The sequence below is a fragment of the Acomys minous genome (assembly GCF_964271855.1).
Source record: "Acomys minous genome assembly, chromosome: 2".
NCBI classification, from domain to species: Eukaryota; Metazoa; Chordata; class Mammalia; order Rodentia; family Muridae; genus Acomys; species Acomys minous.
In genome coordinates this window covers 86,834,874-86,905,050 of record NC_140484.1, presented here as the reverse complement: position 1 = coordinate 86,905,050, position 70,177 = coordinate 86,834,874, and the positions used below count along the sequence as shown (strand labels likewise).

The 70,177-nt window shown below is 53.8% G+C and overlaps 2 protein-coding genes across 3 annotated transcripts in view; one reads left to right on the top strand and one right to left on the bottom strand.

Moving 5' to 3' along the window:
- SERGEF (secretion regulating guanine nucleotide exchange factor) overlaps positions 1-19,259 on the top strand; it is a 207,603-nt gene extending 188,344 nt beyond the window's left edge. Inside the window, 2 exon segments of the mRNA XM_084773936.1 lie at positions 18,892-19,151; positions 19,154-19,259. Of these exon segments, the coding sequence (XP_084630062.1) occupies positions 18,892-19,151; positions 19,154-19,198 (305 nt within the window). The 3' untranslated portion in view covers positions 19,199-19,259.
- Positions 19,260-24,006: 4,747 nt separating this feature from the next.
- Positions 24,007-67,680, bottom strand: KCNC1 (potassium voltage-gated channel subfamily C member 1). Of its 2 annotated transcripts, none has more exons than XM_084773312.1 (4): positions 65,932-67,678; positions 34,706-35,639; positions 27,452-27,640; positions 24,007-25,419 (listed from the first exon to the last, which is right to left on the bottom strand). In XM_084773312.1, exons 1-4 carry the CDS (start codon positions 66,499-66,501, stop codon positions 25,355-25,357), a joined length of 1,758 nt encoding a protein of 585 aa, XP_084629438.1. In that variant the 5' UTR covers positions 66,502-67,678; the 3' UTR covers positions 24,007-25,354. The 2 variants fall into 2 exon arrangements, with proteins under 2 accessions (XP_084629438.1, XP_084629437.1); XM_084773311.1 differs by lacking the exon at positions 24,007-25,419 and adding an exon at positions 25,426-25,663 and having other exon boundaries at positions 65,932-67,680.
- Between the last annotated feature and the right edge of the window lie 2,497 nt (positions 67,681-70,177).

Genomic DNA, 70,177 nt, shown 5'->3' with positions numbered 1-70,177 from the left:
AGTCTCTCAGTCCCTCAGTTCCCTTGTCTCTAAACCAGGGAGAAAGCACTTGTCTGTCTCATGAAAGTTTTGTGAAATGTAAACAGGATGCCTATACAGAGCACCTGGCACGTCGTCATAGGGCTAAGTAAATTGCCCTCTGATGTCCTTCAGGGATGGTTTTGGTTTTGTTGTTGTTTTTCTTTATAGCTACCTTAGGAAGAGTGACCTGTCTGTTTGATTTCTTGTTTTATAGATAAGCGAATTGAAACACTTAGAATGAGGGGATTTTTCTAACTCTCCACAGGATGTAGAAAACAGACAGTTGCTGCCACGGAGGCCTCTCCAGGGAGAGCTTGGGAAAGGCGCAGCCTTTAAGGTCCAAGACTGTGTGATCCTATTGGGTGCACAAATCTCTCAACTCTTTGCTTGTTTGACTGATGGCTTGGTTGTGTCTCCATGTATCCCAAGCAGGCTTCAAACTCATAATCCCCTTGCCCTAGCCGCCAGATGCTGGGGTTCAGAGGGCTACACTCCCACTCCTGACTTCATGTTTTCCCTCTGTTTGGTTTGTCTTTTTAGTGCTCAGGATCAAATGCAGGCCCTCATACGCGATCAGGACCCTTGCGCCACTATGCTATAGCCCAGGTCAGTCCCAACCTCTAAAACAGGATGGAACAGCACTGCTGTTTGAGTTAGGTGCTGTGGTAGCAGTGCTCTGGGCCTGAATCCCAGCTGTGCCCGCTGACTAGTTATGGAACACTGACTGGGCAAGTGATTCGATGGTTTCCGTCCAGCTTTTCGTTCCTGTGAAATGGGTTTAATGGCAGGCCCTACCTCCACCGCTTGTGGTGGAGACCGTACGTTAGAAGGGTGGCCGCTCCTTCTAAGGAAATGTTAGTGATTATTTCCGCTGTAGGTTTCCTCTCCAGAAGTGCTGGCTGCTGTGCTCTCAGGCCAGGGGCTGGGGTGGGGGGTGGAAAAGGGGGTGAGGGGTTGGCAAACAGGCAGTGGCCTCATGGCCACAGGAAGACCAGATGTGATGGGGGGGGGGGGGCCTGGCCTGCTGCAGGCAGAGACACATCCCAGCCCCTGAAGGCGAAGGATGACTCAGGCTCTACTCTAGGACTGACAGGTTAGGCCAGCAGGAGGCAGGTTGACCCGGGATCTCTGGCTCGTCAGTAGGGCGGGCTTTTTCTACAAAACAGTTTCCCCAAGCAGTAGTGCATGAAGCAAGTGCAAAAGTGATGACCAAGAAGGAACACTTGTGAGCTCACGCGGCGAGAGGCCACTCAGAGGCTGTCATCCCTGTGCCTGCCTGTAGGAGGAAGAGTGATGGCCGAAGAGTTAGCGTCCTTGCTGGTGGGGGTTTGTATTGTTGCGGTGGTTCCTTCCCACTGCCCCCTCCCCCACCCGGCATTTAGTAGACTTCCTGAACATGCTTCTGGTCTCAGCTTCACTAAGCTGGGTGGTGGTGGGAGGGTTAAAGGGAGCTGTAAGGACCCTTCCTGAGAGGACAGTGCTGCTTGCCTGGTCTCCAGGAACCAAAACACAAGGTGCTTCTAGAAACGGAACTGAATCTGGAGGAAGCAGAGCTAAGGCCTTTTGCTTGGTTATCCCCCAAGCTGCCCCTTGGATCATCCTGTCAGCAGCCCCCACCTCTCCCCACCCCTCAGCAATGGCCGAAGGGGATGTCTGGAGCTTCCTATGGCCAGCCTCTCCCGCTTTCAGGACGAACGATGTCTGTTTTCTGCCCAAGTGCCGGTTTCCTCAAGAACTAGCTTCCTTGGGTACTAAATAGTTGGGTTTAAACATGGTAAAACCTCAAAGAGCTTAGGAAGCCCAGAACCCTATGTCTGGGACAGATCCCTGGTAGGTCGGTGGGCTCCCGGGCTGCCCTGCTTGAATGGGAACGGTCCACGCCCATCTTGTTTGAGCTGTTTACTGCATCCCGACATAGGGGAACTCCTAAGGCTCCGTAACAGAACTACTCTGGGCAGGTGTTCTCTCCCAGCGGTGGCCTGTGGTGAGACTGATAGACAGTGTGGCTCTGGAGTCACACTCACCAAACTCCCTCCCCACTGGGGAGAAAAAAAGGCAGCAAAACCTGCTTCCTCAGGTCACATGGACCATCCAATAAGGAAAGCTAGATGAATACATCCAACTGTACCTGTGTATCTATCTATCAGGGGCCCGTCAGAACTTCTGGCTGTCTCTCTCTGTCTATGGGGGAGACCAGCGGGCTGGAGAGAGACACGGGTAAGCCTAGAGGGATGCAGGGGATGATAGCAAGTCCAGAGGCCGCAGAGCACGCCGGAGTCTCTCAGGCAGGAGTAGGAAGGCTGTGCACTTGGCAGGGTTTCAGCGCAGCAGTCCCACAGAAGCCTGTCTTTGATCTGCAAGCTTCAGCCAGCTGAGCGCAGCCCACCCCTTGAGGAAGGGCGATTCCCTTTACTTAAATTCAAACATTTCAAATGGTAATTAACTACTTCTAAATCCACCATAGCATCTGTCCAAACAGTGGTCTATACCGGCCAGCCATGCTGACACAGAAGTCAGCGTCACACCATGTAAGGGCAAGGCCTCTTGATGAGGATGTCTCCTGTCGCCTGTCGCCTTTCAGTGCGGTCCTTGAAGACTAAAGCAGCAGCACTCAGTGCTGTTAGCACCTGAGCAGGGGACCTACGAGTCCCCTCCCCCCTTCCCCCCTGTGTCTCATGAGACTGTTTCTGCTGGCTTTCCATTCCACAACCAGCCCTGGCTACACTGGGGTCCCCCCCCCCCTGCCGACTGATGCCTGTGCTCCAAGCCATCGCAGTGTCCCCCATCTCCCATCCACTTCTCTAACATTTGCAGCACCGCCGTTCTCGCCGTTCCGCTGGACGGCATGAGCAGTGAGTGCCGTAGTGAGCCTAAGCCAGCGGCCAAGGTGGCCTTTCCTGGGATGTGCCAGTTAGTAGCGACTGGGGGGCTGGAAGGGTGCTGTGGGTGAGTGGGAGTTAGCTGCCTGCCTCAGATGTTCTGTGGGGGAGGGACACCTGCGAATAAGGAAAAGCGGACCCCCTTCCACCTCAGAGATTTACATACCACAAGCTACCCCCAAACATCCTCAGTTTTATTAGACTCTCCTTGGGGGGATGGGAGGGCGGGTGCTCTGCATGCATGCAAGAATGCCATTGGCACGCAGCGCCCACCAGAGGCCAGAAGGGAGTGCCCTGGAAGTAGAGTTACAAGGCATTTGTAGGCTGCCATGTCAGTGATGGGAACCAAATGCAGGTCCTCTGCCAGAGCAGCCTTAGCTGCTGAGCCATCTCGCCAGCCCCTTTTTAAGGCGTCTCCTTTTAATGGGATCTGAGACTGCTTTTTGCCGAAATTGAAGAACACTTTGCTGGAATCTGCAAGGCAACGTTGTCACTTGGTGAGCTTAGAGCCCCGTTCCTCTTGTACGATCTTGAAACAAGACCCTGCTTTGGGTGGGTGTCACAGGCCGCTCTCCTTGTTACACACCACGTCTGCACCCTCGTATCAACTTTCTTGTGGGGGGTGGGGCGAGGCAGGCAGAATGTGCTTTGCTCATTTTCCAGATAAAGGCGTTAAGGCTCAAAGAGATGAAACGGTTTGTCTGAATTCACAGAGGGTACGAGGGAAACCTGGGCTTGAGCTTGGGGTCACTGGTCCAGCCTGCTCAGTGCACCCTTGTGGCTAATGCCATCTATTGATCTGCAGTGGAGAAACCATCCTGGCCTTGGGCACGGCCATGAAGGTACCACCTCAGACCCCTGGGGCTCCCGCATCAGGGTGAGCAGGGTGAACATTCTTGCATCGGAGGATGCTGGTCTCTATCCATCAAATGGCTGGTCTCTGTCCATCAAATGTAAACATCCTCCCGTCCTGTTGACCTAATTCAGAAGGCGTTTATTGAGGCATTACCTTACCTCAGGTTCTCTGCTGGGGGCAGAATAAGTAAGCAGAAGAGGAATAAAAACTAGGCTGGTAAGTTTTGTATTTGAAATGTAAACAGAAGGCTTTGCGTTTTTTTACAGGAGAAGGTGCAATTAAGTCATCCCCTGATAGACAAAGGCAAAGTCAGCTGAGCCCGTTGCCTGGGGGCAAGATGCAGACATTAGGAGACAGGAGATGTGTGGTATCTGCTCTTGCCCCCTTGACCTCTGTGCCACAGTCACCAGTACTGCAGGTTACTCTGCTGTGTGCAGACAACAAGGGACAGCCTGGGTACTGTAGGAGCCAGCTACATGCAGTCTGCTGCAATCCCTACCACAGCTTGTCGGTTCACACAGTGCCCAAAGCATCAGCTACAAAGAAAGAGATTTTCCCATGCAGCCCAAGAAGAGTACGTGGTGAACAGGGAACAGGCTCCTGGGTTGCACAGGGGATGGACAGGCCTGAAGGACATACAGGTTTAGGGACTGCGCCTGCCTTGCTTGGGCCCGGGAGGCAGAAGGCTGCTGTCTTGTTTTGCATCATTCTCTCAAAACCCGTTTCTCAGTCTCCTGTGCAGTGTTCTGTCAGCTTGTTGCCATGGAGAAGTAGGTTGGGGCTAGAAGCTCTGTCCTTCTCTGTCAGCATTTCTGGACCCACCAGCTGCCTTCTGCCCCTATGCAGATGGAGGAGGGCCAGGATGACACTTGTGCGCAGGCCCTGTCTCTGCCGGCCCTGGTGCTGTGTCTCGTGTCCCCATGGGCCCATCACTAATGCACTGACTCAGCTTCTTACAGCCGGTACCCTCTGTACGCCAGGCCGTGTGCTGTGCTCCATGGAGAGTGGCCCCTGGCTGGCTGGACCTGCTGGCTTGTCCTGCTACAGCACCCCTTTACCTGCTTTCCTCAGCTTCTCTCTCCTTAGGGTTAGGGGGGATGTTTTGTTTCTCTCTCAGTCTTTATAAATGTCTAGAATCTTCTTGGAAGGCCACGGAAGGCCTAGGAGGTGCTTAACCAGGAAGTATATTCAAAAAACCTCTGAGAATGTCTGTTTGTCTTGCCTTTCTTCCTCTGATGTGTGGAACAAAATGAGGCACATCAAAGAGATAATGAACCCCTCTTTTGGGGGAGAGGCAGGGGGTGGGGTGGACAGAGTCTCATATAGCCCAGGCTGGCCTTGAACTCACTATACAATCAAGGATGACTTTGAACGGCTGATCCCCCATCTCTACTTCCAGAATACTAGGATTACAGGTGTGAGCCGCCACAACTCGTTTATGCAGCGCTGGGGAGCAAACATCATGCATGTTAACACTCTGTACACTGAGCTCCACTCCAGCCCCGCCTGGCTTGTGCTTTTTCTAAGCTATATCATTTCAAGGGAGTGGCTTAACCCAATAGTTGTCTCTAAACCTGTATCACCAGGATATCAATAATAAAAATTTAAAATACCGGTGGCCATTTAACCTTACCACGTATTTTCTCAATGGAACCCTATAGAGAAAAGTTGCCCTGCAAGGACCCCCATATTATGAGCAAGAGACCCAAAGCTTGGCTGTGGCTGTGACCTTGGTCAAGTTAGTGTCTCTTTCTACCAAGAGCTCAATTCAGTTTCCACACTGGAAACATCCAGGAGTTGGGTTTTACTCTCCTGAATGGTTCTTTTAGCTCCCAGACTCTTGAGAATTCCATTGAGAGAAAGAAAAATCCCTTAGTGTGCCACCCCATCGCCAGTATACCCGTAGGCGGGAGGCTGACCTCAGCTTGACTCCGGCTGCCAGCTCTGGAAACTGCTGTCCCAGGAGGCTCTGGACCAGAACACTGCTGCTGGATGCAGACATGTCTTTCAGATGTGGAGGTCTCCTTCGGATGCTCAATCTCCACCCCTGGCACCCAGCGTTGTGGCTAGGCTTGGCTTGCGTCCCAGAACACGGAAGAGTTGTTGGAAGGAGGCTGCACCCCCCCTTCCCCTGTGTCCTGCATTTTCTCGGGACTTGTCTTCCAGAGCCTTTGACTGCCGAGGGTTCTGTTTTCTCAGCCACCCACAGTCCACAGCTCTGTGCAAGGCACTGTGCAGAGCGACAATCGCCATTGTCCTCACGTCATCCACACAGCCCGAGACAATGGACAGGTGAAACTAGAGCAGAGCTATAGAGTTCCTGGGAGGCTTGTCAGGGAGAGGCCGGGGACTTGACAGAAGAGTGGACGGCCTCTGTCCTGGCCCAGGTGTTGCCTCTTCTATAGAGCTTAAAAGGGTGGGGCCAGAGTGAGCTCTGAGTCCCTTCACTGCCCTGAAGCTCATCCATAGCAACCGTTACAGTCTTTCTAGAGGACATAGGGCTTGAGTGGATTCTTGGTGGCCTTCTGAGGTTTGAGAGTGGCACGGGAGAAATGGGTGAGCGCATCCGGACCTCAGCACAGGACATGGTGCTACGTAGGCTAAGGGTAGAGCAAGATGGGCAGTCCTTACTCTAGGTCAGAGAGATGTGTGAGGCACAGGAGAGATGCGGTCTCAGAGCAGGCAGCCCTTGTACTCCATAAAGGACCTGGGTTCCTGTGGGCTGAGCTCCCCCCCAAAAAAAAGGCCGAGAACTGAGGCTTTTTCCTTCCTTCCCTGGGAGCCATACTCCAACACATCTCATGGCAGAGAGACCTTCACTAGCAAGGGGTCCCCTTTCTGGATCCTCTCTTCGCTCCAAGCAGTAGGTTCTAGGTTGGTAGGACCCTGGCAGCCTGTAAGGGAATAAATTCTCCTGAGATTTCTGCCCTTGGCTCGTAGGCTGTTCCTCAGCGATGTTTCCCTGAACATGGAATAACAAGAGGCTGAGGAGTGTTTTGACTCTGTTGGGAGTCAGAGTCTAGATTTACCAGCCAGACCTAAAAGTTCAAAAATCAGATGCCCTACACCTAGCTGTGACCTCCATCTTCGCAGTCTCCTGTCTCAGGCCTGTCTTAGTTACTTTGCTATGGCTGTGACAAAAAAACCGTGACCAAGGCAACTTGTGAAAGAAAGCAATTGCTTTGGCTTGTGATGGCAGAGCAAAGGTGTGGTGGACGGCAGAATGCCAGAGAGAGAGAGAGAGAGAGAGAGAGAGAGAGAGAGAGAGAGAGACAGACAGACAGACAGACAGACAGACAGACAGACAGAGAGACAGAGAGGGGGGGGCAGAGAAAGACAGACAGAAACAGAGACAGACGGACAGACAGAGAGACAGAGAAAGAACTGGAAATGCCATGATTCTTTTTGAAACCTCAAAGCCCAGCACCCCATGACACATATCCTCCAACGTGGACACATCTCCTAATCCTCCATAAACAGCCCTATCAGCTGGGGACCAAGCATTCAAACATATGTGCCTATGGGAGCCATTCTTATTCAACCATAGCTGCTAAACCTCCCCCCACCTAGTCCTCCTCTTGGTCCTGCCTCTTTAAGGGGGGCTCCCCCCCTGCCCCCCCTTCTCTCTCTTTCTAGCTCTCCATCTCTCTCCTACACTTCACCTTGGCCTCCAAACTGATGTCCAGGACAACCGTCGTTGACACTGAACCCACAGTGTCGAAGACATAAGACTGCACAGATGCTTTACAGATGTTACCATGGCGATAGCAATGTGATGCTGATGCTGATTTTGCCTCTGAGGCACAGCTCTGACTCCGCGTTTCTCTTACCCAGTGCCTTAGCAGCTTCCAGTTAGCTGTCCGATATAGTCCAAAATCTATAGCCAGGCCTTTTGGACATACGATCTCCCGAGTCATTTGCAATGATCTGCCCCCTATCTATTGGCCAAGTTCCTACCACTTCTTACATTTCCAGTTGTCCCACCCAATAGAACTACCGTTGTTAGTTTGGCAAGCTCCAGAGCCCAGCCAGGTCTCTACTCACAGTGTTCTCTATGTTTGGAATGTCCTGGTTCCAGCACACTAGCTTTTCTTCGTCCATTAGGAGATATCTGATGGTTTCCTGGACTGCTTCTCATTCCTGGAGGGCTGATATCATAGATGGCTCGGAAGGCCTGGCTTGTCTCTGACACTAGGGTTTGAGTCAGGGAGGTTCTAAAGGGATTGTCTGTCTACACTGTTGGCGGAGGCGTTGGTCTGGCTGCTGCCCAAATGAGCAGACTCGGGTACCATACCCCAAAATGTTTGTAAACCTGCCTGAAAACTTATTCCACTTTGACCAATAAAAAGCCAACAGACCCGGGCAGGGCAGATGGAATAGGCATGGCTAAGGTTCTAGGCTTTGGGGACACGGGGGAAACAGGATAAGGAAGCAGTCAGAGAGCGGAAGAGGTTCTTGGAAAGGAGGAGAGAGAGGAAGAGGAGCAGGAAGGAAGCCACTACAGATTAGATGGAGTAAGAAGCCCATGGCCGCTGTGGATGGAGGATTCGGCTCAGATGAAGAACGTTAGCAAGTGTTTTGCGATTATGGACGGAAGGTAGCTTGACAGAAGTTATTAGAAGCAGATGGCATGGGATGGGAGCAGTGGGGTATGGATGGTAGTTTAGGAGATTAATATCTGCCCCGCCCCAGGTGAACCCAGGCTATTTTTAAATGTAACAGGTGTCTGCATCTTGACTGATTGATAGCAGGTTGGAAAATACCACTGTAATGATTATAGGGCTAATAATAAACATTTATTAGACTCTGCCTTTAAATCAACCACACCTCAGAATCTAGTCCTTGGTGGGATTTGAAAGTCTTCCCCAACGTCTGTGCAAAAACACTCAGCCAGCTGCACGTGGATGCGACCCCAGCATGTTGTGTACAAACAAATGGGCTTCTCCTCTGACAAACTGGCCGAAGGAGGCAGGGACCTATTACTAGGTATGGGTCAGGGAGATGGCTCAGGTGCGACCCAGATGTAGCACAGTGTCAGGAGCCCTGCGGTCACCCGCACTGAGCACTCCGTTCCCAAGAGGCAACTCGGCCCTTAGGCGGTAGAAGGTCAAGGGAATATAAACAAGTTGGGGTCCTGGTCACATAGTCTGAGCTTCACTTTGGCCTCTAGACTCAGCATCCCCTAGTTCAGGGCACACTGGTCCTGTAGCCGCTCCAAAGTAGAAGTCAGACTGGAGAGTCTCTTAGGGAAATGGGCTCTCTTTCTGGGTCAGGAGGATTTGGGAGTGTCACCTCAATCTAGAAACACCTTCTTCTGATGGCCTATTCTCTGCTGAGCAGGAGACAGTGAGACAGTGGTGTCAGGAGGTGAGGGTCTACCTCCTCAGCTGCACAGCCTAGCTCCCCAGGCCCTTGCTTCCATTTCAAGCTCGTGCCGTGAACACGCCACCCTCCGGGGCCACCGTTTGGAAAAGCCCATCTCAGCCTGACACTCTCTGTCTGCAAGTGGCGTAGAATTAGGCTAATCAGTGGCTCTTAATTTCCCAACAAATGCGGGTGCTGTGCTAATTGCCAGGGTCCACACCAGCGGATCCCCAGTTGGTGGCGTCAAATAAGAGAAGTGGTAATTTGGGGGCTGGAGTGGGGGAGGGCCTGCTTTGTTGGCTGAGCCAGTTAAAAATTGTATTAGACCACAAGAGCCAAAGCACAGCCGGCCCAGGCCTGGGCCTCTTGATCAGCCAGGGAGTTGGGTGAGTAGCCCCTAGAGTGTGTGCGGGGAGCTGAAAATCAGTGCTGATGATGTCCCAGATGCCTGGCATCCCCTTGTCCCTGAGAAGATTTGTTCTGTTCTTATTCACGGAGGGAGATCTCACCAGCAGCATGGCATGGTGCTGCCAGGGCAGCCCATCAGGGATAAAGCATCCCCAACCTTGGTCTGCTGTTACCATGGCAACATGGCATCTCTAGACTTTCCAGGCATCTGGGCTATGAGCGATTCACATGGGAAAGGGCCACTGCTCTTTCTCCACTCCAGAGAGAGCAAGCTGTGGAGACAGGGCACCATTCTCTGGTGACCGGGGTCACAAAGGAATGTGGTGTGGCATTGATGGGGTGGTGGGGGGCTCTTGATGGCATGTGAGTAGTTCTGCAAGTCGGCCAGTCTACTCCAGTCTGGGGTGGGGGAGGCAAAGCTGCCAGGTCAGAAGAGACCTTCCTGGAGGAGAAGGTGAAGGGAGAGAGATGAGAGGACACAGTGCAAAGGCTGGTGGCTGGGGAGGTCGTGGAGTGTGTGCATGAAGCTGGCAGTTTGGCTAGGTGGCAGGGCTGGTGTAGAAGGCACGGTCAGTTCTATCCCCCGAAACCTGCCACTTAAGCCCCAGAGGCCTGGCAAATCCCCACCTCATCTTCAGTTGCATCCAAGTTATGTTTGTGATGTCCTCTTTTCCCGGCCTGCTAGACACACACCGTGCCTTCCTTTCAGTGTGTGTTCCTCCCCTGGTGTCTCAGCTCACTGCTGTGTGCTGTCACTCCTGTGCTCGCGAGATCCATTAAACCTCTACTCTTCCTCCATGAGGATACAGAGAAAAAAAATTCTAGTTCTAGGTCAGGCAGGGATCTAGATGCCATGAGACACACGTTAAGAATTTGGGGTCCGGGCAGTGGTGGCACACACCTTTAATCCCAGTACTTGGGAGGCAGAGGCAGACGGATCGCTGTGAGTTCAAGGCCAGTCTGGACTACAAAGCGAGTCCAGGACAGTCAAAGCTACACAAAGAAACCCTGTCTCAAAAAAAACAAAAACAAAAAAAACCACAAGAACACAGGATCCAGGCTGACTGGGCCTTGATTATTTCCTGGTTTTGTCACTGGTTTGGAGGTAAGCCTAAGCCTCAACTGAACCCCACCTTCTTCAGGGGTGAAATGGGGGGTCCTGAACTTCCTTACCTTAGGTTCTTAGGGTAGTGAAATGGCAGAACAGAAGTGGTTCAGAACAGAAGCCTAGATCTCTCTGTGGAGTGTTATTAAATGTTAGTTATTTTCCTTTTAAAAATGGAGACTCATTTCTCATCATGACATCCTTTTCCTTCCTTGCACACGTGAGGCGCCTACTGGAATAGCACTTTATGTGAGGTCGACATCGGTTGGGTGTCACTGCCTGACTGGATGCACTTGTGGCGGGAAAGAGCCATCCACATTGGTGGCTGTACACTCCTGTCAGGTGTTCGCAGTGTTGATACTGCAGGGCCTCTGCCAGGCTGGAGCCACGCCGGGCGGTCTGTCCTACAGCTCAGCCTGCACAGTACAGTGTGTGCCCATCTGGGTCTCAGAGTCAGATGCTACATGGCCTCGGACTTGAACCGTGGCCCTCCCTGGAGGAACAAAAGTTCTTCCCTCCCTTTGAGAACAGTAGGTATTCATGGTCCCTAAAACCTAACTGCTCGGCCTGCAAAAGATTTCTGTTCACTCTACTGAAGTGCCTAGGCACTGGACATGTCAGCAGAAAGAATGGCTTGTTCCGTGGATAAAGACTGCATGGTTATCGTGGGGCACTTCTGAGTGAACCCACACAGTAGGGGGCCTGGAGAGGGCTTTGTCCCCATATTTTGACACCCCCGCTGGTCTTCCCTTGGACAGGGGGAGTTCTTAGCCTTGGAGCTAAGTGTTCACTTACAAGCTGGCAGCCGTTCTCCCGGAGGAGTTCACGTACTCCCATCCTGCTTCAGGTCTGTGCCGGGGCTGACAATCTGAGTGACAGGTGAGGGGCGCATCTCCAGGAGTCACCTCCAAGTCAACATGGCTGCAGGTGCCACTGGGCTGACGATGCATGGTCTGGGTATGGTATGGACACACCGTTTTCAGGAGGCATGGACTGTGAGAACCAGAGAAGTGCTTGGGGGCCACTGAAACTGATTCTTTCAGTCTCCGAGTGATGAAACAGAACTCCTGGGGGAGGCAGTGACTTACGTAGGCCCGCGTACCAAGCAAGTGTACAGCAAGCCTCAGATCTGACACCAGCCTCTGGGTCTCACAGCGCCACTGCTATAACCACCGTCTGCTTGTAGGTGTCTGCATTTGCTCTGACTCTAGTGTTTCGTTGGGATTTGCTTTAAATCATTAGGTAAAGAAAGAGGAAGAGTCTGGGGAGATAGTTCAGTGGGTAAAGGCACCCACCCTCAAGCCTAAGGACCCGAGTTCAATTCCAGAACCCACAAAAAAGTGGAGCAAAGAATCAGCTCCTAAAGTTGTTCTGTGGCCTCCACAAGCGCATCATCAAGTTTGGGCACCTGCACGCATGCATACACACACAGTCTCCCCCCCCCCCTCAACTAATTTTTTGAGAGAAAGGAGTTTTTCAGAGGCATATGCCTCAGACAGTAAACAGACTTTTTAAAAAAGATGAATTATTGTAAAAGCAACATATGAACATCGAAGAAGATTTAGATAATAGAAAATGATTGTATTTAAAAGTCAGCAAACTAAGCAATGTCCTTAGTCCCCCAGAAATGGCCTGGCAAAGAGGTTTCATCATGCAGATGAAGGATTAGTCTGGGGTTGACTCTGAATGTAGGCCTGTCCAGAGAGAAAGGTGGGGACTGAGCTGCTACAGACTTCAGATAGATAGGACTAATCCTCTGAGAATGATGCCCACTTGGATTGGCAGTCGTCGCCAGCTAGCTCCTTCTCCATACGTGTTCTCCTTGAGTTATCAAGTCACCATCAGGGGAAGTCTCTAAATCAGAAATTTGAGCATGGGTGGGATTAAACAGGGTGTCCAGGGTCACACACCTAAGGACAATGGTGCTCCTTCAGAGGGTTGCCATCAGAAAGCAGGGGCCCGCATGAACAAATGACTGGCCATTGCTGCCCCTTCTAGAGAAGGTTCAGAGAAGCATCTGATCGTATGGCCAGAGTCCTCGAAGCTGGGGTGGTTGAAAGCTGAGGACATGGGGCTCCTGCCCCTCACCACTGCTCCATGCGGGGCAGCATCTTGGTACCAGTTTTGTGCCGTGAGATGCTGAAAACAGTTTAGCTAGTGTTTCTTCTACCACAGTGGCTTTCAAATTCTGGTGTGCACCAGAACCTCCCCTGGAGAGTTGTTCTGGGCTGGGCATGAGTGAACAAGTGGGAAGGCTGTCAGGACGTCGTCAGGGACACAGTGGCCTGCTTCTCAGAGCGGGAGAAGCAGGAGTCAGCCGGGTCATGCGGTCCTGTAGGAGACAGGCCCCCTGAGTCTAATCTGCGCGCCCCATCTGCATCCCTCCCTCCCCTGCACCACAACAGCAACTGGGCCGGCAAACAAATGACACAGCAGAGAATAACAGAACGGTTTCCATAGCGATGCTTAGTGGCTTGTGCCTGTCAGCATGCCTCAGACAAACACTAATGCGGACCCTGGCCAGAGCAGTGTGAAATGTTACCTACTCCATCCAGGGGGAGGAAGGGGGAAGGGTGGCCTGGTTCTGTCCTGTGACTGTACACTGGGAAATCCCCTCTGCCCCCCGCCCCCCCACCCCCCACCCCCCACCAAGTTCTGTAATAGTGGGCAGCAAGATAGACCAGACCAAAGAAGGCTAGGAAGTGGATCCTGGGCACGAAACAGGGCCATCCCAGCAGCAGCTGAGGAGTGCCAGCTGCGCAGGTATCGTGTGGCGGGCTCTGCTGAGTACTGTATGTATCTGCTTAAAACCAACAAAGACAAGGGAGGGCTTGACTGTCCTTGTTTACAAGTGATGAAGCCAAGACCTAGGTGTGTTTGCCAGATGACAGCAATACCAAAGCCAAGCCTGGTCAGCCCCATAGCAACCGAGCAGCAACAGCTGAAAACCAGAATCTCCGCTCCCACCCCTGAGTTACTAGGGATTCAGGCTAGGGACTAGCCAGTGGCTCCTGCTCAGCTCAGGAGGGAGAGGGTTGGGTCAGTCTATCCAGGCAAGTCATTCTGAGACTACAGTGAAGTAGGCCCAGCCATCCCTGCCAGAACAGGGAATCTAGAGCTAGCCATGGGGTTGGCCTAGTCCTTGCTCTGATATCTCCATCTGCTTATAAGTATGCCACATATGCACGTGTGTGCGTGCGTGTACGCACGCACACACACACACACACACACACACACACACACACACACACACACACACACACACTTCTTTGGTAGAGATAACTGTTGTTGGCCTGCCCAGCTCTTCAATCTCGCTTTCTTTCAGGAGAGTGAGCCACTCTAAGGGCCATCAACACTTCGGAACTGTTCACGCCAGACACGAATATTTACTGAGTATGTCTTCTGATGTGTAAGGGTTTTTTCAGTTTTGTGACAGAGCTGTTGAATACAATCCAGTTTTTGCTCCCTTAGAGCTTTGCATTCTAGCAGAGATAAAAAAAAGTTCTGGTGGGCTGTTGCATGGTAGGAGGAGAGGGGCCTCAGGCTCCCCAGGAATTAGACAAGATCCCCCCCTGAAAGAGACCCTAGTTGCAGGGTCCAGACACTTCCCTTTCAAATATCACACCTTCTCGACGTGCCACCGATCCAGGAGAGGGTTGCCAGGCTGTGTGTTCATGTCATCTACCCAAGGGAGGAAGAACACTGCTTCCTTGGAGCTGGGCTTGGAGCTACACACAATGACCAACGTCCTTCCAGACATCCAGTTCATGTGCCAGTCACAAAGAGAATGTCTGTGTATTAATCCAGGTGGTATTATAAATCCACTTTGTTCATGAAAAAGCAAAACCAAAATCTGTTGACTGTGTCAACTGTGCTGGCACCTTAGCACAGGGCTGGCTCCTGAGCACCCCCTGTGTCATACCTCCTAATGTTTCTGTGTTTGTTCTCAGGTTTACACTCCCTCAGACCCATCATGGGGTTCTCTCTCTGCAGAATGTGTTCCCTTATGTGTGTCTGGCAAGGACCTCTGTCCTTCATTTATTCCTCCATCCATTTGTTTGTTCGTTCACTTATCTGTTTGTTGTTTTTGAGGCTGGGTGTCCTTATGTAACCCTGGCTACCTTGGAACTTACTATCACACCACCCTGGCCTCGAACTCACAGAGACCCACCTGCGTCTGCCAACCAAGTGCTGGGATTAGACCGCCCGACAGTTCCTCATCTTCTCCCCCAAAACTGTTCTTCTCCCAGGCTCCCTGAGCTTCACGTGGGGTGCTGTTGTAAGGGAGTGTGAGCCCTGGCAGAAGACCCCATACGTGGGGCAGCGGTGAGGTGTCAGGGCTGGTCCTCAGAGGCATCACCGTATATCGCATCTGCATCTGTGTCTTGAGCTTGGTCAAACTCAGCACCAAGTGAGACATGTGCTCCATAGAGGGGCTCAGAACTTCTGATGTGAGGTCCTGGGTGCCATTGTAACACCACTGGAATGCTGAAGAACCCAGAAGAGCCTGGTACAATCCATATTAAATCATATCCTGTGTATTATCAGGTGAGGGCAGCAGTTGGCAAACTGTGACTGGCTGTCACCTGGGCCTACTTTTGGGTGAGGACATAGCCATTCTTTTGTTTGAAAATAAAAGTTCAGGTGTATTTATTTTCCATGCATGTGTTTGCACCCATGTATATGTGTGTGGCATGTGTATGCCTGGTGCTCTCAGAGATCAGAAGATGATGTTAGATCAGGTTCCCTGGAACTGGAGCTACCGATGGCTGTGAGCCACCACCTGAGTCCTGGGAACCGAACCCAGGTCCTCTTGCAAGAGCAGCACATGCTCTTAGCTGTGGAGCCATCTCTCCAGGCCACAAGCCATTCTCAAATGACCTTCAACAGATCATCAAGAAGAGAACGGGTGGGACTGGGGAGATGGCTCGGTGGACAAGGTACTTACTGTACGGGCAGGGGGACCTTAGCGCCCATGGAAAACGACAGTCATGATAGCACCCGCCTGTGGCCCAGCATGGGAAGGTGACAAGAAGGAGATCCCCGGGCTTGCTGTCTAATGGCTCTAGCCAATCAATGAGCCCCCTTGGCTTGCTGTCCAATGGCTCTAGCCAATCAATGAGCTCCCTTGGCTTGCTGTCCAATGGCTCTAGCCAATCAATGAGCTCCCTTGGCTTGCCGTCTAGTGGCTCTAGCCAATCAATAAGCTCCCTTGGCTTGCCGTCCAATGGCTCTAGCCAATCAATAAGCTCCCTTGGCTTGCTGTCCAAAGGCTCTAGCCAATCAATAAGCTTGCACCTTTGGCTTGCTGTCCAATGGCTCTAGCCAATCAATAAGCTCCCTTGGCTTGCTGTCCAATGACTCTAGCCAATCAATAAGCTCCAGGTTCAGTGAGAGACTCTGTCTCAAAAAATGAGGTGTGGAGGAAAAAAGGAAGGAAATAGACCCAGCACTGATCTCTGGCCATATACATGTGTACACACCCATTTGGCACATACACAGAGGAGAGGCTGTGGGCAGCACACTGTGGGGCCCTCAAGTCAAAATTACTTCTGTTGGAATAAGTTTGGTGACGCCCAGTGCAGAATGTGTGGAGTTTAGCACAGTGCTTGGATCCTGTTCATATCCTAGATGCTCAGCCTTATCCTGGAAGATGGGCACCGTCCATGAAACATGGCCCCCTCTCTGGGCTGTTACAACAAAGCAGAAAACGCACACATCTCTAGTAATCTCTTCTCGGAGTATTGGGGAGGAGATGTCTGGGCCCTTGCCAGGCTTCTCCACCCAGCAGGCATGAACGTCCTGGCTCTGAGCTTCATCCACTCAGCCCTGAGTGTGGCTTCCGCCGAACGAGTTCCCCCCTCGGCAGGGGGAGACGGGCCTGCCAGCTGCCCATTGTGCTGTGTCCTGTGGCGAGGTCAGCTCTGTTCCTCCCACCCCCATCCCTGTTTCTCACCCCTGCCCCTGCTGACAGTCAGCTGTGTTTCTCACCGGGGCCAGGCACTTGGCCCACGCAAGGTGCCAAGCTGGGCCCTGAGGTCCTGAGGTCCTGGGCTCTTCCCACCCTCCCTCCTGCTCCCCATCAGCCTGGTGAAGTTCTTGCCTCCCCAAGGGAAGGGAAAGGATTCGTTGTCTCTGCGTGTGTTTTTGCATCTTCCCAACCAACCGGAAGACATGTGTTTCCCCAGCCAGTACTGCCTCCCTCCCAAGGAATGGAGCCCTGAGGGCTAGCCTGTGAGGCCCACCCGGCCTCCCTCGCTCTGTAAAGCAAGCTTTTGCCTACAATTTAAACATTCGGATCACGGGAAAGTCAGAAGTATTTTTTTGATAAAGATGGCTTTTCAGTGTTTACGTGCTGTTGAAGAAATCAAGCCTAAAAGAGCAGTGACCCTGCTAGGTGTAATGGCACACCTGAGCTCCCAGTACTGGGGAGGAGGAGACAGAAGGATAGGGGTTCAAGACTATCCTTGGCTATGTAGTAAGTTCGAGGCCAGCCTAAACTTTAGGAGAACCTGGACTGCCCCCTGCACCCCATGCGCGTGCACGCGCGCGTACACACACACACACACACACACACACACACACACACACCAAATCAGCAAATAGAGTCATAAATACATGTCTGTGGAAAGATCTAGAACAAAACTTTAACTTAAACTGAAAACACACATACACACACACAAATAAATGCAGCAGGTCATCTGGCTTTTGAATTTGAGCACTTGAACTTTTTTTCTTATATTAACTGGGACTGCGGGGGACTATTCACTGAGGCAGGAAGGATTGTAGGAAACAGTACACAGAAGAGGAGAGAAAGGTGTCCAGGAAGCACACGATTTAGGTTTACCAATTTCATCCGTAATTGAAGTACACATTAAACAGCAAGATACTATTGTGCATTCAAATTGAAAAAAGCTTGTAAAAGCCCATGATGCTAATGTAGACCGGTGATGTGGGATGGGGCAGAGACGCCCATAGGGCACCGAGGTCACATTCAAATAGCTCCCCTGACCAGGATCCTGGCAGTCCTCACACCATCCCCGGGAGTCTCCAACGTGGCTGTACCCATTGGCTGGGAATCCCTGTCCTACAAATCTAATTTGAGAAGGTAATTAGGAGCGGCAGAGATTCAGGCTCAGAGGTGTACATGCAATGCTGTAGAAGAACCAACCCAAGCATCCAATAATGGCCAACAGGTTAAGCGAATTGTTTAATCCTCATAGTGTGCAATTAGGCAGCCGCCGTAAAGAAATTGCTTAGCGAAAGGGCGCCATAAACAATGTGAGGTGATGCACCCCAGACTTCTGGGAGAAGACACTTGCAGTGTGTAGAACTGCAGCCGTATTGGTGATGTTCCATAATCTCATTTTGCATGTTGGTATATATAGCCCGGTAGCAACAGAGGTTACTAAGAACTAGCCATCCCAAGAACATGGCTCAGTGGAATATGACTTTATATAATGAGAGGCTATTAATGATCTAGGTCTATTTCTAAGGCGGTGTCATGTGTAAAGGTATGTATCAGTGATGTGCTTTTACAAGTCTTTCAGACAAACTAAAGTGAGTACATAGTGTTTAAGGGCATACATGTATGTACATATAAACATACATGCATGAAAGGGATGGGCACTGGCTTTAAAACAGTAGTTAGTAGTTAGTGCCAGGATGGAGGGGCCTACAGGGAGGTGAGGCTTAAACGTGTTTTATTCATTTATTATTTTAAGGAAAGGATTGAAAATGCTTACAGGAATATGGTAGCTAACATCCTGCGCGTAGGCTAGGATATCGTACGTCGTTTTCCATGCTTTTCTGCATGCTAAGGTATTTCGTGTTCTTAAGCAGGGGGCAGTCGAAGCAAAGTTTCTTTGTGTAGCCTAAGTGGGTCTGGAACTCAGCGACCTTGGCTTCACCTTCTCCAAAGCTGGGGTGATAACGGAATAACCGTGAGAGCACTCGGGGAGCAGCTGTGGGCCAAATAAGAAGCTGGTGGCCCTGGCCAGAGAAGTGGCAGCAGTGATGGAGGGATTGTGGGCCACACTGGAGTTAGCAGGGTTCAGTGATTGGGCACATGTGGGGGCGATGGAGAACGGGGAGCCAAGGAGGAGAGAGCCGTGATTGGAGCAGGATGGGCTCCCCTGACTTGCAGTGGGGGTAGGCGAGGTGGGGCCCTGAGCAGACCCTGGTAATGGCTACATGCTTTTGGTTTCTCCCAGTGTGGAGGGGACATTGTAGTGATGTCTGTGCCCTCTCTTCCGTAGGTGGCAAGTGCTGTTCCTGGGGCTGGAACGAACACGGCATGTGTGGGGATGGCACCGAGTCCAATGTCTGGACTCCAACTACCGTGCAGGCTCTGCAGTCGCCATCAACCCTCCTCCTCGTGGGCTGCGGGGCTGGCCACTCCTTGGCCTTATGTCAGCTGCTCACACACCCTGTGCCATGCCGGGATCTCAAGGTCACCTGCCCACTCCCAGATGCCACAGAAAACACTGAATCTCAGGATGCCGTGGACGAGGAGAGAAACTGGAAGGAGAGGCAGTCGGGAACTTCAACCCAACGCAGTTCTGACAGGATGAGAAATAGCAGCCCATGAGCAAGAACCTGTAATAAAGGGACTTATCCCAGCAAACGATTCCCTGAGATTCCTTCCATCTGCTTATGGGCTCAATGCTCCTGCTGTCAGCTGAGAGGGGCTCGGTAAGCCCCGAGGGCTGGGCAGAACTGTGGACCAGAACAGCAAGGAGCTGCTTGCCCAGTGCTCAGAGGCTCGAGCTACAGAGAGGAGAGCATCCTTTCTACTCAGCAGATGCCCGGGGATCCTCACTAAAGGACATGCAAAACTAATACATCAGCAAGGAGGGCCCCAGCCCCTATGTGACGTCCACCCCATGGCTGTCATGGTCAGAAGACAGGCTTCTAGGCCAGGTTTAGAGCAGCACTAAAATCCTCTCCTCTAACTTGGGGGTTTATTTTCTATCCAGAACCCATAGTTTGCCTGCCTGAGGGTACCATGGCACCCTGCCTGGAGATGCATGTGTTTATGACCAGAACCCAAGCAAAGGTTTGGGGTTGGGTGGGAAGAATGGGATGAGTAATTGGAGAGAACCCAAGGATTCTAGGGACACCCAGCATAGGAAACCTCAAGTTCAGACACGGGTGTCTAGAGCCCAGAAACTCTCAGATGTGTAAGTCTTCTCCCAGCTAGGCAAGATTCTGGGGCCACTCTAGCAGGTGAATAATACAGTCTCTGAGCTGGGGTACCTAGGTTCTACCGGCTTCTAGAGGTCACAAAATCCTAGGACATTACTTATGGGGGACCTTCCATTACCATATCACCTGGAGGCCTGCAAACTACATTCCTCAGATGTGCATGATGACGCACGCCTTTGATGCCACCACGTGGGTAATAGAGCTAGGTGGACCTCTGTGAGTTTAAGGCTAGCCCAGTCTACATAGTGAGTCCTAGACCAGTCAGGGCTTACATAGAGAGACTGTATCTCAAAATAAATAAATAAATAAATAAATAAATAAATAAATAAATAAAAGCCAACAACCATAAAAAGCAAAAACCAACCCCCTGCGTTCTTCAGAGCTGCAGGCATCTCCTTGAAGACTGGTAAAGGGGGCCCGGTAGACAGCGAGTAGCCTGTCCACCTCCCAGTTATTTTAGGCAGTGTTGCTTTTGTCTTCACTTTATGTTCTGTGCTCTGCATGAGATTATACTTGATAAGTGGATCCTCAAGAAAAGATATAAACTGCTGATCTCATCCAGCTGTTGCTATTGCTCAGTAGGAGAAAATGGAGGCTGAAAAGAGCGGGGGGGGGTGGGGGGGGGGAGGGAGGACCATCTCAAGGTCACACACCGAATTCCTGGTCCAGGATGACCCGGTCAGAGCCCTGAGCTAGAGGAGAGGGTGGGATTAAAAGCAACTGAGTGAGCAAGAGTGGGTTCAGCTCAGAAGGTTTGGGGGGAAATCCATTCCAAACTCCACAAGCCTGAGGCGGGACACCACCTACAGCTGCAGCCTGACTGCAGCACAGCCCATGAAGTCTTGCTCCTAGCACTGGGCCCAAGAAGTCTGCCCTGTTCTGCACAATGCCGCCTCCCAGCCCCTGAGGCCAGCGGCAGCCCCTGTGTGTACACTGATCTGCACTTGCCAGCGTGGTGGCCATGCCCACAGAGATGGGCAAATCACCGAGGTGTAAGCCGTGCTGGAGCAAGCTCAAGGTTACTGTCCTGTAGGCCGAGTAGTTGGCAGCAAGCAGTCCAAAAAGCATCCCCATGTGACCCATTCTGCCTAGACAGTTTCCAGTCACAAGGAACTGACACCATTCTGCCCAGAGGCAAGCTCTGGGCCTGCTGTAAGAAGCACCCTGAGCTGCTGTCGCTGGAGCCCAGTGCCCTGTTTGCAGGCATGTGCATCTGGGACAGCATCAGCCAACAGGCCCTAAGTCCTTTGATCTAGAACCTCAGACCTTTACAGGTGGGACAGATCCTTCTGGAAGTAGGCACATGCCGAAGGCATGGTTCCCTGGCCACCACCTCACCTCAGCGGCCCTGTTCTGCCCTCCCTGATGGCAGTGTGGACGGAATGTATTTCTCCTTGCTTTGCTGCTTGGCTCTGACGGGTGAAAGCGCTTACCAGAGACAAAGAAGGGCAGTTGATAAGTGAAGGGTTTTGTTTTGTTTTTCTCTGCAGCCTTTGGTGGCTACTTGTCTTTCAAAGATGTCCAAGTTCCCTTTCCCAGGCAGCCCATGAAGAAGCCAGCTCCCTGTTAACTCTAGAACTAAGCGAAATGTGAACAAGTGGCCCTCTCACTGTCCCCAGAGGTCACTATGGGGTGGGGAGGCTAACTGAGTGAGCTCCTGGACCCAATCCTTGTCCCCTCCACTTTATTCTGTTCACAGCTTTTCGAGAACCAGTCTACAGGCCCCAGGGACATTGGATGGTGTCGCTTCGCTCACTAGGTTAGGGTCACAGGAACTAACCCGACAAAAGAGCTTATTTTTCAAAAAACAAATTATGTTTTCAGCTAAGTCAACCTGCCTTCATTCCCTACCCCTAACCCCTCATGAGAAGGAAGAAATGTGTGCTTGCAGGTCTTTGGCTGGGCGCTACCCAGTATGCAGCAGCTGTTGCCATCTTCCCTCCCACAGCAGCTCTCCCCTTCTGGTCACAGGTACCCTTCCATCTTCCTGTGACACATCCCTCACCCTTGGCCACGATGGCCTGTGAGGTCCACTAGAATAACCTTGGAGAGTGTGCCGTCCACTTTCATGTCAACTTGACACAAGCTAACATCATCTGAGAGGAGGGAACCTCAAATGCTTCCATAAGACTGGGGTGCAGGCGGGCCTGTAGGGCATTATCTTAATCAGTGATTGGTGTGGGAGGGTGGGGCCCACTGTGGGTGGGGCCATCCCTGGGCTGGTGATCCTGGGTGCTATAAGGAAGCAGGCTGAGCAAGCCATGGGGAGCAAGCCAGTAAGTAGCATCCCTCCACGGCCTCTGCCTCAGCTCCTGCCTCCGCCTTCCAGTCCTGCTTGTGTTTCCTGTCCTGACTTCCTCTAGTAACATGGAAGCTGAATAAACCCTTTTCTCCTCAACTTCCTTTTGGTCGTGGTGTTTCATTGAGCAATAAGAAACCAACCTAAGATGGGTAACATGGTGCTTAGGGAATGAACGGGGGAGGGGGCAGGAGGCTGGCACGGGGCTGTAACTCAGTATAAATCCTTTTTGCCATGCCCTAGGCATTGTCTACTCAGGGTGAAGTGACTTAGTAGTTGTTTGCAGTTAGCTAATGGGAGTTAGTGGGGGACAGGGCTGCACACAGTGTGAGCGCTAAGTATGACTGCTACAAGTTGAGAGCTGCGCCTTGATTGGTGCCCAGAGGTGGGTGTGGCTGGTGGCTTTCTGGAAAACTAGCAGGCATCGGGGGTGTTCTAGCAAGAGTGCGGTTGGCCCGCTGTGACTCAGGGGAGATCTGGAACGGAACGTGAAGCGGACCCCTTCTGTCACACCTCATGGCACTCCATGAAGGAAGACAGGAGACCAGATCCTAAGAGTCCAGGACTCAGAATCCGTGCGTCAATATTTCACCATCAAGGAAGCCCCACCCCCACCCCGCTCCGTGCGCCGCCACCACCACTCAAAAGTCCTTAGCTCAGAATAGCCTCATCAGAACTCTGGAGTCAGACCACCTGGCTTATGACCCTGACTTCACCTTTCACGGGGCTGTGTGGCTTTCCCCTCTGCACTTTGTTGCGTCAGCTGTAATATTGGGTGGCTGGGCTGCTCTGAGCTGGCACTGGGCAGTGTTTGTAACATGCACCCTACACAGTAGATCTTCAGTGTGTGTTTGTTAGTCCCCTCCCTCCTGGGGTGTTCCCACAAGCCTCTCCTCCAAATGGCTTCTTGTTATCCAGCGCATTCTCGTCTTCCTAGTAGACCCTTGGCTCGTGTCAACACTGACCTCAGGCAGCAGCCCGGGGTTCCTTCACTTGTGTATCCTGAGACTTGGAAGGGAGAGTGGTTCCCACCCTTGGCTATGAGTTGTCTGGGCAGCATCTCAGAGATGGTTGCAGAGCTTCCCCCATCCCCAGCCCTGAAATGTTGCACTTCACTGGATACCAGAAAAAGTTGAGGCGAGTTCTCAGAGAGGTGAGAAACTAGTAGGTAAAACTTAGGTGCCCGCCTTCAATGTCACACATACCTGTAGGATCACAGACCTAGACTGTACTGGGGGGTGACAAAGGGACTGAAACCAGAGGGGAGCTGACACCTTTGTGTGGTGGCCCTAAGCTTCACTGTGTTGCCTGCTCTGGCCTTGTCTCCTCATCTTAACCTGCTCAGAGGTTGATTGTATGACCTTTGGGGTCCTCTTTCCAGAAGACATTCTGGAATCACCAATGAACGAGGAAGGATCCGATCCTCCCTCCTACCCCCCAGGACGGATTCTACTCTTTCCGAGGAGGTGTGTACCCAATGTAACAATCTCTAGACTAGGCCCTGCAAGCTGCCCAGGGCACCCAGAGCTGACAGTGAGGGAGGTGCCCATGGCTGCCCAGGGCAACTAGATGTTCTCACATGGACTCATGCAAGGACCCACCAAGATGAGTCGTGGGACCATACCAGGTGAGCCCCCCACAGATCATGTGATAGACGTTGTCAGGTCTTCAGTCGCCTCTGAGGAGGTGCTTCTTTCTCTTGGCCCAACAGCATCTGCAGGCCTACCCTGCAGGGGACAGCATCCTCAGAGCCCAGCGACATCTCAGTTTAGGTGACTACAGTAGTAGCCATGCCAAGGAGAGGCTCAGCCGCACCTGAACAGAACGGAAATATAGCCCGGAGGCAATGAAAACTCAACTCAACTCCTTCAGATCAAAAGTCAGCTCTTTATTTCCAGGGCCAGGGCCCGGGAAGGGGAGGTTGCTGTCTTTCCAGGAAATGTTGCAGTGAAAGCTCGGGAGATGTTGCATTTTTTTTTCAACTCAAGCATGTGTTTTTCAAAAATATCATCCTTCCCCCCCACACACACTAATTTTAGAATCAGACCAAAGCCAAGCTACTGTCCTCTGTTTCTGTTGGGAAAATACTATATTTATTCGAGATGCAGAAGCGTGTCTCTGCAAACCTTCGATTGCTTCAGAAAAACAAATCTGCTTTAGACTAGACAGAAACCATGTTACAAAATTTATTTCATGCTCGGATCTCTTTGCATAACATTGGGCATGCAGGTTTTTTTTTTTACTCTGAAGTACTAAGTTGCATACAATGCCAGGTTGTGCCTTAATAAAGGTGGAGGGGTGTCCCCCCTCTGGTGGTCCTGAACTGGAGGTGCTCTACATCCTGGCTTTATAATGACACTGGAAAATCCATGTGGTGGTAACTATGAACAATTCATTATGAGACTTGGTCACAGTGGATCTACACACTGAGATGAGAGATCAACCTAAACTAGTCGCTGCTGGGGTCTCGGGGAGACGTCCGCTGGGTCACAAGCATGCCAAACAGAGATAGAAGAGGGTGGCAGTGTGAGTTTTCACGATCCTATTTGGAGCAAAGTTCTCAGTTTTCCGCGTGAGAGATGAGCTACAAAGGTGAGGTCAATATGACCGATGACTGACTGACTCTGCCTTTTTGAAACCTTTCCTCTGCGTCTTGTGTACAAAAACAAAAACAAAAACAAAAACAATCCATTCCCCGGCCCCCTGGCCTTCTTCCCTTCCCCCTCACCCCACTCCCAGAAAAGTACAGGTTTCTACCGAGTGCCATCAGAGTTTGGCTCCGACACCATGTGTCAAAGCGCGCTGGAAGAAAAGAACCGAGTCTTGCTTTTCTCTTCGTTCTTGGTGGTGGTTAGGGTAATCATACAGTCACAGCGGGGGCTGGTGGGTTTGGTTTAGCTGGGTTTTCTTGTTTAACTTCATGCAAGTCATGCTGAGGCTCCCCTTCACCCCCCCACCCCGACCCCAAATCAAAGGTAACTTCTAAAAAAGAAAAAAAAAAAAAAGAAAAAGAAAAAGAAAGAAGGGCGAATCCTCTACGGTCAGTTACCATTGGCCGTAGAAAAAGCTACGTCCGTCTTAGTACAATGCCTGGGCCACTCGGACTCGTCCGGCAAACCTGCATGGCGTGAATTTACTCTGTCCGAGGGTGAGGAGGGGCTGCAGGTCCACCCAGATGCTTAATAGCCACCAGTGTCCTCGGCCAAGCCGCCTGGTCAAGTCACTCTCACAGCCTCTGTCGGCATATACTTAGCAATGACAGGGCTTTCTTTGCAAAGATCTGTACGTAGAGAATACAATTAAGACTTGAGCTCCTCTTCTTGCCTTCCCCTCCCGCTCGCTCGCTCGCTCGCTACTTAGTCGTTAAGGACGGAAGAGGAAAGACTGGACAGCCGCATGCAGAGGCAGGCAGGTTCTTCTCCAGCGGGCTTGTTTCCCATGCAGCGGACCAGCCTAGCAGCCTCTTTCTCGTCCCTCCTTGGGGGGACAGGTGAAGTCCCTACTTCTGCTCTGCACCTGCAGACCTAAAGGGCTCCGAGTCAGCCAGAGCAAAGCAAGTTCTCGTTGCTATCAGGGAGCCGTGGGAGCCGGGCTGGATGGACACGGGGGTGGGGCTTTCACCCTGGGTGCCTCCCAAAGAGTCCAGCACCCAAGCCCAGCTGGGTTCTGAGATTGAGGATCACCTGTGGGTGGGGAGGGGGTGGCACCCAACTCCCTAGAGCTACTAGGAAACGGGGTGCTCCTGTCCCGCATCCCCGCAACTTCTGGAAGCACAGTAGAGGACACTCTGTTCTCTTAGGCCACACCGACCGATCCGGCAGTTCAGGGCAAAGGAATCAGACAGCCCAGGGGACCTCACTGGGCAGGGCACAGCCATGGAGATAGTTTCTCCTACTTTTCAGGGGAGTCCCTGCCTCCTCCCCACCCCCTTCCCCACCCCTGCCCCCGCACTGGCAATCTAGAGGCTTTACCTTGGGGGTAAGCCAGTTGCAAAGAGAGCAGCAGACCCATCCGTGCCAAGGATGGGGCCCTTCTCAAGGCTGGTAGCCTTCTGCCATGCAGAACCATGCAAGGAGCAGCACACCGCGCTGAGGTCCAGGGGACCTCAGGCAGGGCAAACAAGCAGAGACCAGCCTGAATCAGATGAGCCCAACTAAGCAACCGCGCGCGCAACCCAAAGGACCCTCCCTCATCTTGGCGTAGGCTATCTCTCCTCTTCTAGATCTGCCTTTGATTCTTGAAGCCTGGTTTTCTCTCTGTTGTCTGGGTCCAACACCCGTGCAGCTGACAAAGGCCACAGGCTACACAGCAACCGTTACTCTCAGGATTCCGACATCTGTCTGGCCCACCCTGCTCCCTCCCAACATGCCTCTGTGTGAATGTGTGAGGTGCCCAGGAACATGCACAAGCTTTCCCAGAGTGTCTGCTGCATCGAGAAAGGCCCAGGCCAGTGCCTGCAGCCCTATGTGCAGTGTTCTGAGCTTCTCTAGCGGCCTTGTCCAGCCCATGCTAAATCTCTCCAAATCCTGACTAAAAGAACGCCGTTGGTCTCAGCCTTCACCGGCCACAGGGGGGCACTGACCACCCCTGGGGCAGCGGTAATGTGCACTGGCCATGAGAACGGCTCTGCCAAGTCCTGTTAACACACCTTGTCTTTGCAAGCTCTCTCAGTATTCTGACTAGCACAAAGCTTACCTCTGCAGGGATAGTAGCCTTAGCTCCCAGTTCCAAAGCCATCTTTCTATGAAGCCTCCCTTTCCACTGGCCTATGGAGTCTCTGTAAAGGATACCTCTTCTGTAGCATGACCTTAGACTAAACTCACAGGATGGTGGCCAAGCCAAGTCCTCCACAGCTAAAGGCTAGGAGTGAACACTTTACCTTTTGGACATGCTCTGCTCCACTGGAGAAGTCTGAGGGAGCTGAGACTCCTCCCCCTGTCTCCTTGGGTAGCCCCCTTGGCTTGGGTTTACAATAAATGGCCATCCACCCTATGACAAGCCACTCTACCATTTAGCTGAGTACCAACCTACAGCTGTCCATGCCTCCTTGGCTTCTCTCTCTCTCTCTCTCTCTCTCTCTCTCTCTCTCTCTCTCTCTCTCTCTCTCTCTCTCTCCCCCAGCCTGTCATCCATCCTCCTTGGAGAACCAACTCTGACCTCTAGAGGCCAACCCTGGGGGACTCCCCGAATCCTCACCCTCTCAGTGTGCCTATCTACCCCTCAGCACCCTTTGCCCGCCGCCCCGCCCACCCATCTGCAGGAGCACAAGGCGGGCCCGGCCAATGCAGAGAGCTCCGACTTTCTCTACATACCCTTTCTCACTCCTCCACCAGGTGGGCACGCGTACTCCCCGGTTGATAAGAGGAAGCAGGGTCCGTATCTCTCGCGGGTGCCCGAGCGGGTAAAGGGCAGGCCCTCATCGGGAGTGAGGGCCTGGTCTATGTGGGGGCAGTCTTCGTTCGCCAGCGCGGCCTTCGCCACCTCCCCATTCAGTTTGGAATCTTCAAACATATAAGCAGAAGCTATTGAGACACTGAAAACTGTTTAGTGAGAAGGGGGGAGGGGGGAGTGACAGGCTGAAGGTGGGGCATTTGGCAAAGGACTTCTCGTTCCTGAAGATGGAAAAGTGGGTGGTCCATGGAAGAGGGTGCAAGGCTGGGGTGGGCTGCTGACGATGCAGGGAGGGAGGGAGACTCCTGGGTTTGCTCAAAGTTTGCAAAAAGATGAATTGGTGATGGGCCTGGCATGTGGTGCTGGGGGCCAGGCCCAGAGCCCAAGGCAGGGTTAATGAGACAGGATGGTGTGATGTATTCATGGAGAGAGGGCCAGACACACAGCTCAGGGAGGAGACAGACAGACACTCAGACAGGCTCCTGCCCGGAAAGGCAGCCTTTCAGATGCCTTTACTTCTAACCAGCACCTGGCTGTCTCCCAGCAACATTCAGCCCTAGGCCCAGCTAGGCCCCACCTGACCTCCCCGACCCCTGCCGTGCAGATCCCATGTCACCATTGCTTCCTGCTGTCTCCCCCAAGTCTGATCGCCCAGCCAGCTTCCACCGCTCCATGTGGGACCCAACTTGATCATTCAGATGCCCCTGGTTTCTTCTCTGACCCCACAAGGACCAAATCTGGTGGCTCTATGACTTTATCTCGTACAGACTAGGCCTACACACACCTTCTGCCTTGTCCCCACAGGGGCACACAGTCTGGTCCCTAAGATTCCTCATCCCCTCTACAGACTAGCCTGTACACACATCTTATACTGCCCCTCACACAGACCCTGTTTTACCATGCTGTGCCCCATAGAGACTAGATTGGCCATACCTCCGTTCTGTCCTTACAGGAACCCAATCTGGTCCCTCTGAGACTGTCTTCAACATAGACCTAGCCTGATCATGCCTTCTATTCTCTTCACACAGGTACAAAGCCAGGCCCCTCTGAAACTTTGTCTTACACACAGACAAGAGCTGGCCATACTCATACTATCTTTACAAAGACCCAATCAGGTCCCTTCCCAATTTCCTGGGGCAGACTAAACCCAGCCATACATTCCACTGTTCCCACAGGGGCACAGTCTGATTGGTCTACCCCATCACTTATGCAGATGACTTCCCTGCGTACCTCCACAAGACCCTATTAGATCATTGCGTCTGCTCTGTCCCCACGCAGACCCACACCGCTGCCCCCACACATCAAGCAATGTCCCCACAGACCACTCCAGGGGACCTGGTCAGCACGCACAACAAAGCTATGTGCATATGCATGAGGCTGTGATGGCTGGACAGGGATGTGGGAGGGGCTCCCATTCCTGTCCCTCCTGCCAGCATCCCTGGCAAAGCAGAGCAAATGGATGTGCGGGAGACAGATGCTGGTGGCCTTGGGTGGAGGGGGGAAGTTTGAGGCTTGGCTTCTGTTTTAGACTGAACCTGGAAGGGAGTATCATGGGGACAAGTATGGTGGTGACGGTGGGCAAAATATGGCCACAGCCTGGTACTCTGGCCCTCCCAACTTCAAGAGCAAAAATGTGGAGGCCTTCAGTACCTGGCAGGTGTGGCTCTAACTGGCCTTTGTCCCCTGTTTCTGTTCCTCTTGGGGACTCTGCTAGAATAATGCCCAGTCAAACGCTGCACCTATGGGGGGAGGGATTCATGGGAGAGCCCTTCGGTGAGAAAAGAACCCAGCCTGGGGGACGTGTTAGGGGAGGCTCTCCGAAGGAAAGCTAGGGGGAAGTTCCCAACTCGATTTGACCCTCTCCCATGATCCTTTTCACATCATGTAACTACACGCAGGAGTGATCCTTCCCTGCGTGCACACGCATGGTGTGCACCCGAGCTGGATCAGCACCCGTGTACAGCATGTCACTACAAAGAGGCAGTCAGTCAAAAGAGAAATGGACCAATCAGGTTTATTCATAAAGCAAATCAAAAAAAAAAAAAAAAAGAGGTTTCCCATCATAATTTTGGAACTTAAAAAAAAAGTCTGTCGTACAAGATGGCGAGGCATTTCACGTACAGTGCATTCCTTGAAGATCCCAGGGCCTTCGCTCCTGATTGACTCTGAACCAGAAAGGCCAGTTACTGGGGGAACTCTGGCACCATGTGACAAGCTGAGGGCTGCCTAGCAGATGGGGCGTGTCTGTGGGCACACACACATGTGTGTGTGTGTGTGTGTGTGTGTGTGCCCACAGACATGCACGTCCTCCCTTATACTCCATTTGGCTCTTGTCTCCCTCACGGAGGGTCTGTGGGCTGGAAGGAGAATGCCGGGCCGATGGGGGAGGTGGTATGGTGGGGAAGGGGGGGTTGGAAGCTGGGGTCCATATGCCTCGCAGGGGGGAAGAATGGCAGCTTCCAAGTGCATCCTCTCCAGCTGGTAAAGATGCTCTTGAGTGGGTGTCCACAGCCTGCTCCTCTTGTCCAGAGAAGGATCAGATAGTGACAGCGCCTTCCTGTCTCTGCCTCCACAGACAACACTGCAGCCCAAGACGCCTCCTCTGGCCCCAGTCTCTGCCTGCATGCCCCCTGCCCGTGAGGGTGCCCACCTGGAACTGTAAAGGGTTGGAAAGTGGGGCAGTCCCTCTGGGGGGGGGGGGATCCAGGGACCAGGAGCAGAGTCATCTGGGATCTAGGGGGACAGGAGGATGGGCAGTTTCCAGGATGCCCCTGGAGCCTTTGCTTTCAGCCACGACCTTTTAAAAAAAAGGGTCTTGTGGCTGAGTGGCTGTTGTTCTAGCTGCAGCTGAAGATGCTCTCAGCAACCGGGGGCCGTTCACTTCCTGCCCCAAACTCCAGTGCGAAGGGCCAGCAGAGAGAATAACCAAAGAGGGCCAGCCGTCTAAAACTGAAGAGCCATGAGACAAGCCACAGGAGCAACATCATCGAGTCCCCACCCGCCCCCACCTGCTCGTCTCTCCTGGAATAAAAGGACAGCTAGAAACCTAGGTTCCCGCTTGCCTTCAGAGAGCTGGGCCTGCCACCTCTAGCTAGCCCGGGGCCCCAGGACACCACTGCCCCCACAGGCCTGCGATGATGGAATGACAGCATGGCAGCGTCTCAGAGATGGTTTCCAGGCTTTGAAATGAACTGAGATGAACATCTGTGAGAGGGTCATTTTTTTTAAAACTTTGGAGCAAGGAGAACCTAAGTGGCCAGGCCCTCTGTCAGCAGCCTGGCTCTTCCGCCATCTCCGGACACTTCTGATGTACTTACTGTTCACACCAGCGGCGGGCGCCGCCAGGCACACGCAGGACTGGACTGGGGTTAGTTGGGCTGAGCATTGCCTTGGGTTTGCCCCCAAAGGGGTCTGCCCAGCTGGGACTCAGAGGAAAACATCCCAGGCTAATGGGGGGGGGGGGGCGGGGCGGGGACAAGCTGTGAGAGGCACAGTCCTGGGAACCAGCACACTCATGCAACAAAACAAGGAGAAAAAGAGATACGTGATTAGTGGGGAGAGAGAGAGAGAGAGAGAGAGAGAGAGAGAGAGAGAGAGAGAGAGAGTGAGAGAGAGAGAGAGAATATGAACAACACAGAAAAGAACACCCGTGCCTGGCCTTCACCCATATGGGCAGTGTGGACTCCTTTCTGGGTCCAGTTGCGGGGCCCTACTCATGGATTCTCTTCAGCCCGTCAATTCTGGCCCCAATTCTGCCACCCTCCCTACCCCGTAGTCTAATGCTATTCCCAGGCAGCCACTGCAGCCCCAAGAGAGGACAGTTGGGTAGCCCAGGAGTAGGAGTTAGGATTCTGGTGCTCAGAAAAAAAACCCTCCCCCAAAGACCACCCCGAGGCTGCAGCAGTAGCTCCTGTGGTGGCAGTGGTGGTGGCAGGGGTGGGGTGTCTCTGAGACTGCACTTCTGCTCTGTGCACACACAGGCAAGAAGGGAGCCAAACCTGCCCCCAGCCCCCCCCTTCTTATCCCTATGGTGAGAACCTGGATCCCCATACCACAGAAGACTGACCCACACCACAGGAGCACAGATGGTAAGACACACAAGAAAGGACATGGCACGACAGAGGGGACAGCAGACACTCTGAGCTGCCCAGAGCAAGTGGTTGCCGCCCCCCCCCCCCCCCCCGCGCGCTATAAGCGGGGGAGGAAGCCCCTTCTGGGAGGGGAGCTCAGCCCCTGACATCCCTCCCTGGGCCTCTCAGCTCGTGGCCAGGTGAGACCTGAACTCTTGGCAGCCCCTCAGGACAGGATCCCACGAATACTGATGCCGTTCAAGCCATGGCCCCCAAAAAGGGAATTCCAACATCCCCGGGACAGACAGACAGACTGTGGCTTCAGCAGTGACTTAGAGGTGGGAGGGGGAGGGGAGGGGGAAGGGAGAGGGGAGGGAGCAAGGGGAGGGAGAGGGGGAGGGAGCAAGGGGAGGGAGAGGGGGAGGGAGCAAGGGGAGGGAGCTACTGGCACAGCTGGAGGCCTGACTACAGTGCAGAACCCAGCGTTCTAACTCAGTCCCCTAACCCAAGAGTTAGAAATAGACCTAGGGAAAGCTCTGCTTAGGGATCTGCTTGACTGCCTCTGCTGAAGAACCTTCTGGAACATCATCACATCTCCCACATTTCCATGGGGCCTTAGTCTCTACCCACCGCATCTGGCTGCTTGCAACTCTGGCTTCTTCCTTGCTCTCTAATCTCCACCCCGTGGCCATCCACATATATAAGAAGACAGGGGGTTAAGTGAGAAGGGAGCCAGTGGTGCAGGGATGGCGGAAGGCAAAGCCCTGGGAGCCTCGTGTGGTCCAGCAGTCGATAACCCTGGTCTCGTGCTCCAGCATTTGAGGTGAGCAGTGAAAGCTGAGGCTTGAGGTGGGACTGGGATCTCAGAGCTGACGGGATGGGCTGAACATCAGGACAGCACCAAAACAGCAAGGGAAAGTGTGGGAGTAGTGTGTGTGTGTGTGTGTGTGTGTGTGTGTGTGTGTGTGTACATGTGTTTGTGTGTGTGTATGTGTGTACATGTGTGTGTGTTTGTGTGTGTGTGTGTGTACATGTGTGTGTGTATGTGTGTACATGTGTGTGTGTGTGTGGTTTGTATGTGCGTACATGTGTTTGTGTGTGTGTACGCCCTCTGTACAAGGACAGCAATGTCACTGTCTGCCTGTGCTGAGGAATCTGTGCCTTGCTAGAGTGAGCCGGCCATCATTAAGGGGCTGACCTGGGGCTCTGTTTTTTTAGAGCACCAATCTTGATGGACATAGTGTTGGGAAAGATGAGTCAGAAAGGCTGAGTAGGGTCATGTGATGCCCTTTAGGCTGAGCACTTCCTGCTGGGCCCCACAATAGAGCTGGGGAGAGGATAAGCCACCCTGTGCTAGAGAAACTACGCTTGCCCTGATGGTGGCTCCTGGGGTAAAACTGTCAACGGTGACTAACTCAAAACAAAAGGGTAGGCCTCTGGGCTTCCCATAAGTGGCCATACGGCTTCGGCTTCATTAGAAGCCTGCCTCCACCTCAGACCTCCTGTATTTGCTACCCCAAGCCAGAACACGAGCTACATTTTGCTTTATGTACCTACAGGAACCTTCAGGGAGGGGAGAGCAAGTGAAAGGGCTGGACAAAGAAGTACACCTTGGGGACATGATGTAGGCTGCCCCAGCCAGTGAGAGAAAGGACTGGGGTGGGTAGATGAATCGGATAGCACACCAGCAGCGAAAGACACCTATCATCCACTGAGGGAGGCCACCCAAGCGAAAGGGAGACACGTTCTCACCTGAGGCTGAGCCCTGCCAGACCCAGACATGGGATGCTCTTCAGAGACTAAATGCACACAGAGACTAAATCGCACACATCAACCCCACACTCACCCGGTACCTCTGAGCTCAGGGGCTGTCATTCTTCTCTGGGTCATCTGTTCCTTGGAGATCCCTGTCTCCTCGGAGTAAGTCAATGGGATTCCATGGGTAGAGGTAGACTATGGGTTTTCGTCTTCGGACCAGAGCCCCATGGTCAACTTTATGTGCTATGTGCGGGTTCTCATAAAACTGAGATAGCCCCATAATGAACCACTAGCCATGGAATATGAAAATATATCCCTTGGTGACTAGTATTGTTTTGCCCCACCCCCACCCCCCCATCCCCCACCCCCATCCCCCAGTGAATTCGTGGGTAAGTGGTTGAGATGTTTTGTATTGCTGCTGCTGCTGCTGCTGCTGCTGCTGCTGCTGCTGCTGCTGCTGCAGTCCCTACCGCTAGATACAGGGAGGACTCTCAGTGGTGGGAGGTTGTTGCTGGTCCGTAGTGCTTTCGTCTAAGCTTCCCCGGGGTGTGGTCCCCTCCCCCACCCAATGCTTTGCTCGCCAGCCACTTCCATCAGAAGGTCACCAGAAAACTCCCACTGGACCATCAACCCAAACAGACAACGTGAAAGCCAGAGTTACTCCAACAGGTTCCTAAAGATAAATGCTAAACTCTAGAGTGGTGGCAGAGGGTGAGTTGGTTTGGCATGCTGTGGGGTAAGTAAGCTTGTCGCGAACGGCTAGGGGCGACTCCTGGCAAGGACCTTGTCGGCATCAGGGCCGGAGTCTACTCAGACTGGTTCTGCTAGGGCTGAGAACCCTGGCTGCCGCCTTTGCAGGGACGCAGCTGCTAAATCTCATGTACCGCTCTGCCAGTCTACACAGCCTGAAGGCGCCCGTGTTAAAGACCAAATCGAAGGCTGTATGGTGTCTCTGAATCCCCCCCACCCGCTCCCTGCCCACCACTGGGTCAGTAGCCTGTCAGAGACTTAGGCTCAACTCCTTCCAAGCAAGCAGCAGCCTCTAGGCTTCTGCGAAGCGAGTCCTCAGCAGACTTCGGTGGGGTGTGTGTGGGGGGTCTCTTTGGAACTCGGGAGACCAACCTCCTTACCCAGGGCCACCAGCGAGGTTCCTCCAGCAAGCTCTTGCCTCCTGGATTTGGTTGCCCAGCATCTCCCTGGGGCCCCAGGCTCCACACCTCAAGATTGGGCACAGGGTCCTGGGTCGCCCATGGAACTAAGAAAGCAGTCTGACTGAATCTGGAATCATTGCTACAGGGAGGGCGGAGGTGAAAGATCAGATTGACATGCCTCTAAGAGGTTTCCTACCTGCTCTGTTAATTTCTAAAATTTCTTCCTGGGCCAGCGGACATGTGTCACTCTGAGTACTGTGGTGAGGAGAGTTTACGACAGATTTACAATAATTGGGAGATCCCAGCTGTGGTGGCCGCGGGATATGCTTCTTTTTTTTCTTTGGTAGCTTCTGCTTAGCCATGGCTAGAGAGTAGTACATCCCAAAATTGTTCACGATGACGGGCACCGGCATGGCGATGGTCAGCACACCAGCCAGGGCGCACAGTGCTCCCACCAGCATCCCAGACCACGTCTGAGGATACATGTCTCCATAGCCCAGCGTCGTCATGGTAACCACAGCCCACCAGAAGCCGATGGGGATATTTTTAAAGTGTGTGTGCTCGCTGGCGCTGGGGTCATTGGGCTGCGCCCCTATCCTCTCGGCATAGTAGATCATGGTGGCGAAGATGAGCACGCCCAGGGCCAGGAAAATGATGAGCAGCAGGAACTCATTGGTGCTGGCACGGAGCGTGTGGCCCAGGACGCGCAGGCCCACAAAGTGGCGGGTCAGCTTGAAGATGCGCAGGATGCGCACGAAGCGGACGACGCGCAGGAAGCCCAGGACGTCCTTGGCAGCTTTAGAGGACAGGCCGCTGAGGCCCACCTCCAGGTAGAAGGGAAGGATGGCCACAAAGTCAATGATGTTGAGCGAGTTCTTGATGAACTCCACCTTGTTGGGACAGAAGACGACGCGCATGAGGAACTCAAAGGTGAACCAGATCACGCAGACGCCCTCGATGTAGGTGAGGAAAGCCTCGGTCTCCGCTTCCCGGTAGTACCGCACCTGCGTGCCGTTCCGAACATTTTCGATTTCCGTCTTGTTCACGATGGGGTTGAAGCGCTCGTGGGTCTCCAGGCAGAAGGTTGTGATGGAGACCAGGATGAAGAAGAGGGAGGCAAAGGCCACATACTGTGGGTGAGAAACACAGGTGTCAGAGTAACGGCTTCTGGCTCAGAGCGAAGAAGCCTGGGGTGCCTTGCGTTGGGTCCAGGCGCAATACCACATGGGGGCGGGCAGGCAATGCACAGAGCCCTTCCAACACAACCTAAGACAACGTGCCACGCTATCGTCCTCGGAGCTTGGGGGGTAAGTGCTGATGCTGAGCCTGGCCAGCAAAGCCTGCATCCCTGCCCCGCGCCGCCCCCCCCCCCCCATTCGCCCTTCCCCACTGCGAGCCAAACACTGATGCTCCAGGGTTGCCCAGAACCACAAAAGAAAAGGAGCCTGGCTCCATTAGAGTGGACTGTCATTAAATACTCTCATGAGAAACAAAAACAAAAGGAAAGACGGCTCCCCATCCCCGAAAGCTTGTACTGTGTTAAAGCCATTGAAATTAGAGGTGCCTGTCACCGTGTTTAGCTACACTGACTGTGACACTGGGACGGAAATGTGCAAAGAGGTACAAGGAAACTGCTCTACTAGCACTGGCTCCTTGGAGGCTGTATCTATTTCCTTTGACTCCGGTCTGTTTAGTTAAAGAGCGCCCCCACCCGCCCCAGTCAGCAGCAGGAAGTCAAGCGCCTCTAACAGTTGCCTTAGCCTTGGTTTAGGTTGATACTGGTGCCTCATCCTCCACCCCAGGGGTGCGCCCTGGGAGACCCAGAATTGCTTGGTAGGGTTGACCAAGACCACGGGCCCTAGAGCCCAACCTGCCAACGGATCTGAGCACCAAAGAGCTAAGTGGATCTTCTAACCTGTGTTCTGGGGTGCAGGTAGGGGAGAGGAGAGCAGGAAAGGCAGCATCTTAGGAGGACAGCATCTTAGGAGGACAGCATCTTAGGAGGACAGCAGTCTTAGGAGGTGATGCTGCAAGCTACCTGAGCCCACAGACAGTACGAGCCCCCTGGAAGCTGTTTGTTACGGTGCACTGGCACACTGGTGGTTTAATTAGCAACGCCATTTTCAGAACCCTTGCTCACAGGCTCCTATCAAGTGCAACCCCTTTGCCTCGTTCCATCAACCTCCCCCTCCTTCCATTCCCCCACCTTCCTCCCTTCCTTGTTTCCCCCTTTCCTTCCTTCTATTCACACACTCATCCATCTATCCACTCATTCTTCCTTCCTTCTGTTCCCTCCCTCACTTTCCTCTACCCAAATTTCCCCCTCCTTCCTTCTTTTGTTTTTTCCCTCCCTCCTTCTTTTTCCTCACCATCCTCAGGTTCACCCCCATCCATCCTTTCTCCCCACCACTCTTCGCCAGGTACCAGCACAGAGATAAGGGTCCAGCTCTCGGGCGTGGTGGCGCACGCCTTTAATCCCAGCACTCGGGAGGCAGAGGCAGGCGGATCTCTGTGAGTTCGAGGCCAGCCTGGTCTACAAAGCGACACAGCCTAGGACAGCCAAGCCTATACAGAGAAACCCTGTCTCGAAAACCGAAACCAAACCAAACAAAAAAAGGTCCAGCTCTCAAGGAGCTTCCTGTTCTGCTCAGGAGGAGGGCACACCCAGAGACCAGAGCAAGGCAGTGGATTGAAAATACGAGCCCCTCCTCCACCGCGGGAAGCATGTAGGGCTGGCAAAAGCTGAGGGAGAGGGGCAGGGAAGAGGCCTTCTGACCCCAGGAAGCTCTTCTCTTGGGATCCAGCTCCTCCAGACCTGGGATGCACGAGGACAAATCAGGAAAGCAAAGTGGAGGCGACAAGAAGAGTGATGCACCTTCAACCCAGTGCACACAGCTCTGCAGCCCTTCCCAGACCACCGCGTGCTCAAAGCAAAAGAAGGGCACAGCCTCACCTGCTGTGTATTTGAACCTGGACTCCCTCCAGACCTCTCTGGAGCTTGGCCTTCCCAGCCTGGACTCCCTAAGGACAAGCCAGGTCCACCCCACCCCCCGTAGTGACCCCTGCCACAGCCTTTCCCCTGTATCCTCTCTCAACGGGGCCACTGCTATCACCACTATCTAGGTTTCAGTCTCAGCCACGTGGCTACTGGTCCCAGACCTGCCCATGCCAGCTGCCATATTACCGGGGTCCTCAGCCTGGCATAGCAGGATCTCTGTAACCTGGCTGCTGCACTTGATTTCTCAGGGTCCTCACCCTGCATGTACCCACACGTACCTCTACCACTCAACCATCCTGTGGTTTTGCCCCTGAGGTTCGTTCTTCCAGAGATACCTCTATGTGGAAAATCCTATGCCTCCTTGGTGCCCCATTAACAGCCATTTCCCTGGGGTGAGGCTCCCACTGGTAGCTGTGGTACTCAGGAGGCAGCTTGCCAAGGCACTCCTCAAGGAATCTCTTACAACCACCCAGGGAGGCCATGAGACTGTCTCCAGTGATGGCTCGTTAGTGTTTCCAAAGGCTCGTGAGAATAGCTCAGACAGGACATTGATCTCCCAGGAGTCCCACAGGCCCTCAGAACTCCGGCATCACTTGCCCCATTACAGTGCTGATGTTCATAGGGACACGGAGGTCGAGGAAAGGCCAGATCTTAAGATTGCCTTAGAGAGGCTGAGGCAGCGGCTCCGCTGGGAAAGTGCTTGCTATGCAAACAGGAATCCTGGAGTTCGTCCCCAGAAGCCACGTTAGAAAACAGAGTTGGAAGCCGGGCGTGGTGACTCATGCCTGTAATCCCAGCACTCAGGGAGACAGAAGCAGGTGGCTCTCTGTGAATTCGACGCCAGCCTGGTCTATAAGTAAGTCCAGGACAGGTAGGGCTACACAGAGAAACCCTATCTCTAAAAACCAAAACCCAAACCAAAAAGACTGACAAACGTTGGGATGGAGAGATGGTTCAGCAACGAAAACCGCTTGCTGCTCATTTGAGGGCCTAGGTTCAATTCCTGGAACCTACATAATGGCTCACAACATCCGTAACTTCAGTTTTAGTGAATCAATTGCCCTCTTCTGGCCTCAGCAGTACCATGTATGCATGTTGTGCACATACTCACAGACAGGCAAACACTTGTATACATAAAATACAACTAAAATAAATCATTTTTTAAAAAAAGATTCAAGTGTGGTGGTATATGCTTGTAATCCCAGAGTTGAGGAGCACTGGCCGATCAGTGTAGCTGGATCCGTGAGCCCCAGGGCAAGTGTGAGACCCTGTCTCAAAAAAATAAAGATAACTAAGGAAGATAGCAGAAACACACACACACACACACACACACACACACACACACACACACACACACACACACTATTAGCATGGGAAACCTCATGATTATCAAGGCTCAAGGTACAGCCTGGGCGTCACTGCAGGAAGAGTAGATGCCAGAGAAGAAGGGAAGCAATAGCAGACTATGGTCAGACAAAAGGACTCCATCAGCAGGACAGAAGGACTCCATCAGCAGGAGGACTCAATCAGGAGGGACAGAAGGACTCCATCAGCAGGAGGACTCAATCAGGAGGGACAGAAGGACTCCATCAGCAGGAGGACTCAATCAGGAGGGACAGAAGGACTCCATCAGCAGGAGGACTCAATCAGGAGGGACAGAAGGACTCCATCAGCAGGAGGACACCTGCTAGACTCCCTGGCATCTGCCTTCTCAGCCTCTGCGGCCACAAGGCCAAATCACCAACTGAGCATGCTCAGGCCCTGAGGACCTCTGGGTCCATTGGGGATCCCTTTGGGGCTGTGGAAGAAACCACTAGCGTGCTGAGACACCCCATTGTCCCATTAAGCTCAGAAGCTAGTAGGAGGGTGGCCAGGGCCCAGCTGAAGCCAAAATAGCCCCTCCCTTTGCCCCAACCAAGGTGTGGAGGAGAGAGGAAAAACTACCTAAGTTCAGGGGACCTACTGTGTGCATTATCTTGGTAGACTAGGCAGTCATAGTCCTACTGTGTTCAAAAGGAAAGGCAGGAGCAGAGCGGTTTGGGGACAAAGACAGAAGCATCAAAGAGAGTAAGGGAGTTGAGGCAGAGGCCAAGTTTACTCAACATAGGCGATGAGCTCTTTCGCCCCCAAGCTGGCTGAGCTTTGCTGAGAAGTCAGGCCCGGACAGGATCTGGATGGTTCCATGTTGAATATGGCTCCCACTTCCCAGACTCCCTAAAAGCATCCTGTGCAGTCTCACATCACCGAGGAAGGGCAGAGGTGACTAGACCCAACTAGCTGTGATCGCGGCCACACCTGAGTGAATCCTAGGCCTTGGTACTCAGACTCACTAGCTCTGGGGCAGAAGCATCCCTTTGGAGGATGGACCAAGGATGAGAGTATCCTTGGGTGCTCTCTGCTTGCATCCTAACCAGCCTGCGACCTTGCTGGGGCCCTGGTGGAAAAGACCTCACAGTATTCAGGGAGCACAGCTAAGGGGTTTGGGGGACTAGTACATGGTGATCATTGAGAGGCAAGCTCTGCCTAATAGGCCCAGGGCGGCAAGCTTCAGAGCAATGCTGGGGTGTCTGTCACTCACGGGGCAAGCATTGGGAGCTGTGCCCTATACAAACTGTGTCCCAACGGTCACCCACATACCACAGGCTCAATAACTCAGTGTACACACTTAGCCTATGCCCTAAATTCAGACACTAGTGCATCCGTATGGAGAATATAGCCCAGGGTCTGGACCACACACAGAAGCCGTGAGTAACCCACAGAGACCTTAATAAGGTATGCCACCTCACACCAACCAGCCATACTCCGGTACTATGTGCACACCCGGAGTGACACGTGGAGGGAGTAGTGGTGGAACGCCGCAGCAGCACACATCCCCCATCCCCGCCCCTCTTTGAGAACACACACAGACTCCAGGCACTCAGCCAGAGGCTCTACCTCTGGCGCCCCTCCCTTGCATTTTCTGCTCAGCCCTCTGTCCCATTTCCCTTGTCCCCCCGCTAGGGGGCGCACTGACTTTCCCACAGCTTGAGGCAGCTCTAGCCTGCCTTGCCTCTCTGCCCTCAGACTGCCATTCCTGTGATGCTGGCTCCTTTTTCCAGCCCTTCCCCAGAGCAGCTGAGCCCTAACGTACTCAGGACCAGGACAGCTGATCACCCCCTGGGACTATGACTAGAGGACGAAGAGCTCTATCAGGCAGCCCGGAGGTAGCTAGCTGTCCCCCAACCTGGCCAGCACAGCGGCTGCCCTGTGCAATTCAGGACAAGGCAGCTGTGGTGGCTAAACAAACACAAGCTGGTAGTTTCTGGTTCTTTGGATTTTTTCCCCCCAGAACCGAACCACAAACCATGAGACCCACCAATTGTGTTCTAGAAAGTGGTAGCCATAGCAACAGAGCAAGGCATCCCATTTCTATGGTAACCAGGATGGTGAAGCTGTTGGCTGTAAAGGCAGACGAACCTACTAGAGATCTGTTGACTTAAGACGGTTTATAAATCACCAAGCTATTTTTATCCCAGCCCCACCCCTGAAACCATAAATCGGAGAAGCAACCTACTATCTACTGAAGTGACCAATACACGCTATGAATTTCATTTATCAATTATTTATACCACGGTCATCTTTAGAAAATTAGGCTTGCCTTTCGGAACTGTTCAGGGGACCTGTGCCCTTACCGGCTGCATTTCAGGAACAAGCTCTGGTTGGAACCCCGTGCAGGGGCTGACTTGACCTTGACCAGTCTCCGTGGTGAGAGTGAGAGCCAGACTTAGTCCTTTTTGAAGATTCTGAGGGGGATCAAGGTCGCAGGTAGCAGGAGCCCACGATGGTTCACCAGGGCCATGCCCAGGCTTCAGGCCCCCAGGAGCTGCAGGCCAGATTTCCTGTCTCCTGGAATCCTCCCCGTGGGGGTGCATGCCAGCCATCGGAAGCCAGTGATGCAGAGCAGGCAGGGCGGCCAATTGTCTTAAATAAATTGTCAGTTGAGTTGGGTTTAGAAACTGAATTAGACTCATCTGGACTTCCTTGGGTTGGCCACACCCACAGTGTGCTGGGCTGGCCAGGGCTACAGGCTTGGCGAGCTCACGAAGTCTGGCCTTCCGGACTTGTTTATCTACAGCCTCCAGGGTGTTCCCAGCTCTCTGCTCGAGGCCCGACCTCTGCTCCTGCTTCCTATTCCTCCCTTGCTGGCACCTGCTCAGGGAGCAGTAGGCGGAAGGAGCTCCCTGCAGGGTTCTGAGGTGGTATGAGCTGGGGTGTGTGTGTGTGTGTGTGTGTGTGTGTGTGTGTGTGTGTGTGTGTGCTGGGGAAGGCACCCAAGGAAGTACCCTGTGACTTGGAGCTGGTGGGTGCATGATGATAAGAATGTTGCCAGTGAATGTGGATTCTCTCTGGGCTCAGCAAGAGTTTTAAGTAGCATCTGTATGCAGTGTGTAACTCCTGTGTGTTGGAGAAATATACTTGGGGAGACACCCATGAGGTGCTTGGATACATCTACGTGGGATTGAATGGAATGTGCATACATGCACGCATGGATGCATGAATGCATACATGCATACATACATACATGCATGCATACATGGGGCTGTGCATGAGCTGTGGTGTATGTGCATGAGTGTGCATATATATGGGTCATGTGTTGCCTATGGTGTGTTTGTTTGCAAGGGGGACACGTGTTCAAGAATATGTGCGAATTTGTGAGTTCTAGTGTGTGGGCACATGGGGAGACCATCTTCTGGAGAGAGCTGGGCTGGTGTGTCAGTGGCTGAGCGAAGACTCAGCTCAGAGTCCAGACCCTTTTCCACATCAGAAATGGTCACTCATACACCAGCCCAAGGAGAAGGAGGCCAGACAAGCAGGAGTGGAGGAAAGCCCCTGAGCAAACGCAGCCAAGAGGCGTGGCCCTGCACGATGCAGAGTCCTTTTCTGTGCCCTGGGCCCAAGCACACCAGTATTCTCCGTCAGGAAAGATGGTGCTCATGCCCCACAGAAACCAGAAGCCAGGACAGACGCCACCCGCTCATAACCCTGTCCTTGGACACACCCAGAGTCCGAAAGTGGCAGGAGTTAGCATGTGCTTTTATCTCAGATGACTCTTTCGCCTTTTGGGCTTTATTAAATCATAACATGCATAAATCCTTAAAAGGCTATTTCTTCTCATATCCTTACCATCACACCATTGAACTTAACGGTGTCTTAAGCTGAATCTGTCTCAGCACTGTAGAAATGTGGGAGTCAGAAACTCAGGACACAGAGACAGAGGTGACCCTGCAAGGTCTTCTGTGGAAAGGCACCCTTTGGGCAGCAAGGCAGACAGAGGCATAGCCAGGGATGGGAGCGGCCCAAGGCAGAGAGACTCTGGAGAAGAGCAGAGACAGGACCCACAGTGGCGCTGAGCTGTCACACTAGGTTCTGGTGTCACCATGGGCTCTGGGCCTTCACTCAGGCAGGGCCCTGCCGTGCCACCTCTTCCGAGACTCTTGATTGCAAGTACCCCGCCTTCCCGTCCCTGGGCCAAGAGCAGCTCAGGCCCTTCTGTCAAAGGAGGCAGCAGCTGAGCAGAAAGGACGTGACCTTGAAGTCAAGCCGTCTGAACTCTAGTTTCAGTTCAAGCGGGTGGCCTTGGATAGTTCCTCAGCCCTTTCCAGGCTTCCATTTCTTGCAGGTGACAACGACGGAATAAGAATTGCACACAGGGACTAGTGAGGTGCTTTGTCATGGAAGGCTACTTTCCACCATGCTTTACAATGTAGGTGTAATCCCCCGGAACACACATGGCTGCAGGGGGGAAACTGGCTCTCTCTTGACCTTTGTGGGCAAGCCATAGCTCACATGTGCACATACACAATAAGTACATCAATGCAGAGAGAGGGCAAAGGTGAAAGAGAGCATGCACACTAGCCCAAGAGAAAGCAGGAGCAGAGAGACAGTCAAATGTGTGGTCGGCCCTGCCCAACTTGCCCAGTTCACCATCCACCTGGCCCATCCACCACTGCCCGAGGCTTAGTGTCGGAGTGTCTCCCATCTCCCCCACAAAAGCAGCCTAGCAGCTGACAGCCGTGGGAAGGGGCCTGGTCTACTCTCAGCCCAAGGCCACGTCCTACCTGGATGACTAGCTCAGTGACCAAATCACACAGGGACAAAGTCTGAAGGGGCCAACGTTGGTGCCTGTGTAGGGGGGTCAGGCTGCATACTTAGGGCACAGACTAAGAGATATCTGACAAGCTAGGGCAAAAGGTCCCAGGGCTCAGCAACAAGGACAAAGGGGTGGACCCGGACTCCCTGAGAGTGTGGACAGAGAGCCGGAGTAAGAGCTCTGTCAAGGAGGAATCTGGTTGGGGGTGGGGCAGGGAGAGGGCCAAAAGAAGATGAGATAGGCTTGCATGACAGGGGTGGCTGGCTGTGGAGGCTCTGAGGAGCCTGAGAAAGTAGATGTACAAACGCATAGCCCTGCCCCCTGCCCCCCAGGAGTCTTGGCTCCCCAGATATGAACAAGAGGAGAAAGGCTCTTTCATTTGTGACCCAGGTGGCTTGGATGCCCCCCAGGTCCATTTGGCATTTGACACTCGGGAGGCAAGATGCGACTCACGTGTCACGTGGAGAGAGACGGGAAACAGGACATCTGAGATGGCAGAGGCCACGGGCATAGCTTCCATGAGGCACCGAGTTCAAATCCCAGCAGAAGTGGGAACCCCTTGGAAATTTAGTCATATGGTCCTTAAAACGAGACAAGGATAAACACGCTGCAGGGGCTAAGACATGGTTGATCGAGGGGCATGGAAGAAATGCCCCGAGGCCCGGGACTTCTCCAGACTCAGGGAAGAATTACAGGGTGAGAAAATTACCAAGACTACCGGTGCCAAGTTCTCTTGAACAAGAGGCAGGCCACAGTTCCTCTTCTAACACGGCATTTGGGGTTTTTCCCAAATTACCAGAGGAGGGGGAGAAGAGCTACAGTGGCAGTTAAAGGGGGAAACCGGTGCTGCATTTCACGGTCCCCCCCCCCCGAATTTGTCCTATTCCTGTCACCACCTGCCTTAGTAACCACAGATCACGAGCAAGAGACAGCTCTGTCCTCACGGGAGCTGAAGTGCGGTCCTCATGGCCTGTGCCGCATGGGTCACGCTAGGTGTGTCCGAGACCCGACCCTGAGGGCCATTATCCTCAGGACGGAGGCCCAATGGAGATACAGGCTTTCTGTATTGAGCACCCGACTTGGGGAGGCGCGGGCTTGAGGCTCAGAGTGAAGGACAAACAAGGTGACAGGGTAAGTAGGGACTGAGCCACCTTCACACCAAGATGAAGGACACCAATAGCCAGTGGGTCTCTGGTGGGCCCTGCTTTTCTGGTGTTTCCCACTCACTGACACACAAAGCTCTGCCAAGCCAGAGAAACATTTTCTTCAGAGAGGCATGAGGCCTCTGGGGGAAGAGTCATGACCCTAAGTTCTCAGCGTTCTCCTCAGCAGGACAGTCCCCACTCTGGCCCGTGGCCCCCGTGCTTCGCTGCACTCTATCAGCATCTTTAAACACCCAGATGGCCGTGACCATGTGACACAAGTCACGGCTGTGCCCCCACCCCCATGAGCCCATCTGGACACTCCAGTGTGGCTCCAACCTTTGTCAGCCACAGGCAGGCAGAGTGACACGAGGCCTCGGAGGAGCGTGGCTGTACTGTCCTGTCGTGTCCGCTAACACCCCCCATGTTCAGAAGAGGCCAGGGACTCTCTCCTGCAAAGCATACTTAGAAACAGACAGGGGCGGCAGCAGGTGGCCTGCTCTTGTCTTTCCAGCAATACGTCAGACCCAGAAGTCCACCAGTGTCCCACATAGGACTTTCCTCAGGTACTGGGATAAGCTTGTCTCCCGGTATACGTATTCCTCTGCTTGCTGTCTGAGACGCATGAGTCAGCCACCCTGCACGGTTCTTTTGCACTGACTGCCTGGGAACTCTGCTAAGGCTTCACTGCTTTTTTTTTTTTTTTTTTTTTTTTTTGAGACAGGGTCTCTCTGTGTAGCCTTGGCTGTCCTGGACTCACTTTGTAGACCAGGCTGGCCTCGAACTCACAGCGACCCGCCTGCCTCTGCCTCCCAAGTGTCCCAAGTGCTGGGATTAGAGGCGTGCGCCACCACGCCCGGCCTGCCTTCACTGCTTTAATCTGTTATCTCTGGAGGGATGTCTTACCGACCTCGGGTCTTTTCTAGAAAGAAACCACAGACTAGAGTAAAATAAGTGTGAGCCGGTCCCCAGATCTGGAAGTAAGGTGTCCTCTGGAGGGACCCTGGAATGAACCGGGGGACAGATGTTGGTGACCACTGCAGTGAGTCACCGACACAGCCACTCACTCGGCCTCTTGTTTAAATCAACCTCCCTCCCTTCCTCTCCAGCTCTGCCCTCTGGAGCAGACAGAACACATCACTCTGCCCCCTTACAGTGACCGCCTGTACCTAGGGGTGCTGCGACCCCACCTAAGCAGGGCACCTTTGCACAAGGCCTCCTCCGCCTCCAGCTTGCGGCCTCCTCATGCTGTCCCAGGCCCCATGATGTTGAGCACCCACAGTGGGTGGCCAGGGATGGCACACGCTGCCCTCTGGATCCCCACAGCCAGCCACAGGCCAGGTCATAGCGGCACACAGCTCTGTTGAGCCTCACCATCCTTCATGCTCACCAAAGGACAAGATTACCTGGTTCTCTCTAGGAATATTTTACCCCCCCCCTCCCCCCCCCCCCGTTTTGCAGAAAAGGAAAATTTAGATTCAGCGCTCCTGAGACATGTGCACCAGCACCCGGCGCATCCTAGATGTGGCGGGCAGGCTTTGAAACCAGCTTTCCAGAAGAATCCCTGTGCTGAGCGCAGCACTTCTCTCTGCACATCGTTTTCACATCTATCTCAAGTTGCCCTTGAAAGAAGGAAGGCATTAGTCTTTCTTTCTATCAGGGTGGCAGTGGATACAGCCTTCTACCATACATCACACATCTTTCCAGTTTGAATCTCATGTGAACAACACACACACACACACACACACACACACACACACACACACACACACACTGGGCCAGTGTAGTGTCAATCATTCCCATTGTGCAGATGAGAAAACTGAGGCTCTGAGCTCCATGGAAGAGGTAGAAAAGGAGTTTATCAGAAACCCACTAGGGAAACTCTCTCAAGTGTCTACTTGATGTGATATGGGACCCTGACTCTGTGTGTGTGTGCGTGCATGCGCGTGCGCATGTTTAGGAGAGGGTGGAATAAAAGGTTATTCTAGGAGGGCAGGCACGGAAAGGGTAGTGAACACTGGCCACGAGGGACCACTGGTGAGTGCTCCTGCGGTGTCACTATCTGTTGGAGATTTACAGCTTGTGCGGGACACTCACAACAGGGGAAGCACACACAGCTGTGTCTCTGGCAAGTACGAGGACATTCATTAGGCAGCCATGTAGAGAAAAAAAAAACCCTGCACCTTATATATGGTGACAAGGCCCAGAGGAGAGTGTACACGCTATCCAGGGGGCCTTTCACCAGCCCTAGAGCTAGAGAGCTTTCCAAGAGGAAGCATTGGGTGCGCACAGAGACCGCAGGGTGGGCAAGCTCAGTCAAAGCAGAGAAGGGAGCCAGATGTCCCTGGGGGTTCCTGTACCACCAGCTGCTTCTGATCACTCAGTCCCCTCTATTATACTTTTGGGGACCCCATAGATGCCAGATAGTCTTCCCACTCCTCCAACTGCTTCTTCTCCACACCCTGCTCCCAGCCTCACTCTTGAAGGATGCCTCTGAGAGACTTCCCGACTCCTTCTCTGTCTCCCCTGCGCTCCCTTGGGCTGGTTCAGTTCCGACTCCCATGCTGTCTCCCATTGGGAGAACACTACACAGAACATTCCAGAAGGCTTCTTTCCAGCCCAGCTCTTCCCCCCTGAATGCAGGTCTCCGGCACCCACCTCCCTGGCATCCCCCAAGTGGCGCCCTAGCAGCTCGCTCAAGCTGAACCTGGCAGCTAAACTCCCGAGCACGCGCCACGCAGGCTTCTCCATCCCATCCTTCCAGGACATTCTTGCCAAAAACCTTGCAGTCACCCTCCACATCTCTCTCTCTCTCTCTCTCTCTCTCTCTCTCTCTCTCTCTCTCTCTCTGTCACGCCTCCCATGTAAGTAAATCCTGGTGGTCCTCTTAAACCCAATCACCACCTTGAGCCCCACCCCCCACGCCCACTGTTGCCACCCATGTCCCACCCCTCCCCCAACACCATCATCTTTCCTGTGGCTTGTGGCCATGGTCTCTGGACTCCTCTCCAATGTCTCACATTGCTGCTGTCCACATCCAGTGGTGTCACTTCTCTACAGAGAGCACAGCAAGGGCTCCCATCTCTCCTGTGGGAGACGCCCGCTTGAGCTGAGCCTTCCGTCCCCTTGCAGCCTCCCTTCCTACCAAGGTGCGCTCGGTTCTTCCCGCATCATGTGCATCCTCAGGTTGGGGGGCCTTGCACCGGCCAGGCCCTCTGCCTAGAATGCCCTTCTTTAGCATCTCTGTGGTCCATTCCCTCCGATATGATGAGGTTAGCATCTGGGCCAGCTTCCGGCAAGCTGACCTCCCTTCCTCCTCTTCCCTCCCAGGGTATGATGCATGCACTAACACTAACTCTTACACTAACCCTCCAGCTTTGCTGAGCTGAACTTTACATACGATAACATTCACCCACATTCGGAGTCCAGTCGGATGGGTGTTTTTAGTGTTTCACATCTTCTCACTCAGTGTTCATGAGGATCCAAAGTTGAGGAGGCAGGCGGCCCCACAAATCCTGCCTGCCTATGCCTCAAGGCCCAGCCACGTTTTCCAATTAGTAGGAGAAAGAAGGAGACCGTCCCCAAACCATAGAGCACTGGTAGTCATGAACCCATTTTCCATCTGTGCAGAGGCTGTCCTGGGAGTGCACGCGCACACACACACACACACACACACACACACACACACACACACACACGTCCTGCTTTGTGTGTGTTGGTCCCCTGTCTGCATGTCAGATACAGTTTCTTCCTATAACCTTCTAAGGAGGCGAACCATCACTTCTGTCTACACAAGAAACACACACAATCATGGGTTCACAGGCACCACTGCTGTCTGTGTCCACACCGGCATTGTCTCAGTGACAGCACGTCTGTCTCCAAACTTGTAAAAGGATTGTCTTTCTCCACAAATCTGTGGCTCAGGTGGCCACAGACACCATCGCTAACTACTCTTCTTGCCCCCATGGGAAACAGATACATGCAGCCCCCACATGTTGGATGGTTCGGGGACTGAATGGCAGACCCCGGCCTGTACTGGCAACTGGGGTGCTCACTGATGGCACACCGTATATACAATGGGCTCAGTCCTTTTTATCTCCTGGACAGTGGGAATAGTAACTGTGCAAAGACACCAGTGTCCAGCAGTCATGAGCGTGGCATGTTATCACCCATGGAGGTAGACACAAGGTCAGCAGGGTACCTTCCAGTGAGGACACCATTGATCCACTGAAGGTGTTTATGTGGTTGTTCAGTGGCGTCTGGCCCATCTACGGGACAGAACAGGAATAGAACAGGAAATTCAAAGCCTGGGTACGGGTATAAGAGCTGGGACTCCGAAGTCCGGGCGTTGGAATCTGGGACGCACGGGAGGGTGATGAGACCCTGTCTATTCCCAGCATCCTGAGATCACTCAAGGTGAGGAGAGACGAGGGCTGTGTGACTCCCAGGGCCACCCACTCCCTCTCCACCCCACAGCCAGGCCTGGCCCAGCCAGTCCAGGCTTTAAAAAGCACGAGGAAATGTCACTTTCCTTTTGAGGAGGTGTGATGGGAGGAGACGGCCTGGGCAGTTTAACAGTCGGTTTATTCAAAGGTTGGGAACAGTGACAGACAGTGACAGCATTTCCAAACCCTGAAGCTTGTTTTGTACCCAGACTGGACCCAGGCTCCTTTCTCAGCAAATGCAAACCAGCCCTGTGCCAAGCCAGAGCTCCCAATCTACCGGGCATCTGCACCAGGGTCTGCCAGAGCCCGTGAGGATCTTGTGTCTGATGAAGCTAGGACCAGGAGTTGGCCAGAGCTAGCTCTGGGTTTGGGGTCCAGCATCCAGCTGCCTGAAGTTCCGGGGGGGCTGCAGAGTGAACGAGCACCACCCACTCTGACAGGCTGGCTCATGGGAACTGCCTGGGCTCTGCCACAGACTGACTGTCTGGCCTGAGATGGACCAATGTGGGTGGATGCTTCCTTGGAGGAGACAGCTCAGAGGACATCTGGCCCACCCTTTGATGTAGCAGTCAAACATTCAAACGTTCGGTCACAAAGTACTATATTGACTGAGCACCTACTGTGTGCCAGGCATCACATTACATAACCTCCTCCAGCAATAACAGCTTCGGATAATGCGGCCAACACGGGGTCAGGCACACAGTAGGTGCTTCCTAGAGGTGACACGCTGAGCCACACCCACCTTACATACCTCGGGTCTCATCTCATTTAGACCTACATTAACTCTAAGGTTCACCCATAGTTGTGCTGCGCCCTCCCGTGTGTGTGTGTTGTATGTGAGTATGCATGTTCGTAAGTGCCATGGAGGTCACAGAAGGAATTTGGTGTCTTGCTTACTCTTTTACTCTCCTTGTTCTCTTGAGATGAGGTCTCTTCCCAGAGCCTGGAGCTACACTGGCAGCCGGAAGTATCAGACCGACTTCAGTCCCCACCTCCCGCAGAGCTGAGTTAAAGCTGCTTGCTGGCCACACCCAACTTTTATGTGGGTGTTGGGGATTCAAACTCAAGTCCTCCTACGTGCAGAGCAAGTGCTCTTCACTGAGGCATTTCCCTGGCCGCCATGGTTGCTTCTCGACTTTACAAAGGAAACCGAGAGTCGAAGATGCTAAGTAAAGTCACCTGTGATTGCAGAAGCGGGAAGCGACGATACAGTTAGGACTGGAAACTCAGGTTTTTGGTTGTTTGGTTTTTTCCGGCTCAAGAACATTTGCTTGGCCGCACCACGTGGTGGCACACGCCTTTGATCCCAGCACTTGGGAGGCAGAGGCAGGTGAATGGCTGTGAGTTCGAGGCCAGCCTGGTCTACAAAGTGAGTCCAAGACAGTTAAGGCTACACAGAGAAACCCTGTCTCGAAAAAACAAAACAAAACAAAACAAAACAAAACACACACACACATTTGCTTTTGACCACACTCCTATCCCCCCACAACAGACATTTACTGAATGAATGAGCCAATGAGGAAACACTGTGTTGGTGCAAGTATGTGTCCATGTGTATGTACATGGCCACCGCTGTGTGCGAGTGTGGGAGCGTGTGTGCGGCTGTCTGGTGTCTGCGCGTGGGGCTTTTCTATGCAAAGGCTTTCCCTTGCTGTCTTGGTCTTGTGTGTACAGGAGCTATACTTAGCCACAGCCATGACTGTAATCAGCAGTTAGCTGAGCACCAGGCATTCGGTGGGACCTGGTTTCCCAGGGAGACTGCAGGGCCAGTGCGTGTGTGTGTGTGTGTGTGTGTGTGTGTGTGTGTGTGTGTGTGTGTATGTGTGTGTGCGTGCGCGCGCGCAGGGGGTGCTGGGGAATGCTGGAACAGAGCTGGGGGGAGGTGGCTGAGGCTCACATTACTGTGCTTTGTGCAAATGAACAGTCTTAGCTCCAGCTGGAAAGGCGCGCTCCAGGCTGCAGCACCAAAGCCTTCACGCACGCCCTGCCAGGCTCACTGATTGGTCATCCAGGCCCACGGTCCCTTTATTGCCCTTGCCAGGCAACTGGAGTCAAGTCTTGGGTCATTGCCATAGTGTGAGGATGATAGGAAAAGGGACGGGAAGATGGTAGAATTTAGTTTAACCGAGGTCTTCCTGGGCCTCGGGAAGACCTCATTCTCAGTGCTACAGCCCCTGCCTCGCACTGTCTACACTACTCACCCAGGCTGGCCACCAGGAGAAATAGCCCCCCCCCACCCCCCCAAAACAGAATGAAATCATAGCATGCTCATCGTGGCCAGACCCCTCAAGTGGCTGTGGGGCAGTGGGCCTGACAAAGCCTGGGATTGTCCCTGCCACGCGGCTCTGCTTCTAACACCTCCCCAGCTTGAGCCTGGCTCTCTCTCTTCCCCATCAGGGCCCCTCACCTCTGAGAGTGGGTCAGGCCTTAGAGACCAGCCTCCAACCCATTCTCTCGGAAGTTTTCATGTGATGGGAGGCAGGACTTCCTCTTTAGCCTTGAAGGCCAGAAACAGAAATCTTCCCATTCAGACAGCAGGAAGCCAGATGTCTTCCTCTGACCCTGTGCATGTGCAGAAGACTGGGTACCCATGCCCATGCACACACATACACACTCACAAGAGATGCACTGGTCCTCCCATTTACCCACCCATTCCTTCATCCCTTCATCTATCCATTCATCTCTCCATCAGTCTATCCATCCACCCACCTACCCATCCATGTGTATCTTCCCACTGATCCACCCATTCACCCTTCACCTAGTTCCCCGCCCAGCTGTGCGTCCACCTATTTGTACGTCCCTCCCTCTATCCATCCATCTACACACACTAACACATTCATCTTTTTATTAATTTTTTCTTTCACCTGTCTATCCAACATATCCACCCTTGACCATGGAACCACCACATCCCACAGCAAGAAAGAACAGCTGCCGATGACTACAGCTTTCTAAATGAGACCTGGGTCTCACCTTCCGTTAAATACCAACCAGATGAATAAATAAGTTAATCTCTCTGGACCTTTTACTTTGTGGTGTTTTTTTTTTTTTCATTTTTCCTTCGTCGATAAAACGGGCAAACACACAGTGGGCCCAGAGATCTGTTCATTTCCTGCCCTGTCCAGGCACTCCATGGTCTTGGGTGTACTTTGTACCTTCCTGGGTTTCTGTTGAGTGCAAGAAACATGTGCCCCGGCAGATAGAGCATGTAGAAGGCTGTGGTATGGGACCATTCTCTGGAAGCACTAAGGACAGAGCATGCTGTTTCAGGGGCGAAGCTTGGGAACCCCTCCACAAAGGAGGGGTAACCAGAACTTGCCTCTGAGGATGCATCCATTTTACAAACGAAGCGAGGACACCCTTGTCCCAGGGAACACAGGAAGCAAGGGCAGGCGGGCAGGCAGGCTGGGCGAGCTACAGGACACTGAGGAGCCTGTGGATGAAGGGTAGGTGAGTTGTAAGAGCAGCGTGCACAGGATTTCAAAGGGGGAGCCACCAAAGCTTCAGAGCGGGCTGAGGTCACAGGGAGTCTGCCATGATTCCTAATTCCCAGGCTTGCACTCAAATCCCCAGACCGAGAGAGAAAAAGATACATCTGCCTGGTGACAGCCAGGCCTCAGGAGACGCAACTCCTGCTGCCCAGAAGGGAAGCCAGTCCTAGCATTTGTGACCTCTGTGCCACTAAATATATCATTGGGGATGGCGGTTCACGGCCCTGAGGCTGTGAGGCCACCAGGCTTCTACATTCTGCGTCTCTGTAGCTCAGTCAGGGCCTCACTGTATACTGAAGAGTCTCAGCCAGGCCTGTGTGGTGCTGCCAGACCCTGGCCTCTGGTAAATGCTAGCCCAGCCTCCAGGAGCCAGGCCAGGAGCTCTGCTCCTCAGAAGCTCACCCCACCATGGGATACAAAGTCCTACCCCCATTTATCACTTGGAGGAATGGGTCCAGTCAGGTGTCATCTGTTCAGTTCCATACCAAGGCAGAGGGGATGCTATAATCCAGGCCTGGCCATGGCCGAAGGCCTTTCCCCTTGCTCTGTCTCTTCCCTTCACTCCCCATCACTCCCTTGTCCTCGACATGGTGGTCTCTCCCCACACATGGCCTTACTAGGAACATTCTCTCTGCTGCTGGTTGTACTGGGTTCTCCGACCCCACTATGGATGCCTCACAGCTAAGGAAATGAAGGCTCAGAAATGTACTGGCTGGGCAGCAACGTGGAGGATTCTTAGAAGCCAAGTCAGAAGTATCCGTGGCTCCGGGAGAAAGCACCCTGCACAGGCCTCACCTTTGGCGGATAATGAATGGGAGGCCAGCTGTGGCCCTCACTCCAGGGCTCTGGCTGGCTTGCCATGGGGCCCAGCAGGCAGCCATGTCCCTCACACCTGCTCAGAGAGCCCCTGGAGTGAGGTCGAGCATACAAATTCATCTTTAATGAGTGAGACGCTACTGGCCCTGGTGTGCAGCTCTGGTCTGGAGTATGTTTCAAATCCTGACGTGGCAACAAGACTCAAGGGAGGGGGTGGAGGGTAGGGGGGCGGGGCTCTACCATCTAAGAGGGCAGGCAGGTCATGAGGAACCATCCCATCAGGCCGACTTGGGGCTCCATAGAGGTCACTCAAGTAACACCAACCTCGTCTGTAGACATTAGGTCTTGTGTTCTAAGAACCACCAAGGCTAGTGATTTCAGAACACCCTGGGGTGAGGGTGGCGGGGAGGGGGCGGTTAACAAACAAACAAAGAAACAACAACAACAAAAAAAAAAAACACCTTCCTGAAGAAATGGTGACAATGATCTAATTTGCACCAGTGCTGGCCACAGGGATTCTGAAGAGCTCTGTACCTTACTTCGTTGGAGCCACAGAGTGGCTTTCTGTCCCCCTCCCACCAGTAAGCCAAGGCAGCTGAGTACTTCAGAGGCCACAACTTCTAACCTGCAGATCCCGGATGCACGCAGGCAGTAAAGCGAGTGTGCCCCATAGCCTCTGTGAGCGGCGATGCGGCTCTGTCTGCCGGGACCCATCCCCAGCTCTCCTCTGGCTTCACACCAGCTCTGGAGCCGGTTCAACCTCCCAGTCTGGTGGCAGCTAGGCACGGCTGGTCTTCAGAGAGAAGACACAAGTTACTAAATAGCCGGGCAGGAGCTCCCTACAATAAAGAAGAGCCTGCCCGTGTGGGCTGCTGTGGCCACGGAGGAGGAGGAGATGGAGGAGGGAGAGGGGGCAGAGGAGGGTGCTGCACGCAATGGAGAGGGATGGGTTCTTGGGCTGGCAGGCTTGGGGAGGACTCCAAGGCAGAACCCTCATCCCCTGCCACGCTGCAGGAAGGCTGTGGGGAGCACAGCGCTTCCTGACCTACCACCGTCCCCTGGCTCTGGACATGCCTTTGCTGTGCGAAGAGCCCCAGCAACATGCCTGCCTGCCTGCTCACACGTTCTGCACATCTAATTTGCTCTGCTGCCCAGCTGTCATGTGGCTCTCTCCTACATCTTCTTCACTACCACCTCTGCTAAAATTGCCATTTCTGTGCCATCGGTCCCCCTTGGGCACACTGCATATTCACTGTTTTCTTTTGCGTTTCTCACACTGGCATATAAGGTTCCAAGGGTACCGGTTTCTGATAGTTTTGTTTCTGGCTTGATTCCTAGCACGGACAGCCATGCCTACTACATTGTAGGTGCTTCTCAATATCTGCCGGGTACATAAATGAATAAGTAAAGACAAAGGACTAACAGTAGCCCTGGAAGGTTCCATACATGCAGGTGAGATACAGGGGTCCCTTCCTGTACCATGGTGGCGGAAAGGGAAGGTATGGGATGCCATGGGCTATGGGGAAGGTAGGAACAGGGCTAGAAGCCATTGGGTGAGAGGTGGACGGGGCATTTGAGGCCCCACAGAGGCTAGGGAGATTTCCCTTGTCTGCCACGTCGCTGGCTGCAGTGGCCTCAGCCTGGGCACAGTGAGACTGGCTCCGGAGGCCCCCTGAGCTCAGCTGTCTGGGGCTGCCCTGCTAATATTAGCCTGTCCCCACGCAGCCTGGCGTCAGCTTGACGGGGTAGCCCAGGCTGAGAACGGGCACTGTCCACTGGCACCGACGGCAGCCCTCGTCCCTGGTCTCAGGATCCTATAGCTCCGAGGGTCAAGGGACCTCTGCCCCACCCTGGAGCTGAGCATTCCCTGAGGAAGAAGCTATGGTGCTTGGAGCTAAGGGGTGCGGCCTCCTCTGCCTGCTGCCAGGCCCACCACACTGGCACACTTGTCAGCATCTCAGGTCACCAAATTTGGCTCCTGGCCAGAGCCTGAAGTCAGCCGCCTGCCTGCCCTCCCCACCTCTTACCCAGCAGGCGGAAAGTTCTCTCACCTCCCTCCAGGGAGGGAAGAAGAGCAGGGAGGAGCAGCCCATTGCAAAAGACTGGGAGACTGACCTGCTTGTTGTACACAGGGGTCTCATGGGAGAATCCAGGCTTGTCATCATGACGTCATGAAAAGTAGATCTGAGAGACAGAGTCTGGGAAATAGGGCCCTGGGGGCCAGGGTAGGTTAGGTGACCCCTCGAAAAGGTATTTTTTTTTTTTAGGGGATTTGTGATTCAAAGAAGAAAGCATGTGGGACACAGGTAAAGGTTTGGGTCTTCTAGGGCCACAAGCTGGTGAAGAGGATAATGAAAGCCACAGTAATTAAACACTGATTAGGTTCTGGGTTCTGGCCCGGGTGCTTAACACATTTAATCCTCCCTACTTCCCTATGAGTCAGGAGCTATTAATAGCCTTCTCTCAAGGCGCAGACAGGTTAGGGAACTTGTCCAAGGTCACACAGCTGAGGAGCAGTGGGGCTGGGACCTGAACCCGGGCCTCCCCACTCGAGAGGCTTGCGCTCAGCAAAGGATGGGACTTGGAGTCACAGCGCCAGGGTCAAACAGCCTGGAACTGCTGGTAGAGGGTTGGTCCACATTTATCTTACTGAATGCATATCTGAGGCTCTGAGTAGGGGAATTTGGGATTTAAAAAAAAAATCCTTCTTTCTAGGCCTTCCAGAAAAGGGGTTGTTTTGAAATCCAGTGACTAGTACCTGGAACTTCCCACAAACACAGCTGAGAGAGGAAAGGGGTTAAGGGGGGGGAGGGGTGGGCAAGGAAGCTGCAGAGGGAAAGGCAGAACACCTAGCTGGCCTTCAAGAGGAGGACAGTCCCAGAAGTGATGGGACCTGCAAGACCTGGGAGCTGTGTGTGTTGGTCTTGGAACTTTGCTTGGGAGTGCCCAGGCTGATGCAGCGGGAGACAGGAGTTTGGAGCGGGGGGCCCCAGATGTGAAACGCCTTCATCTGCAGGCCTGGGGTGCCCGGTGTAGCAGAGGGTACCATCCCCTGTCTGAGTTTTGCATCAGTCTCTCACCGCTCACCCGGGATTCCCAGGTGGGCAGAGAAGGAAAACGCTCGGTGACGGGTGGACCCAAAGGCACGGAGCCCTCCCTGATCTTGAACTCGGGTCCCCACGCTTGCTTTCTTCATTCAATAGCTGTGTTTGTTTTCAGACAGAAGCCTTGCTTATGTAGCCTAGGCCGGCCTCCAACTGGAGCCCCTCCTGCCTCTGCCTGTGCCTCTGCCTCCTGAGTGCGGGGATTGCGGTGTGCACTGCTGCCCCCACCCACACGCAAATTACTTGACCTTCAACAAATATTTATTTAGCACCCATCTTGTTCTAGGCCTCACTCTAGGTGTAAGGGATGCCCCCGCTGGTAAGAGAGGTCGTGGAACCTACACGCTAGGAGAACAAACAAGCAAGGTGAGTGAGGAGGACGCATAGCACTGTCAACGTCCAACTGAGACTGTGATGCCTAAGAGGGGGGCGGGGTGGGATCGGGAGAGAAGCAAGATGGAGGCGGAGAGTGAGTGGGGACCTGGGCAGGAGGGCATACGAAAGAAGGTTGTGGGGGGCCATTCTTACAGACACTTATAGTCCCTGGAAAGAGTTAGGCTTCCCCTCTGTGGGGGACCAAACGTAGAGCGTGATGGAAGGAAGGACCCATGGGTCAGAGGGGCCTTGGTCACCCTGTAGAGAAGGGCCTCGGCGGGGCGGGGTGACGCGAGCTGAGGTGAGGGGCACGGAAAGCCTCAGCAATAAGCTACCCTGTAAATAACAGCTGCAGCTAGAGAAGGTGGAGCGCTGTGGGGGAGACCCTGGATGTGTTTGAAGCTGGCATGTGAGAAAAGACTCCCCGAGGACAGCTCCCTCTCCCTCAAAAGTTTGTGCCTGAGTGGCTGGACAGAGGCCCTTGCTGCGAAGGGATCGCACCTCCAGGCAACACGGAAAAGCGAGGTCACAGAACAGCCAACCTACCCACACTACCCCGAAGACCACGGGTCCTGACACTTCCCTCCTAGGCTATGACCTCAGCACCCCGCGGCCTCCAGTGCACTCGAGTCATCCTGGGATCCTGTTAGAATGCGAGTTCTGACTAGGCCATTTGGGCTGGAGCCCAAGACTTCATTTCTAGTAAGCTCCAACCCAACTCCCGTCAGCCATGTTGCCTTTGGTCAAGGGGCTCTGCTTGGGACAGCAGCCACCTATGTGGTCCCCATGACAGGAATCCCCCCATGCGAGCTAGCACTAATGTCACCAGGGCATGGACAGTTCTACGAATGGAACCTTTCAAGGACATAAGGCAGAAATCTGAACTTCCTGAAGCACCTCAGGTAGCTCTCAAGGCTCAGCCTTGGTAGGACACCCTGGCAGCAACTATTCTTAAGTCTCCATGGCATCTAGTGCCAAGACCCTACCTTGTCCCACACAGCGTTCCTCTACCGTAGCCCTTTCTCAAATACAGTCTGACACCACAGGTCCCCTCTAGATGGTGTCTTGCCGCTCCCTGGGGGTTGATGGCCAAGAAAAGGGCCAATGGGAGAGGGCAATAGCTGGTGTCCACTGAGCTAGAGAAGCACACCCCAAAGCAGTGGTACCCCAAGTCTGAGCCTGCCACTGGGCTGGTGATCTATTTAGTGTGAGAGGGACTACCCTACTGTGAATGAGTGAAGGAATGAATGAGTGAATAAATGAATGAGTATAGGTTGAATGTGCCAAGGGAAGAGAGGCTGGGGAGACCTTCCCCTTGGGCTCCTTCCACTTGGTGCCGGGACTTGTGTCCAGAGATCTCACCTATGTCGTGTAGGGTTGCTAGGCTGGGGTGCGGAAAGAGAGAATAGAAAGACTCGCTTGTGTCTCTGCTCCTCTGGGAAGCTGAAGTCCAAGATTCTTAAACTCCCAGGATGCCACAGCTAGGAGATAATTAGGGCTCACTGAGATCAACCTTCCTGAGTGACAGGTGGAGAGACACTGTAGCCCCAAAGGTGTTGGGTCATGCCCAGAGCATCTCAGCAGCTTTAATCTGGTCTAGTTGTCCAATACCCACAACCTAGAGTATTTGTGATCTTTCTGTCCGCACCCAACGGTCTGTACATCCCTACTCCTGGCCTTCAGAGCTTCCCTAGTTTAAATTGCCTGTTTTAAATTGTGTAAGCTGGGTGCCTTGGTACCCAGGGCCCCTCAGTCCAAAAGGAGGAGGTTGGCATAGCCTGTCAGCCAGGCTGAGAGCTGGGAGCTGAGGAGGGTGGACTGTGCGCTCAGAAGGGAGCAGCAGCAAGTACAGGGAACAGATTCCCCCAAAGCCCAGAGTCTGAGGGAACCTGACCAAAGGGGAGAGTAGGAGACCCGGCCAGGGCCCAGGGCAGGCCTCAAACCCAGAGCCAAGGAGCAGCTAGAATTCTTTCCACACAGTGCCTGCTTCACACAAGAATAATTTCCATCATCTCTGGTTCCTCTGCCATTTCCTGTGGGACCCGGCTTATATGAGTGGGCCTGGGGGTGGCCGCCCACTGTGGGGGCGCTTTCTTCTTTGAGAATGCCAGAGAGCTCCATTCACCCAACTGCGACATTGTCCCCCCCCCCCCCCGCCCCCTACGATCTGGGTCAGGACTCGCTGAACAGGATCCCTGGACAGGTGGTTAGGAACCAGATGGAAGCACAGGCCTGGAGCGTGGCAGGCGGCAGACCCCAGCATCCCTGGACCACAGACAGGAGGCAGGCGCTGAATGCTGGCTGCTCTGCTCATGAGCTAAGGACATGTGACTTTCCCTCTCTGAGTGTTAGTAGCCTTGCTGCAGCAAGGGCAAGGGAATAGTAGTGTAGTCCCGGGGACTACACTGGGTGAAGAATCTGCGAATCAGTAAGTGGCAGCACCGAGAAAGGAAGACGATCTTCAAAACTTGACTTTGGTGATGTTAGGAACTTGGACCAAGTCCTGGACTCACTGACCGGAGGAGTCTCACACATTGGGGCTGGATCTGAGAGCACAAATAACTGCTTTTTCTCCCTCCATCTGGAGTAGATTGTAGCGGGGACATTACACTGAGGTGTGCTCTGCGGTCCTTTAACACTGGGCACCAGGAGCCGCAGAAAGCCTGGGCTGAGTTTGGGTCCCACTGACACACGTGGTGGTGTCTTTCCCTCACTGTGCCTGCATGAGGAAGGTGGCAAGGATTCCTCCCTAAGGCCCATCTGTGCACTTCCTGCAAAACACCACTTCGGGGAAAGAACATTAACCGGGCTTAGTCCGAACCCTGTCCTCTGCACTGACCACTCGCCTCCCTATATCTCATGAGGTCTTTCTTCCTCCGTCACCCCGGTGACGTCTGGTCATACTAGCTTGGCTTTGGTGAGAATCCTGCTACAGCTGATTTAGCCCTGTGTTTCCTGACAGTAATTTTCCACTCTCTGACTCCGCTACCCCCTCCTTCACCCTGCTCCTCAGATACAAACTCCCACTTGCCCTAGTGCTTCCTTCACAGACGAGCCCAAACTCTGGCTCCAACTGTGAGGTCCCATTGCATGGGTCCCTGGACTTATTGTCATAGTCCTGAAGAAAAAAAAATCTACTTTCCTATAGACTCGTGCTTTAATGTATGCCTTTGAAGAACCTTTTCTTTAATTGTAGTGACTGGAGGTATCTGGAGAGCGGCTACCCACCCCACATCCTGTGCTTGTGGAAAGTCCCTTCCTGCCACCTAGTTCTCCCGAACCAAAGCTGGCAGCCACCCTCCCAGAAGTCTCTCTGGTTCTGCTTTGCCTCTAAGCCACCTTCCCAGAGGAGAGCTGGGACTTGGGTAGTGACCAGGCTGACCCAGGAGTGAGTGACAACAGGGTGCGGCTTAAGGCCCTGACCTTTCGGTCTGGAGTGGAATACACTGGTCATGAGACGGCTCAGAATAGCCAGCGGCACTAAATTCAGCCACCCGTGGGAAGTCTGAGGTCCCCGGGAATGAGCTCCTACCAGGCCCCTCCCCCACCCCTGAGACAAGTCTTGTCTCCCCTGACAGACTTAAGCCAACAACCTTTTCAACACTTCTGGTAGCCAATGCCAGACTTTCAGAGCACCAAAGCTGCTCACCCAGCCCAGAGGGCACCAGACTCCAAACCCTATCCAAGGTTGGACTCCGAGACCTGTTGGGCTTGGAGCTAGAAGGTGAGGGTGTCCGGGCAACCTGCTCACCCGTGACCTTGAGAGATCTGTCCTTCTCTCTGCTCCTCAACCTCCTGTCACAAAAGCTCCTACTACATTGAGTGCAGAGTAGGCTTAGAACCTGGAGGAGCTGCACCTGAACCGAGGGAAGCTTCTAGTTAACATCCGTTCACCAACCAGACCCTGGGACTGAATCTTGATCCAGCCAGCTGGGGCCAGGAAGGGTACTGCTACAGAGTTCCTTTCTAAGTTAATGTGAGGGGGAAAAAAAAACAGGGGGTGAGGAAGCCAGGAAGAAAAGAGCCTTCTAGAAGAACAACCGGAAGCAACTAAGCCAGGCCAGATGAGTATTCAGTGAGTGTTGACTAAAGGCCAGGGAGGGCACACCAGGAGAGTCAGGCTGGACCCAAGAGGCCCCGGCATGAACCCGGGAAGTCCTGCAGGCTTTGGCACCCTGACCAGTTTTTCAGTCGAAAAGGCCCTTTGTGTATGCCAAATGGAAAATTGGACCAGAAGGGCCTGGGACTAGAGCTGGTGCTGGAGAGGTGGGCCTAAGGGAACCATGGTAGTTTGAGGCCCAGTGGTAGGCATGATGGGAGAAGGGAGGATGAGGGGAAGGGCAAGGTTGTGAGGTAAGGCGATTAGACAAAGCCACAGCAGAAGTACCAGCGAGAACAGGAAGACATGCCACAGAGCAGACTGCATTTCCTGGCTGCCCCCGACCATCCGAGGTTACCTCAGACATGCTCTATGTGAACCTCCCAGCAACTCTTCAGCAGTGATGAGGCTGAGGGACCTCTGGCTCACCGGACACTCGGGCTATGGTTTTCTTTCCCGAAAGGGCTTGGGGGCTTGGAGGTACAATTAAAGGAACACAAGGACTCCTGTTTAAAAAAAAAAAGCCTCCCCCAGCAAGAGCCTGGTGACTGGTTGGGCTGCGCTGCTATGGGTTTTCATTCCACGCTGCCATGTCTCACAGCATGCTCTGTCCTGGGGAAGAGAGAACTTCCTAAGAGGTCCTTGCTTGTAACTAGTTCCACCTTTGCCTCGTGCCACAGCCAGAGCTCCAAGAGTTGTCCCAGGAGTGGGACCCAAGGGAGAAAGAGACTTAGCTGGGTTCTTCATTGTAACCCCAGGTGACTCCCTCCCCAGATAGCTAAGAACGGTTAGGACCACATCAGGTCCCCAAAGGCCAGAGGACAGAGCAAAGCGGCAGAGAAAGACAGGGAGTCAGGAGACACAGAGTGCACAGAGGTGGGGCTTCCTCAGTTTAGAGATCACTGGCATTCATTGGGTCAAGTGACCCCAGGGGACTGATGTCACCACACTCACACACACACATATTAGGGACACTCCCTGGCTTGCAACCTAAAGACCATCACTGGCCTTCATATGACACTGAGCAGTGCTCCTGGTGGCGGCATGTTATTCACAGACTCTGACCTCAGCTGACTCTCAAGGCGGTGAGGCTGCAGGTTCCCGGCCAGCTGGCTCCACACACCTGCTCTCACACCTCTGCAACTTCTTCGCATACAAGAACTGCTCTTGCACGCTCTCCCTGCCAACACAGGCTAGCCCCTGAGACCTGCCCAGTGCGACTCCAGGAGGGAGCCCCTCAACACTTCATCTACATAGTCACATCGCCACTCACACCTTATGTGTGTCTGAGGCTGCATCCCCCATCTCAGATCACAAGTGGGGCTCAGCTTGGCCCAGCTCACCTCACTCCCCAGCCCCCACTCTGGAAGGACAGGGAACTAGCTGTTCTGGCCAGAACTGTTACCCCTTATAGCCCCAATGGGACTTCCGTCCCCAACCAAGGAATTCCTGTCTTCCACAGCCAACATTCTGATGGCTCCTTGGGAGTGTGGGTGACCTCACTGCTGGCCCATACATCCACAACTGGCCTGGCTGGGACATAAGTCTTCTGAGGTGTGCCATGCAGGAAAATGCCTCCGCTCAGACATCCCAGGAGTCTCAGGGTGTGGGGACAGCAGGCAGAGAACCTACAGGCTATTTTTCTCTTCCTCCAGGTCCACCAGGCCACACAGGGGCTCTCTCACATACAAGCATAATAGCAACAAGGACACACATCTAAGATCCCTCTCATATAAAAGACACACATGGGGCCTCCCAGTCTCTTCATGCATAGCCACACACAGCCTGTCACACAGAACATCTTATGCAAGCATAGCTTACACGTACACACAGCTTCACATGCACACTTCCACACCTGCCTGTACACCTCTCAGAGACACACTGGCCTGGAGTCTCACTTGCAGTACTTCTCGCACACGCATCTTCTCTTTTTCTTATTATACACAGTCTCTGTCTCTCTCTGTCTGTGTCTCTGTCTCTCTCTCTCTCTCACACACACACACCATTCATCAACACACACAAATCTCACATCCAGTTTCTTTGACACACTCTCTCTTATAGTGTTTTTGATAAGTCACAATCTCAACAAACACACACCACAAACACACTCATGCACACACACACACACACACACACACACACACACACCCTTGAACACACATGTGTGCTCCCAGAGTCATATTTACCTAACATATTTTTATTCTTACACACGAGGAGTCTCTCACACACCCACACAGAATCTCACACACAAGCTTTTCTAGTTTTTATTTTCCACACACAGACAGTATCACACATGAGACACAGGTCTGAAATTACATATAAATCCTAAATCCAGACCCACCGATCTGAGAAGGCTTTTCCAGGCTGTGAGGGGGAGGAGGAAACAAAGGTGACAGTGGGGCGGGCAGCAGCACAGCAAAGATGGAAGGGGGAGACAGCGGGCTGCCGGCTGGTCTCTGCACAGGGCTGCAGGGCTGCAGGGAGGCAGCGCAATGCAGTTAGGCCCGGACGGACAGCAGGAGCCTGGTTCTAATCCCAGCTCTGCCTTCAGTTCCCCTTCCTTCTATGGGTCTCAGTGTCCTCACGCAAATGGAAAAGGACCACAGCCTTTCTGTGAAGCTACCAGAGAAAGAAAGTAGTACTGCTTTCTTGAGGGGGTGTCCACTAACGCCCACCTGCACCCCAATGCTTCACCTGCCACCTCTGACTGTCTAGCTTTTTTTTTTGCATCTGGCTCTTCGGTGGGCACTCAGGTGAGAGTTGCTCGACTTCTCAGCCTTGTGGTTTTATACGAACAGGCCCATAAGCCGTACTTGGGTGGTCAGTCCATTTGTCTCCATGGAGTGAAGGCCACCTCACGGCCTAGGAACGGCCAATGGGTGGAAAAAACAGGCAAGGAGGACGGGATATACCCTACTGACCCTCACCTTCCCTGAAGCATGGGTACAGTGATCAGAGCAGACTCCATGGTGGGAGGTGGAGGGGCCCAGGCTTCTGCTACTACCTTGAAGTTGGGCCTACTCTGCTTAGCTGCCAGGAGCCAAGGTCAAATGTGCTCTGACCCAGGTCTTGGCCTAGCCTGTCAGGCATCTCTCTCCCAGCCTATGCTGGTTCATTCTCCCAGTGCCATGTTCCAGCCCCTCCCCATAGCTCAGCACAGCCTCCAGTTACATAAGCCTCTTAGCTGGAGTGGCCTCTGTCATCAAAGAGAGAAGGGTAGACAAATGGCCTCCTTGAAGGGTCCCAGACCCCTCTGGAGAATGTTAGAAAGTCAGTAGTCATCTCAGGGGAGACTATGGTTCCAGAAGGTTTGATTCAAATTTTACTAGACCTCCTACTTCCTACTTGACCTTGGCCAAGATCCTCAGTGGCAACATGGGAGGCCAAGTGCCATCTCTCCTCTCTCTCTCTCTCTCTCTCTCTCTCTCTCTCTCTCTCTCTCTCCATCCAATATCTGTTCTAGGATTCAAGGTATAAGGTTTTGAACTGCTGTCCCCACCTGACATGTATTTCTGGTTTATATTAGCCTCAAATCTGTCAGGTGTCTGTCCACACAGCCCTTCCTTGTCCTTGAACACCCAAGACCCCTCCCCCCCAGCTCCCATATCTTATTTGTCCACTGGTCTTCTGTAGATTGTAGCTTCTCCTCATTCGCTCATCCCACCCAGCTCTGGCTCAGCCTCCTGGTCAGCAAAAGAGAAGGAACCTGGAGCGATGTAGAAGGCAGCTGGGGAGAGGCAGTGTTTTGCCTGGGAGGGGCAGAGGTGGCTTACAGGTGGGGGAAGGGCTGTTTCAAATTTCCAAGTCTACCCATCTCTCTCATCCTTGGTACTCTTCAGACCAGGGAACAGAGCCCAGAAAGACCTGGCTAGTACCTTCCAGGGTAGCTGTCTCTCTGGGGTCTCTTTTTGGGGCTCAGCAACAGATGGCCCATCAAACGGCCCTTGTGCGGAGGACACTAATCCAGCAGCCGTCTGAAGGGCCAAGGTCAGCAACACAGTGTCCTTTCTCCCTCCTAATAGTTTGCTGTTTCTAAAGGGGTGTGGCTGAGGAACACACCCACTTCACACACTTCCTCTGCGTACATTCCCCCTTAAGGCTTTCCTCACTGCCTGAGGAAACAGGAGCTTAAGGCTTTGGCCTCCTCCAGGCTCTTCCCTGGCCCAGGAGGGCAGGTGTCACAGAGGTCACTGTTCTATACCCCTCCCCCAGCCCAGACCCACACCAACCATCAAGCTATTAATTAGCTATGAGCACTCCCAAGACCACCTCCTCAGATGGCTTAAGGATGGTCCCTGAGGAGGGGGTACCCAGCCGGCTAAGATACTCTTTCTCCTCCAGAGGCTCCCTGACCTGGGAGGAAGGAAGGAGTCTCCCCACCTCCTCCAAACCAAAGGACAATTCACACCTTCACAGTGTACATCTGCTAAGGGCAAGGGTGGACACTAACAGGAGTGTGGGGGTGTCATGCACATTCAAACATATACATATGCTCGCTTGTTCCCACATACTTAATCCATCCAAGTGCAAACCAGTATACTTACATAAATATGCACGTACAGTCTACACACACAATCTCTCTCTCTCTCTCTCTCTCTCTCTCTCTCTCTCTCTCTCTCTCTCACACACACACACACACACACAGCAATACAGACTCATATATACAAACCCAGTCACCACAGCAAAATCACCCCTTCTCTTACACACGTACACACCCCCTTCAGTTCAGAACTCTCTGGGCACTCACTGTCCATTGCACCCTGCCCGTGGGAGGCGGCAAAGGTTGCCTGGGAGGGTCAGGTCCTTCTGATGGACAGTCACTTACCCGCGCATAGCGGGATGAGTAGGGGTCCTCGAACAGCGCCCAGATGCGCGGCTGCCAGCGGCGCCAGAAGCCGCCAGGCCGGCCATCTGGGGAGTCACTGAGCGCCAGTCTCTTGGTCATCTCCAGCTCGTCCTCGCCGTCGCCCGAGTCGCCTGGGCCGTCGGCGTCCGCGTCGTCGGCGCTGTTGTCCAAGGGCGCGCCGCCAAAGCTGTCCAACGCCTCCTCAGCGTCGCGGTGCTGGCGATACGTCATCCAGCAGCAGGGCTCCACGTCTGTCTCGTCGATGCCCCAGAAGGCCAGTTCCTCCTCGTACAGCGGCCCGCACACGTCGGCCGGGCAGTGTAGCTTGCCGGTGCGGTAATAGTTCAGGATGTGAGCGAAGACGCCCGGGTGGCGGTCGAAGAAGAACTCGTCGGCGCGCGGGTCATAGTCGAAGTGGCTGTGGGCGTCCGGCTCTGCCAGCCAGGCAAGCCGCGTGCCGGGCAGCGTGCGCAGCGTCGAGCGGTACGTCTGGTGGCGCGTGCCGCCCACGTTGATCACGATGCGCTCGCTCTCGTCCCCTTGGCCCATCGCGGCGCCCCCTTAGGCATGGCGCGGCCCAGCGACACCCATGGGAGCTGCCGCCAGGGGGAGTTGGCGACGGGGAGGGGGGCGCAGGGCCTCTTCCCCCCTCCCCCCAGCCGTCGGGGGGCACAGAGGACCTCGGCTCTGGCCACCCACCCTAACGAGCGACCCAAGCCCCCTCAAGGGGAGCTGTCAGTCAGGTGTGTCAGGGGTGTGTGCGCGGGCTCCCGAGGGTCTTTAAGGCGCCTAATGTGAGAGGGAGCTGGCCTGGCTGCGGAGGAGGCAGAGGAAGAGAGGAGGGAGGTAAAGAGGGAGGGAGGAAGGGAGTGGGGCGGCGCTCAGCGGCGAGCCCCGGGAGGAGGGGAGAGAAGGTGGGGGGGCCGGGCTCCCGGTACCATCTCAGCGGGAAAATGGAGAAACCAACACAAAGCTTTTAAGGGAAAGGTCAGCTGCTCCGTTCCGGGGTTCGGACCGATAGACCAGCACCAGTAGGGGAAGAGGAGGATGCGGAAAATCCGAGCTCGGCTCTGCGGTGGTCGCCGCAACGAGCTCCCGGTGCGGAGGGGACCGATGCGGTTTGCTCTCCTCCCTGCGTGGCCGGTCCCCTTCGGCTCTCCTTGCCTGGCTGCCTACTCCCCTCGGTGGGGGGGTGAAGCTGCCCGACCGCCCTCCTCTTTCCTTCTCCCCGCCTCCCGGAGGAGATGGCGGGTCCCCTAGGCAGGGGCACCAGGGTGCTGCCCCGCGGGGCGGCCACTCAGCGCAGTGCCCTATGCGCTTCGGCTCGCTCAGGGGTTCCGCTGGGCTGACTGGGCTGGAACTCGGGCTTCCACGGCGGTGCTGAAGGGACAGCTCCCGGACAGCTGGAGAGCGGCGCTGGGCCGGGCGAAGGTTCTCCCGGCCGGGTTTGCTCGGCTGGGCCGGCGGGTACTAGCTCCGGTGTCTCTGCGCCCCGCGCTCCGCTCCCTGCTCTGGGAGGGCGGGTGGCGCTGGCAGCCGAATCGAGGGGCGCTGCCGAGGTCGGGCCCGGGAGGCGGGGGTGGCAGGTCCGGGCGCGGCGCAGGGGGGCTGGCGAGGCCAAGGAGGCGAGGCGCTGAGCGGCCACTGCCGCCACCGCCGCCGCTGCCGCGCCGCTGCTGCCTCCGGACTGCTGCTCCGCTGCCAGCTCGCTCGCTCGTTCGCGCGGTCCGCGTCCAGCCCGCGGCTCTCCGGACACGGGCACACGGCGCGCGCAGCCGCACTCGCCCCCGGAGGGAGGCGCCGCGCTGGGTCCTAAAAAGCCCTGATTCTGCGCCCCCCTCTTAGGCCGGCACCGAACCCCGCCTCCTTCAACCCCGGCGCTGGGGGCGCCCGCCTTTCCTTGCCTCTTGCTCGGTGGGACCCACCGACGCTCCGCCTTCGGGGAGCTCCACTAGTTGGGCGGAGGCTCCTAGCGACGTCTGGACCCGCGCCCCATTCCCTCCCCCTCCCCTCCGCCCCCGGGTCACACTGAGGTGAGAAGGGCGTCGGCCAGCTCCTCTTCTTCTTACCCAGGAGCCATCTGATACCCTGAGCGGGCAAGCCATTCCTTGACCAGAGCTAGCACTGACCACTCAAGGAATCCTTTAATGCCTACCCTTCCTGAGAAACCTGAAGGCCCAATGATCCTTCCAGAGAGAACCTCTTATGTGAACTGCAAAATAGTAGCTTTCTCACCATCTTCTTGTCCTAACATTCCATTAATGATTTATCCTGAAGACCCTCTTAATCCCTTTGGGCACTTTCAGGCCCTGGACCCCTCATAATTCTAGGATGACTTAGTCACAAGAATGACACACAGATCTCAGTTTACCGAGTAACCCGAATTACCTAACCTGAACTCCCTTATAAGAACATGCACAACGCCAGCTGGCCTCCTTGAGTACCGACAGCCCCACTCCTCTATAGCTTCAGCGGCCCGAGGTGGCGAGCCATGTGTGTCTAGGGGCTGTGGTTCCTACAGATTCAAAGTTGATGCTGGGGTCAGAGGTTGTATTTCTGACCTCAGAGTCACCCATCCCTCTGTCAATTTAATCAGCCACCATTCCTCACTCCAGATTCTGTAGCAGGCGCAAAGTGACAAGGTACAAATCAGACCCAGCTCCTGACCTCCAGTAGCTCCCAGCTCTTTTTTTTTTTTTTTAAAGAAGTGGGAAGGTGGGACTGAAGGATTGGAGGCAGCTGGGCTATGGAAGATGATTATTGATTCCTGTCCATCGCAACTGAACAAGCTGCCCTGGCAAAGGGGATTTAATTAAGACGTGACAGGCTCTTACTTACTTGTTGGCACTCGTTAACTGGGCAGACAACTGTCTGTCTACACTGACCCGCAGACACTGTTGTGAGCCTGCGGACAGAGGTGCGCCATAGACATCACTCCTCACCTGGTCATGGGGCTCACGGCTTTAATACGGATATTCAGGTCACAAGGGGAAAGCGTGGGGGAGGAAGAGAGGGGTGGGAATCAGGACTAGGTGTGAGAGGTGGGGGCAGAGAGGCAGAGTTATCCAAAAGGGGCAGAGGTGGGCGGACAAAGAGAGGAGGGGTTCTGAGGAGACAGACCTCTTCCCTCCAGAGACTAACTACACATAGTGCTCCTCCAGACAGCCCTTTCCCTTCTGGTCCCAGAGTGAGGCAGATTAGGACTGCTTTTGGTGTCCTTCTCACTCTGGCCAGTCCCATCCACTGACTGCAAGGAGGTCCAGTATGGTGTGCTATGGCCTGGCTCCGATTCAGATCCCTGGGACATGGGCTCTCAGGATGCTTTGCCCAACCCTAGGATTGATGGAATAAAAACACAGAGCCCCCAGGTGTGAGTTTTAAAAGGAGGCGCGTGGAGACAAGAGCACATACAGCCCAGCTGTGAACAGTCAAAAATGAAGACAAGAAAGACACCTCCCAGACTTTCCCTCCCTCCCAGGTAGGAATCCAGGGCCTCTTCCTTAGGAGACCTGGGGAGCCAGCCACAGGGGCTCAGGCTGCTCCCCTGGCCCCTCTACCCCCATCCCTCTCCTGTCTGCAAAGCCACAGAGGAGCAGCACTTGGCTCTCCAAATGTCTCTGTAGTTCATCTCAATTTATGAGATGCCTCTGGAGGGAAGTCCCTCACCGAAGTCCATGTGATTTGGGACCCTGGAGGCCCAGCTTTAGAGGCTCCAGATGTCTAGACTGCCTGGCTGAGGCTGCGCCCTGAGTGGGCACTTACCAAGGGTCTCTGAGGGGTAGGGGCTAAGCTCCAATTAGACCCTACTCCATGGTGAGTGCTACTCAGGGGGGTCACGGTGTGGCCTGGGTTGGGGAAAAGCAGATAGGGAAGGGATCAGGTCCCCGAGGGACAGAGGGACAAAGCTCTTGGTAGGGGAAAGTTGAGTAGTGAAGATTCTAAGCTTGGAGGATGTGCCAGAGAAACAGGGTGGTGGCAGGGCTGGAGGCAGGGGCCGTGGAAAAGGGCTTCCGGCACACTCCAGGAGGTAAGAGTGCAGGGTGGGGGGGGCAGGGGCTCAGATGGGGAATCCTCCCTGAAGTGCCCCCACTTTAAGATTCTCACTCTGATCTCTGGTGACACCCCCTGGCCCTAGGCTCCCGCTTCTGTGCCCTAAGCAGGACATAAACGTCCTTTCTCTCACCTTCCCTTCACACTAAGAGAAGGCTGACATTCGCAGAAAGCC

Bases quoted from the DNA above. Each gene is read 5' to 3' on its own strand.
- KCNC1 (XM_084773311.1), bottom strand. From the start codon at position 66,501: ATGGGCCAAGGGGACGAGAGCGAGCGCATCGTGATCAACGTGGGCGGC. The intron at 35,640-65,931 runs GTAAGTGACTGT...TCTCACCCACAG, and splicing joins ACTCATCCCGCTATGCGCGG to TATGTGGCCTTTGCCTCCCT. The intron at 27,641-34,705 runs GTAGGAAACCTC...ATATGTTTGAAG, and splicing joins TTTAGAAATTAACAGAGCAG to ATTCCAAACTGAATGGGGAG.